The following is a 72,089-nucleotide window of genomic DNA, read 5'->3' as shown; positions in this document are numbered from 1 at the left end:
CATTCCATGGAAACATTCCTACCTTCAGTTAATGTTTCCTATTCTGTATTTCATGCAGCAGAAAGTGGAAAATAAGTACTCTTTCATCCTTTCTCATTTTTAATCCTGCAGTGGTATTTTTCTTCCCTGAGCTGGCGATCATAGAATGCTTTGGGTTGGAAGGAGCCTTGAGTTCTAGTTAGAACATCTAGATCCAAACCCCCTGCCCTGAAAGGGACATCTTCCACTAGACCAGGTTGCATGAGTAACTTTTTAGCAGCTTGAACAATTTTCCAAATATAATATAAATAATATATACACTTGCCTTTGCATAATATTCTTATCTTCAGAATTTTGTGGTTAACATTTTTGGATCACTGAAAAGGATAATAGCTTGAGTCTATAGTTGAATAAGTTATGGACCTGAAATCACCTATTAAGGGTAAATATGGGTCACAGAGATGAAATTGTATAATTATTTCTCAATTATTAATCTCAAATAGTAAATGTCTGGGTTGCAGAAATAGATGTCACGATCTGTCAAAAGCTGTGACCTCTAAATCGTGTCCTACTCCATACACTCTCCATTGTTATCTAACATCATTAAGATGTGCATATTTTTTGTAATATTGTGAAATACTTAATTCTATATGATCCAAGTTTTTGTTTTTAAATTATTTGGGGTTTTTTTAATGTTATCATAATCATTTTCCAATACTACATTTTGTGCTGTAGTTAAATGAGAAGACTTTTTGGATGAAAAATGGAAAATAGGATTAAAAATAATTTATTTGATTACTTCTAATTTATAATGTTGGTACACACTAAACTGAATGTATGTATCCAAGATAATATTAAGATCCATCATATGTTTATAAGAATAAAATAATTTTATCTCAGAATAGTTTTCATTCCTGGCGAATCAATTTTTTTGCTATTTTTGAGTGCAACATCTGAATGAAGAATAAGCCAGAAGGTTTATTATTCTTTAACTGCATTGTACTTAAACAGTAATTTTCCTGTTTAAATACCAAAGAGTCAGATGTTTATAATTAAATTGCTAGGAATATTATGTACTAGCATGACAGCCATTATAAACTCATTAGGTTATATATGCATGTCCTAATAATTCTAGAGTTCTAAATATGGAATAAAAAAACCCCAAACTAGCTGGAGTTGTCTTGAACATAGGTCATTTTCACTTGTCAGCAAATTAGATTAAAAGCATAGAATATAGAATTTATGGAGCTCTGAACAGAAAAATAGAATAATGAGTGAACACAGAGGTTTCACATCACAGAGAGTGTAAATGAAATACTGGATCCATGTAGCCTTCCTGTGTTTTCAATGTGATAAACCTGGCTAGTTTTTCTATTTACAGAAGCTGAAAAGTCCAGTGGTATAAACTGAAGCTCTTCCATTGACTCTTCCTGATGATTTAGGAAACAATTAACAATTTCCTAAAATCAAAAGATGTAAAAGCACTGGCACTGATGAGATGAATTTATAAAGGTAAAGTACATATTGTCAAAGCTATGAGGGCTTTTGTGACCTAAGAAAATGCATGTTACAATAGGTCATTTCGTTTTATCTCTTCAATGTGTCAAACGCAAATACATTTTGCATCTTTAATATTTCAATTATTATTTTCAATCATTTTTAATAGATCATTAATTTTTTGTGGATCTTCAATTAAATAAATTTAATAAATCTTTAGTTAGGAATAAAGGTTGATTGAGAAGGCAGTAGCTTCTTAGAGCTTGGTTCCACCCATATGATAATACAAATGAATTAACCACTGATTCAACCTGCCTACTGCCTTGGAGGTATGATCTGCCTTTGAAGTCCACTTGAGGGCAAACTTGTTCCTTGTGCTACTTTGCACACTGGAAAAAAATGTGTATTAAAAATTTGATTTAGTTCATATTGAAAGTGATACATCATCTTCTGAAATGAATTAATCTCTCACTAAAAAGACCAATCACCTTCAGCTGCAGATAGAGTGCATCCTCTATTAAATCAGATGCATTATTCACTGCATCAAATATATCACTTGTTAATTAAGACTCTACATTTGTATCAAAGCCTTGAATCAAATACATCATCCATTAAATCTTATCAATATTGAATAAAATAAATTGCGTGTTAAGTGGAAGCATCACCCAATTATAACATGAAGCCTAATAATGTTATAAAGTTTTGCAGTGCTTTCCACTGCTCAAGTGCATTCTGACTTGGGTTTACTATTTTCATGACTTGAGATCCCTGAGGAATCTCAGCAAGCGAGTAACAAGTCTTGATGTCTTTCTCCTTAAGGGTAGTATAAATCATTCTTAGATTGTTCCAATGGTCCCATAAAGCTGCAAGGGGTGCTGTTCCTCTCAGGAGAGGATCAATAAAGTTCGGTCAGAATGAGAAAAATTATGACCCTTGCAAGTGTTACTGAAGTATCCTGCAAGATGCTTCATCATTGACGTGGAGCCGGTGACAGCCGCGATTAATGGCAGCAGCGCTGAGGGTGCTGGTGGGGTTTGTGAGAGCAGATGCTCACAGCCAGGGCACAGGCAGGCCATGCACTCCTTGGCTTCAACTGCACTTTGTAGGTGCTGCCAGGGATAAAACACAGCTCCTTCCAGACTAATGTGCTGGGACTGAATCTTCTGTGGTAATGTGACTCTGCTTCTTGCAACTCTGCTGCTGCTTTGTGAACCTGATCACTTGTAATGAGGATCTCTCTTTCTCTGCCACTGGTGCTGATTGTTATCTTGAAGATTTAGCCTAACTCTCTCAGGTGAAAGAGAGGTGGGCATATCTATGCACAGAAACAAAATAATGCTTAGCAATAAGAAAGAAATTTTCAGCAAACTACCAAAGGAACTTTCTAAACACAATTCTTTTAACTTCTGCATAACTTTAAAGTTACCTTCATGTCAATATTATTTTCCTTCTTCATGTGCTCAGGCTGGAGCAAATTTGCATTCTGTTTAGATTAATCAGTTATACTGGTTATATCTGGTATGAAACTTTGTGGGTTTTCCCCTGAATGCCTGCTGAAATTTTAAGCTGTTTTTTATTTGTGTGTTTTTCACCCCACAATACCTTTCACAAAGGGAAAAGAGAACATTGCCATAAAAACTGTTTAATTCTTAGCTCTCTTCCTTAACCCAAACCACTTTTACTTAAAATTATCAATTTTTTCCTGTGCATGTAATTTTATACTTTCTCTATCTCTTTCTTCCTTTTAAGAAGCACCATGACCATTTTCAACTATCTCATAGCAAAACTCACAGTCTTGGTGAATGGATTTCTCCCTTTCCAAAGCATTTCCAACTTTGTTATTTTGGCTTGTACACCATCCCCCCACCTTGTCTTAATACTTCTTTTAGCATTAGCTTCATTTTTTCTATTTCACTTATTCTGGCACTATCAAATGCAAACTTCAAAAAACCACTGGCATTCCTATCATAAGTTTATTAGAAGATATAAGAATTTTTAAAATCAATGTATCTGGGATTGTTTATTCTTTTGGGTTAAAAGGGCTTTTTCTGTTTTATAACTTGTATTTATTCTTGCTTAATGTCAAGAAACATGCCAAGTGCTCCTCAATAAAAGGAGACTGAGTTGAAAGAAGAGTATCAGATATCAGAAGTATCACAGTAAAAATCATGTTATCTAATCTGGTCCCTAATACCATATTTTTAAGTCTCAGTCCTGGTCCCTTAACTTTACTGACACTTTCTATGAAGGTAATTGCATTTCCTGTGTCCAGGTTATAGTTTTTTGTAGGCCTTTACAGTTTATTGCAATTATTTTAAAAATGCCCATTTCCTCTTAGATTTTCAGTGCAGGTACTGTTACAGCTTCCCATGACTCACCACACATTGTTGATCTGAATCTTACACAGAGCCCATTGTTCCTTGTCAGGGTGGCAATTTTTCGGTTAATATCCGTTGATGCAGCAACAGGTAGTATGCTGAAACATATATTCATATCATAAAAAAGAACCAAAAGCTAAGTGATTGCATGCAATTGAGAAACTCAAGAAAAATGAACCCAAATTCTGAAAGATTTGTATACATTGTACCTAAAGAAATGCATTTTAGAGAGCTGTGCTATGTCCCCACAGTTGGAGATACCCAGTATTTCCAAGGCTGATTCTGTTCATCTGGAGAGGAAGATCCATTAAACTTAATTAAAATAAGAAACCTATTCCTGTTACACAAATAATATTCTCATGTAACCTAATTTAAAATAATTGCCTACACTGCTTTTCAGAAGGGAAACAAAAACTAAAAGAAGTGCTGACTTATTGAAAATGGTTGTAATTATATTATTATGCTGTATTTTGCTTACAGCTTTTCTGGTACTTTGGTTACATTTTTTTTAACTTGAAATATGAGGAAAATATAGTGTATTCACTGGTACTAGAGAAAGATCTGGATAAAACCTAATTTGCAACTCAGAGTTCTAGGTTGATCAGATATTAATCCAGAGAAAAATCACCAAGGGTTCTCACTGTTATGTAAGTAAATTTTATGTTACGCTGTTATGTAGGCAACCTTTATTTAATATAGCAGAAAATAAAATAAGTATTAAATAAAATTGTTTGATTATGTCTTAAAACAGCAATAGGAAAATTATTTTCACCATGACACTTCAATGACACTGAGGGATCTGAAGGGAAAAGAAAAGAAGGTTCTGTCATATCAGAATTACCACTTCTGTGCTGAATCATGGAGCCAGTACTAGGAAAAAAAAAAGTCCAATTATCAAGTTTCAATTGATATTGTACGTAGGTGCTGGTAATTAATCTGCAATTGACTAAAGAAATAAGCAAATCAAAAACAAACAAAACAAAAAAAAAAGAATAGGTTTGCAAGGTTTGCAGTTTGTTTATTTGTTGTCCTGTTTGTTCTGATTCAGAATTACATACACTCAATTCCCTAGCAAAAGGAAATATACTGATTTTCAAAGAAGTTTGGTAGTGAGTGGAAGTGGAAATGGGATCAGCCCTGATAGGACAACTGACCATCTTCTGCAGAGGGATATGTCCTGAGATAACCTTGAACTGCTGTAACAGGCATGAGGTGAGTAAATATGGCTGGGATAAAATGATGTCCTAGTCACAAATTAAAATAAGAGAAACCAAAGAGTAGCAGAGTAACACCTGGAAAAATAGCAGGCAGAGAGGACTCCAGGTGTCCCTTCCTCTATAGGCAGCAGCAAAGTCAAGGCAAAGTGGAGAGCAGCTGTTTCATCAACTTGCGTTAACTATTGCAACTGTCTGATCCAAGTGCACCACTCCATGGAAATGTTATTTTTTGTTTCAAAATAAAGAACAACCTATTCTCTATGTGAGTACTCCAAGGACATCTTGTACCATACTATTTTCATTTCAACAGCCACGATCAAAAAAGAAGCTGTGGGACTGGATCTGTGCTTATACAGCCCCAGGTAAAGCTCAAAGCATGGCTCAGTTCATGGCAAACTCATCTAAAGATGTTCTGCAGTAAATGGATGGAATACTGTAATGCCATTATGTATGTGCCATTATGTAACCTTAGAGCAATGGATCAATTCCTCCTTTTGTTGAAATTCCCACCATCATCATTACTACAAGTACTTTGAAGACAACAGAACTCTACAAATTGCTTTCTACGCATTAAGCAACAAGACTATGAATAAAATAAAAAAGCTTTGAAAAAATCCCTAAACCATGTGGAGTTACTTTGTCTGCATTGTTAGTAATTTTTGAATTTGTTGTCCTTGTTCTCATGAATAAGAAATCCATGTAGTCTTTACTGGTTCTTACAGAGCACTTGGAACAAAATACAAGTCTAATGTCTGCAGGAAGCTGTCTCAAATTTATATACCTCATGCCTATGTTACTAGAAGTTCTTTAATGAATGATTTCAAAATAAGCCTGTAGATAGACTCATAGATGGATTAAATGCAGTAGTACCAGAGACAAATATTGTATTGCAGCTACAGAGACAGTAAATGAACTGGCAAAAATATATGCATTGTATTTCACTGTTTATATATCACTTTGAAAAGGATACAAATAGAATTTTCAGTACAAAACATTCCCAAATATTCAAATTCCTGCTAGTCATCACTTTGACTATTTTAAGTGAGAGTATACTAGCAAAGGCTAGTCTTTTCATTTACTCAGAGCTATGTTCTTTACAGACTGAAACTTTTAAGCATTTGAGGTTTCTCACTAAAATTGGCTAAAATTTACATTCTTACTTTGAGACAGAGATAAGCTGTTTTTATGAAGCTATTAAATACAACTTTTGGAGTTTTTAATATGTGAGATGTTGTTCAGACACATAAAAGGAGGGCACTAGTGGATATATATCTTGTCTATGGTAATGATGAGATGAATTCAAGTTATCTACAGTGTGGGCAATCTAGATTGGGATTTTTTTTTTGGATTTCCACACATATTTTTCAGATACTATTTCAAAATCCCTGTTGAATTCCCAGAGACATTAAAAATTGAGATGCCAATGACAAGCACAGTCATCAGCTTTTATGTATATTAATCATCTAAGCATGATTAGAAGCCTCTTTCATGCTTGCAGTATCATAGAAGAAATTAGAGATGTTAACATGCATTTCAGTGGACATATATACATCTTTGCTGTAAATATTTCAAGTAATATGACACAGTATTAAATTTTAATTGAAGTTTCTAGGAGTTCTGTAGCTTTGACATGGTTTGTTCACTTATTCTAGGATGATACAAGTTCTGTTGGCACCTAATTACAAGTAACCACAGACTAGACCAACCTTAGAGATCTGCAATTTAGATTATACCCTGTAGTAAGAGATTTTGGATGTGAGGGAGAAAGGATGAAACCAAGCAAAACTTTATTAAAAGTGTCAGAAAGTTTAGGGAAAGACCGGGATTGGAATTGATGCAGTTTTTCTGTATTTCTCGCAACAGGACATGCCATTTCTAGAAGGAATTAAATGATTCCACATTATACAACAAGGAGTCAAGTGATAGCATGGAGATCATATGGGATTAGAAGATCTTTGATATTAAATTGTTACTGAACAGCTAGAGAGCAAAATATTCTGCTGTTTATTGTAGCATCAACTAGAGATGCCACAGTACTGCGAGTCTCTATTACAGAATTCCTATCACAGTGAAGCAGACTTGCTCTGGACGTGCCCCTTTCTGATTCAGAAATAAGGTAAAAAATGGCTGAACTGCATGGATTAACTCCTATACAGATAGGCCTGAATTCATAAGGTGATATGTTACCTATTTACAATTGATTTAGAATCTTAAAAGGCACAGAGATCTCTTTTACAAAAGTAAAGCATATCAATTTTTAGATCTGTCATGTCAATGTCTTTCATAACTGTTATTCTGCTTTTCTGAAAAGCAGATTTTTTAAAATATTTTTCCCATGACTAAAAAAAACTTGGTTTAAGACAGAGCCAGGAGCAAAAAATAGTGGGAAAGTTTTTCTTTTGCTCCAACTACTATTAGGAGATACTCTTAACAATAGGATAGAACTTTTGTTTGGAGATTTGCAGTCTAATCCCAAGGAGACACGGATTTCAGAATAACCTTAACAGCTGTGGGCTCAGCTGACAGTTGGATGTAGACCCATTTTTAGTTATGTATTACAGTTATGTTTACTGAATTTCAGAGTAAATTATATAACTTAGTTAACTGCTAAAATGTCAGTAAAATGCTGACAGCAGTTTAGGAATGCCCTTTTTCCTGGATGTGCATGTTTACCATTGGCAGTGACAAGTAAAACACCAGTGACATAAATTTGCTGATTATAGAAAAAAAAGTTTTGATTCAGTAATACATTTCCAAAGGTCAATGAAAATCTTCACTTTTAAAATCCCTTCAATCCTTATTGACACTTCTTGGTGCTGCTGTATTGTACTACATGCTTAAACTGTCTGTCTATAGAAATATATCTTGTGTTTTGATAGCTCAAGGAAAACTTAGCATCTGACATTTGGGAGTCCATCTCTAGTCCCATATCCCCCCCGATATCCCTATCTCATGCCGATATGGTATAAAAGATAAATTGAAATAAAGGCAGTGTTAGTGGTACTAGTCTTTAAAACCAGTTTGGATGCTGCTTTCTAATCTGACAAGAGAAAAAAACCAAGAGCTTCGAGAATCTGGTAAAATTCACACAATTTTATCTCATAGAGAAATTCTGCCTTCAGATACATACTGGCTGATGTTATATTTGTTGATGTCAATGGAACTGCACTTATTTATTAAAGCTTCCCCTTCAGCTGTTTAAAAGGTTATAAGGTCAGAATATTTCCCTTAATCTTTAAACTGGTCTCCCTGCCATGTACAATCCACTGAGACTCTTCTACAAGTTTCTTCTTCTAGTCAGTGTCAGGAGTAACTTCCCCCCGTCTTTCCATTGTAAAATATAATCAACTGAAAACTGTATAGTAACCCTATATAGATTGTTATCAGGATGAATGATTTCATTTCTAAATACACCACACTGTGAAGATGGGAATACTTAAGCTGTTAGTTAAGTTCTGGTTTCTATAATTTAAATATGAGGAAGATCTTGTCAGAAAAGTCTCTTTATGAAGATTTACTTGTTCAACTGCTTCAAAAAAGTTTTATATGTGTAAATCTTCCAGGAGTACTAAAAAGAGGATTTTATCTCTAACATTTGGAGAGGACATAGAAGGATGGAAAGAATAAGTTTTAATGAGATTTCCTTGTGGGATGTAGTTATGATTCTGGTATTTATTAACGGGCATTTATTTGAATATGAAAAGCAATATGAATAAGAGTGAGGTGTTTGAATATATATCCTTTGCTCCACATGCTGTCATTCAAAGTTGTTGTCAGTTATATAGAGGTTGAAGGGTCCTTTTCATTTTTGTATGAGGGTTTGTTGTTTTGGTTTTTTTCTCTTTGTTCTGGTGGTTTTCTTCCTGGCAGGAGGAAGCAGAAAGGTTAACACATCAGGAAATAAAGTAGAGAGAAATTATTTTCAAGTTTCCTAGAATATGTATGTGTGCAAGACATGACTGAATAGCTGTGATGCTAAGCATTTTTCATCTGTTGGTTTAAGTGTTTAAATTACTTTTTCAGTTATTTGATTTTATCCCTACCAGACTTTGTCTTAAGAAAATTCAGGTTGTAGGAGGGAAAGAAGCATTGTATTATTCTGGAAACTGACTATCTCAGAGCATCCAGAATAGGAGATATAGCAAGAAATCCTCTGCTGTCAGAGGTGTCGACTATTCTAAATTCTCATTAGTCTTATATTTCCTGACTAACTAATGTCTAACTGACACAGGTAATTTCATTATGATAGGTATCAAATCAGTGAACTGACTGGGTTTACTTCAGTGTATCCCAGGTCCACTACAGGTATTATGTGTAAGCACAGTGCTCTGCAAATTTTCAATTGCCTATCTAAGTCTTGATTTATTTTGTCTTTTATAAAGATTATGGCATCTTTTTAACAGAATTCTGACATGTCCATCTCCTCATGATTAACCTATATATTCTAAACAATGAAGGCTGATGTTGATTAAAGTTAGTTACAGTGAGTTATTGTTAGGTACAATAAGTGGATGTGTAATCAAGTATATCCAAACTAAGTAATCCCTTATTTTAAAAGGAACTACAACCTAACTTGCTAGGCAAAAAGGCTGTAGAGGGCAGTGTTATACCCTCACCAAAAAAGGTCTTTCACTCCAGATGTTAGGCTATCTGATTATCAGATGCCTTACACCAACAGAATAATGACTCTGTTGAAGGCAAGGAAATTACATCAGTGTATAGGCCCAGTATTTCCAAATCACTGCATAAACTTGACAGATAGAAAATCAATAGCACACAATTCAATCATACCATTAAGCTGCTTGACAGAACGTATATATGAACAATTGATGAACCAAGTATTAAATGAAAGGGTTTGGCACTATATGACTAAGTGTATAATTGATAATTATTGATTGCCATATGAAAACATTAAAGTGCATTCAATACTCTGGGGAGAATGTTTCAAGAGGTGACATACAGCACAAGTGAAGAGAAAGGAAGGCTCTAAATATAATAGAATAATGTGTTTAGGAGAAGTTTTCTCTAAGTCCTTTGATTGTCTCCTTTTGTTGTTTGTGTGTGATTTTAGCTTATTTTTTTTGTTATTTCCAGGAATGGAAAAAAACCCAAAACCGAAATCAAAACCAAAACCAACCTTCTGCTAGTGTAAACAGATGTAGAAATGCAAATTTCTACTAACTTATTTCTGGTAAGATATTCATCAAATGTTTTCAATCAAATGAAAGGAATTATTGTATTGCTCCTGCACAAGGAGCAGAATTAGCCTGGGAAGCTGTTGTCCTTGTCTTGCTCCCATCCTGTGTCTGTGTGAGCAGAGGTGAGGTGCACTGGAGAAGCGAGGGGTAAAGCCAAAAAGGAAGTGGTAGAGGGATAGAAGATTTCTTTTACTCATGTAATTTCCTTACTTTGCATTTCCATGTGGTGTGTGCACAGCTATGCTGGCATGGGAGAAAGGGCAATGTTTGAGTGGGAGAAAGGCTGTGGGCAGTAGCTGACTAACTGTCCATGCCACTGAGGGTGAAATCACATGTTTTTGGAGCCTAAAGTTCTGCTTCTGTGCACAGACAGAATTTCACTGCTTTTCTTAAGTCTTGACTCCTAAAGGCCAAGACTATATATGCACTCAGACAGCACTAAATGATTTTCCCTAATGTTTCCAGCATGGGATCAGAGAGAACTGACTTAGTACGGGATGACTTTATTTTTTCCAACAATGTACTGTGTTTGGAGTTTCCCCTTTTTCCCCAAATATCTCTGCAGGCAGCAGGCTGATGTGAAAGTTCTGCATGGATGCCCTCAAAGCTACTCAGCTCCCATTTTTGACAAAAATTATTTTCCTATATCAGTGTGGCAAAGAATTCAGGGCTGTACAGCCACTCATCTTTTAAAAGGTTGATCAGCTCTGGTGCAGTGTTGTGCTGCAATGCCAGGAATACCAGCACCTCACTCCAATTGTCCCGTCCACAGATGGGAATTGAGCACTTCTGCAGAGAAGGGATACAAGGAGATGTGAGCAAAGGCTTGGCCACCACAGGCAGGTCCCACATGACAGCAGCAATGATGTTTGGTTTCCAGGACAAATGTTGTGTCATGAGTCTAAAAAAAAATTAAACTTCAGTAACGGATGAATAAGACTAATAATAATTAGGTTAGTGTGGCTATGCAGTTCCCTGGGTATTAATATTTCTTCAGTTCTCAAAACACACCAAAGATAAAAGTTAGCTTTAAGGGAAATGGAATGTTTTTAAATCTGTAGAGTAAAAATTTTATTTCAAGAAAAGTTCTTTTCCTGTAGCCATAAAATTGAAAAATCCATACGTATCGTTAATATAATGCTTCATCTGTGTTTCAATCTATTCCAACATTTTCACAAGAATCAGGACTAATGAATCCTTTCTTCTTTAGACATAATTCATGATAGTGAACAAAAGGCAATTTTAAAGTTTTGTTTACCTATTGTGACACTTGAGTATCTATGCAATGAGAAAGAAACATGTGTTTATAAATTAAACATCGCTTTTTACCTCCGTGGCATTAACTGACTAATTTAATTGAATGTTGTTTCTAGAGACTAAATTCAGAAAATGAACTTCATTAGATGGTACTATAAAAATATTTTACTTATTTGGAGAGAAATGAAGATTTAAGCATCTATTAGATGTTCTCTGTACTATGTATTATGGTTGTAGAAGATAAATCTCTTCTGTACAAGCCAGCTGATGAAAATAGTTCCACTTTCACTATTTGCAACAAAAATGGAGATGACCAGACATGTTCATTTTCCTTGGGATACTGAAATATGGCTTTCATTATTGCTGCTGGGCTTTTCCTTATCCTAGCTGCAAATTCAGTCAAATGTTGAAAGTGTGCCCTCCAACCATTTGAGATGCAGTCCCAACTGCAACTTTACTATGCTTATCAGAGGGAAATCCAGAGAACATTAAAAATGAAAAATTCTTCCCAAGTTCCTCAGCATATCTAATTTTAAATTTCAGGCATGAAATAAGAATTAAAGGATGTCATAGCACAAGTCACAGTACAACACTAAAATAATCTATGTGAGGATGCTCCATTTGCTAAACAAGCTGTTTCTCATTGATAAACTTTGAGACAGTCTGTTCCACTTTGGCACGCACAAGAAAAAATACACCTAAAAGTTTTGAGTTACAATAAAGTAGTCATGTAAAAGGTTATACTGCTCATCAGGAAACAAATGTAGGATTTTTGCTTTATGAGTGGCTGCTGGTTATTTGGTTTAATTAGTAACAATACGAACGACAATGGAACTTCCTAAGATTAATGAAAGCTAGCTCTGAATAAAACACCTTATAATTTGGTTTGTGTCTGAAAGACTTCCATCTGAAGTTGGCACTTACCATTGTGCAGAGCTGTATTGAACACTAAAATCAGTGATGCTCAATATCAGTATGGTGTATCAATAATAATACAGGTGTCGCCCTTATCAGAGCACTTTTGATATTAAGGATTAATTCTTTACAGTGATTATCTGTCCTCTATAAGCCTATTGAGTTTCCATTTGCCTTTTTTCACCTTGGAGAAATTAGGAAGTTTCTGCTTTATAGACAGTCTTACTTGATCCAATAATCTACTCTTTGCCATTACCATCATTTTATAATAATCATAGCAGATTATAATCAACCATTTCTTATAATGAGGAGATAAGCAGGTTGTGCACAACTATGTGTGGTAGAAACATGTCCACTGTAATTTTCACATGGAGCAGTGCTACTCTTCAAGGATTAGAAATATTTCTATTTTTCCACTGCATTGGTTATCTTGGCTTTTCATGGCTACATTAGCGAAGAGTTGATTTAAAGAAATTTTGCACTTCTGGTTTGCTTTCCAGCAGCACATCATAAAGCAGTTTTCAAAGATAGTCATAATGAGTGTTTTAGAGATTGAGAAACTGAGTCCAGGCAACTGATTTATTCAAAATTATGCAGTGAGGGATAGAACCCAGGTTTCCTGGCTCACAGCTCATTGCTCAAAGCACTCTGTAATGCTAAGTTACTTTAGAGGATACCTTTAGATGGCAGAAAGTAACCAGAGTAGAATAGCATCTCCTCCTGCTATTCATGTGCAATGTGTGCAGTCAACCTCTCCATTTTCTCATTCCCCAGGGGGTCCATCATCTCTCACCTCCTGTTTGGCAGACCCTACACTAAGCAATGCTGCACAGGGTTAAGAGAAAAGGAAGAAAGAACGAGAGAGAAGGGATGGCAGCTGTGCTGCAAAAGGGAACCATAGCAGTCCTTTTTAGTCTACAAAGAGTTTAGCATTCACACTTTACATTTTAGAAGAAACTTTTATCATATCTATCACAGAGACACCACAGGCAAGGAAACCAAGCAAAAAATAATAATTAAAAACTCTTCCTCTCCAGGATATGGCTGAGCTTGTTTTTAATTCTAGTTTATTTTTCCTGTAAATATTATTTTAATTTTTATAATGTTTATAATGTATGAATTCAATCCATGATTCCTCTTCCCCAAGTTCAGCCTCACTTACACCTTGAATAAACTCACTTGTATCCAACATTTACGATTTGCCACTTAGCAGCTGTATGAATAATGGCAATGATTGCTGAAAAAGAAATTATTTTACTGAGGAATGTTGAAAGGCTAGGCTTCTAGGGGGAAACATGGGAAAGATGTAAATGCAGGTCTCAACTTTTATTCACCATATCCTTTTACAGACCCTGAGCAATTTTTATGAGAGATTTTTATGCCTTTATGTTCTCATATATCAGTCAAAGGCAGAGCAGACTAAGAGGGTGCAAGCAGAAATTTGATGTGAGCTTTTTAATGGGAGTAGCTTTAAAAGATTATACTGTAAATTCACTTTCTACCTAAAATCATGAAGATCTTTGTAAAAATAAGTGTTAAATGATATGGCTTCTTCACCTCACACTTTAGGTTGCTATGTAGAGTGCATTTCAGAGATGTAGAGACCTTTTTCCTTCTCACTTTTTAAAAATTATTTTTCTTGTAATTTTTACACTGTTCACCCAACAAAATATATTCAAATAATAATTTGAGGAAGTTGACAAAGGCAGTTCATAAGAAACAGAAAGCAGCATTATTGAATCAAGCTTGGATTAACTGCATTGACAAACACAGACCAGAGTGAAATTATTTTCCTATTACATTTTGATTAGTTTGTGGTTGTCTTCAATTTGTAATTTACCTTTTAAGAGAGTCTGGATTGCTCTGTGGGAGCCTCCCTGACAATATGTGTCTCGGCATGGTCAGTGGAGTATTGAGGTTCCAGTATTGATTGCGGTTGGTGAAATCATTAAGATGGGGTCCAAATTTGGAAGACTTTGAAACAGGAAAGAAACTCATGCTGGATCTCTGGAGTAAGACACTAGGACTGGTGTAGGAAACACCTGCAGAAGGACAGCTTTATATGGTAGAATTTGTTCCAAATTCTTTATTAAGTGTATAGTGCTAGCATACTCCTCCCACTATATGAGGTATTTAATTTTATGATATGAAAATTGTCAATCAAAGAGAAGTTGGCTACTTCCAAAATTTTCAAAGAGGGTGTTGCCTTTTTATATTCTGGACATGACTGGGGAAAAATACCCAAACAAACAAGAAAAAAATCTTAAACTTCTTTATAATCTACTTTCAATGATATCCTAAGATGTTTCTTTCCATTGCAATTGCAGAATTTGTTCCATCTCTCAATGCAATGTAGTATTTATATATAATTAATGAGACTTTAATCTTGTTAAGCCACTGAGCTTGAAATAAAAGTATTTTGTTTCTAGATTTATGGCATATATTTATTTTTTATTTACAATTTACTAGAGTAGGAAATTTAACCTAGTCTCCCTTCTCTGTCTGAGTGTTCCCTCCTCTGCTGAAGGACTTGTCATTCTTCTGCTGGTTACATTTCTTCCTGAGTGAATGAAAAAAAATAGTCCCTCAAATGAGAAACTCGTTCAATAGCAAGCACTGAAAACCTCCCACATATTTTCTCCTGCTCCTGAACACATTTCCAATGCCCTCAGACAGGACTGAGCTTAGTTTCCTTACATTAAAATAATTAATTTATCACAAGTTTGTCGGACGAATAATGTCTCCTGCATCATTAAAATGTGACTGGATTTACTAAAGCTATAAATAGGCAAGTGTCTGTACTTACATGATGCTCATGAGCTAAAATAATTTCTGGCTCAGATATTCCCCTGATTTCCAAAAAGATAACAGAAGAACACACATGTATACACTGCCCTTTTCAAAAGCCTCAGTCTAACCCTTCTCCTTAGAGCTTTTTATCCCTGATCCATGGAACTGTGAAAGAAAACAAGAGGTATACAAAAAGCAATGATGAATATTTATTATCATCTTACGAACTATAATTCAGGAGTCTTCAATTGCTTCCAATTTAAAAAAAAGGCCACTCCCTCCCCCCGCCAAATAAAAAAAAGGCACTTGAAGAGATAACAATAAGCTATTTTTGACCTAGGTGGAGCCAAAGAAATTTTAGACAAAAGAAAAAATTTTAAATCAGGGAAATAATTGAATGACCTCTGCCTGAAAAACTATGCCATAAATTATCTTTACACTCTGTGGAAACATTCTCCTTTGCCTTTAGAGTAAATCAGACAATTTTCAGGCCAAACCAATTTTCTAAATCATAATTAGACAAGAGGCTAAAATAGGTCTTTGTAATGGAAGTGGGTTATAAATTTAACATGATATCCATAATTCATCCCTGAAGAAAGGTCGTTTACATTCTGAAAGCTTGGATAATATAACTTAAAGAGCTGGCCTGCTAAACGGTGTAACAGTCTATCTTGCTTAGTTTACTTTAGAATTTTGATTCATACTGTGCTCAGTTCTTTTCCCAGTGGGAAAGCTAGATTCTTAAACCTCTTTCTCACACTTATTAAAATAATTCCCTCCTCACCAGGACATCAGCCTTGGGCATGCCCAGCTCTTTTGCTAATAATTTTGTCTTTTTCAACCCTTAGATGAGTTCTGAATTATAATTGACTAGCAAATAGCTTAATTTTTGTATATATATACACACAAATGCTTAAAATACTATTCTAACAGACGAAGAAAATATCAGCTGCCATTAAATAGAGAATTAGGCATTTAGCATACACACAAGAGTTGGAAATACGTTTGAGTGACTATGACAAATATGTCAGTAGACAAGTATATGTTTGAAGAAACCTTTATCTTTTAAAAAAATGAGTTGCAAAATATATATTTCACATAGAAAAATTAGAAATTCTGGAATTTCACTAAGCAGCCAACTGAATTTTCAGATTTTTTTCATTATCATGTCAACCTCCTGCCAATTTACATTAAAATGAATTCATTAAAATCAGATTTTTTTTCATTGTAAGAAAAGTAAGAGTAGTCTTTCATTAGTAAGAAAGAGAAGAAAGGAACATTCTCCATAAACTGATAACAGCTATATTTTCCAAGAATTTTTAGAGAGAATATTGACTTTAATTGTGCTACAGCTTCTATCACAGTACAGAAAAATCTATAATGTTTTTATTTTCATAGCATTACTTCCACTGCTTCAAGTACTGATCAGAAGTTTCTCCAATGCAAATCAGAGATCGTTATCATGGAATAAATCTGACAAACTGTTGCTCAAGGCCACAGTAGTTAATTTGTAAAACTAAACAACACAGGTACCCAAATAGGAAAGCCAGAGTCTCTTTTACACTAGATTCTAAATCTGTCATTTAGCTAAATGACACAGTAGTCCTCAACAGAGGAAATCATCACTCTCTGTAACACCACTGTACCAGCAAGCAGCCTGCATCCTGGGTGATATTTCACATTGGAAACATTTGGCCAAAACCACCAACCACTTGCCCAGCTCTTACAAAAAATTTGCTAAGTCCATTCCCTTTTTGACCTCATTTTCAGAAACTGTGTTTCACCATTTTGGCCTTTTTCTAGGCCACAAGCAAGAGTGGCCCCATGCCAGCACTGTTTGTCTCACTCAGGGCTGTTTTGAGAATGTTGAATCAACATCTAATTGAGCAGACAAGCTGTCTCTATTTGCCCCTACATATCCATTTGTGGTTTTTCGTCCTCCCGCAGAAAGACTTTCTCATAATATGCCTTTGATTAGATTGCAAGCTCTTAAAGTCAGGTATTGGCTTTCTACTAACTGTGTGTACAGATCAACTTTAATAAGGCCCTGAAACTTGTTTGGCCTTTGGTCAATACTGTGATAGTAACAGATGACAAATTTATCCAGTTCCTGGCTTTCAATACTCTGTTTTTCTCTACAACACACTGAATGCTGCCCCTGCTGTAGCATCTCTTTTTTCTGCTGTAATTGCCTTCCCTTGCATACAACCTAGTGAATAATATATGCTCACATTAGAGTGTTTGGCCCTGTGGGAGGACGTTCCAGTCACCTCAGTGGTTTTTTCAAACATGCTACTGTATGTGACACTATGAGATAAAGTAAGCAAACAACCAGACTGCAGTTTGAATGGTGCCACAGCTCAGATCTACAAATGCACAAACAGAATAAAGAACCTTTCTGGTCAGCACCACATATTTGATAATTGGAGTAGTATCTTGCAATTAATTTTCTTCTTGTGATTTAAGGGATTTGCAGAACAATGAAATGAGGATTATTAATGTTCTCTGAACATTTTACACATTAGGAAAGTGAGGCCCTCTGAGGTAAAATGCCTCATACAAGGTCACACTAGAAAACAGTAGAACAAGAAACACAACTTGTTTTTTGTATTGGTATCTACAATTAACCCCATACTAACAGGTGAAATTCCAGGGAAGTCAACAACACAAAGATTTTACTGAGTTCCATGGTTGCAGGGCAGGCCCAGCCGGTCACAAAATATTTGCAGTATACTAAAGGTATGAAGCCTGTTAAAAAAATTATGTAATGTGATTGCACGAGATCTACAAAGGCAAAAAGAGTGCTTGTTAGAAATATGAAGGCTTACAGCTACCTATATCAGAGCACAAAGTGGGGAATGTGACACTTAGGCAGTAACCCTTCCTTTGTACCATGCACCGCATTTGCCCCACGACTGGAGGGACTAAACTCAAGGACAAAGGGAGCAAGGAGTTAGCCATTTGGTAATCCTATCATGTAGCTTCTGCAAAATATTCCCTGCAGTGTAGGACTGTTCAAAGTTGCACATGCTGTGTGTGGCTGAGAGAGAGAGCTGGCTGCCGAGCACCGAGGTGCACTGAGAAGAGAGAGGAACCGGTGACCTGCTAATAGGCATGCTGCGTGTGGTCCCTCCTGGCTCTGAGCCCCTGTACCAGTGATCAGCTGGATCCTTTCCAAGCCAGACAGGGCTTAAATTTTGCTGATTGTTGCAAAGGTTTTGAGTCTGGGAGATGAGCAGTTTATAAATGTTTTTTCAACAGCAACTGACTCCTCTACATCCCAACAGGAGCAACTTTCATCCTGCTCAGTTCCCTCTTCTCCTTCTTCAAACTCAGATTACCTGTTAATTAAATCAAATATAGCACTCTAGCAAAGCTGGCTTTTAAATCTAATACTATGAATAATAAAATTAAAACTCATACTTAAGACTGTTTTTAAATGTTGGTATCTAATTTTTGTTAGCTATGCAATACTTTTATATCTCTTTAGAAGCCCCGATTTTTGAAAATTATAGGAAAATATTATTTCCATTAGGTTAGATACTGAAGGACTATATTTTCTTATAGTCTTAGTCTTATAGTCTTATTTTCTAGATAGTCTTCAGGACTATCTTTAAAAAGCTAGAAATCATGAACCTCTGGATTAAAAACAAAAAAAAAAAAAGTGGGACTAGTGCTTTACTTGAGCACACATCCTGAGATCTTTGAAGAGAATTTCCAGAAATGGCAAGAAATATCCACCTACACTTCTGTTATTAGGACCTCAACTTTCTAGTGGCTGGTTTTCTTACTGGTCTGAAAGGCTGCCAAAAAGTACTATGATGTGTGTAAAGTGCTGTTAGCTTCACTACAGGAATATCTGCTGAGTGATAGCTAGACCAAATATCCACAGAAAGAGATTTTTTCTGCTTATTTTCCTTTCAGTTAGGATGGTGGCATAGATGTGAAAAAACCTAACAATTTAAAAATTAATGTCATAGTAAATAACTGGATAACTGGGATATTGTAGCCTAAAAACATATTTAGAAATAGATTTCATATTGCTGCATTTTTCTATTCTTCAAAAGCATGGTTCTGTGAATACAGAGAAAAAAATAACTAAAGGATAGGATGCATTTAAAACTGTGTATATGTAAATATATGTATCCTGTATGTAAATAGGATCACTGCATAATTTGTGTATACAAATAAGTCACACAATATATGGCAGTATTCCATGGAGGTAGCAGCTAAAACTGTTGTGGAAAAAGGACCAAAAAACCTGTAAATGAGCAGGATAAGCAGCCTGTTGCTGTATGATATCAGTACAAAAACTGTTTGCAGGTTTCTCTGTCTATCTATATATCTTTCCTCACCAAATTACAAGGATCTCATAGTTTAAAGGCTCCTATTTTTTTCTTTTTTTAATATGAAAAAGGTAGTCCTAGTTGGTTGGGGAAGACAGCACAGCACAGTGTGAATAATAACATCTCATAACATACTAATGGAGAGTAAATGTAGCATTTTTTTAAAGCAACCACAGTTGTTTCCTGTTTTGCTCATTTCAATGTTGCATCATAGAATGTTTTATGAATGTTTTACATAAAATAATAAGGGGCATTTTTAATATTTTTAATAATAGTGTGCTGAATTTGGATAGTTTCATTTGCAATTTAAGTAATGCTTTGTTCTGATGAGATCTCTGGAGGTGGTTTTGACATTTAAAAGTGATGTGAAGAGATTCAAAGTGATTAAAGCTGTCAAATGTTACCCTAATTGTGTGACTGCAATCTTTTCAGCCTCTTTCAATGAGTGTATACATTATACACGCTGCACAGCACTTCTGTTTAGATTGAGGTTTTTTATTAATGCCATCCTGATTGACAGAAATTATTGCAAGATCACAAGTGGAACTAAATTAGTTTGCCACTGCATTCAAGCAACATGCATAGCCATGAACTTTTAAGATGCAGTTATTTACAAAGCCTTTCCTCCTTTTCCCCCTCAAAAAAACAATGTTATGGTAGTGATAGATGATATCTTTCACATTCATACTGTCATACTAGTTCATAGGAATAAAAAAGTTTTGCCCATGTTAGAATTATTTTAACCTTCAGTTTGTATTCAAAATGCTACTTGACAGGTCATTTATTTTAAATATGGTTTCTAGCTAAGAAAAGTATCAGATATATTCTAATTAATTATGAACAAGTCAGATTTTCATGACTGATATTTTATTAATATCTTGCTATGTATTCATGGAAGCTGTAATACTTATTGATACCTTCTTGTCTATTAAAAATAAGAAAGCTTCAAAACCACTTTGATACCCTTAGATATTCATGTCTTAGCTATCTGGAGAAGTACTGTTCCAATTATTTAAGAATATTTGGATATGCAGGGGTGTTTTTTTAAGGTAATTAGGTTCAAATGCAGTACTGCCTTCACAGATTTGTCTTTCTATACTAGTAGGAATAAAGGGTAAAAATTAAATGTTTCATGAATTTTTTGATCTTGCAGAATACTTAGCGGTGGTGGTGTGGTTTAAAAACCTCTGTGTCACAACTGTTCCAAGAGCCAGAAGGAAATGCACTGTGTTTGCTCAGGACAGAATGGCTGCAACCACCACCAGGAGTTTGTGGCAATATTAAATGCAATGACAGTGATTCTCCTGAGGATTCTTTAGACAATGAATGAAGTGTCTGCTGGCCTCCACATTTCAAGTGACCACACAAATACCGGAAATCTTGAAGCTCCTATCTCCCAAATCCTGATTAGTCATGCTGCCAAAAGAGCTCAGCAAACATGTAGGCTCAAAAAGAAATCAAAATGAACCTTGATACTGATGATGACAGCAGCAATTACTATGACAAGATTATCTCAACTGAAAATACAGTAGTGAGGACATCACACTACAGAGAAAAGTTTTTAATGGGCTCCAAACTCTAGATCAAACACTCTTACAGCTAGGAAATGACAATATTTGTTAATATTGCAATTTGAAAGAAGAAAGTAAGAAAAAAATCTAAGAAAAGTAAAATTTGAGTACAACTCCTGCAGAAATATGTTTCAAAGAAGCAAAGACAGATAACATACAGATATTCAGTTTTATTTATGAATATTTAGAGGATGGTGGAGTGCATTTCAAAAGAACATTTCATCCATGCTTGTCTTGTAGGTAGGATGAACACAGTGAACAGATGTAGGGGCTATTGCCTCTTTCATTTTCTGCCTTTTTAAAATTATTTTAAAAAGACGCAGAGAAATATTTAGATAACACAAGTCTCAGTAGCACTAAGCTATGAGACAAATAATGCTTTAAAAATTGCATAGCAACTGCTACAAAGAGATAGGAGGTAATTCTCCAAAGGAATTTTTTCCCCTTTGTGTTGTCCAGTTAGATTTGCTTGCAGCTTTCTCCTGCTCAGTGGCTCATTGTTATCTGGGCTACAGAGAATAGAAGAATTAACATGTGAAATGTTAATTGCTTAGCAGTAAATTATTATATTGCTTACTCGTTGGTGGTGATTTATTTTCAGGCTATTTTAATGCCATGTTCTGCATTGAGGGAATTATTTGTGTCATTGATACCTTTGGAATGTTGTGCACATTTCAGTCATGTTGCAGTCTCTTGACAACATTGTTAAGAATTAATTATAATTCACAATTATAATGGTTAACAATAAAGCTCAAGTTTTGATGGCTTTAGTGTCTGATGAGGGTAAGTAATAGACTTGGGTGAATAATTCATAGTGAATAATTTATTCAGTGAATTTGCCAAATAATATCTGCAAATAATTCTTTAGATTGTTTGCAAGCAGGTCATTGTCAGAATTCCCACATTTGAAATCTGAGCTTATTAGAATGGACACATGGTTCTTTATGGTGTTTTCCTGCTCTCTGGTAGTAATTCTAAAACAGAGTATTTTAATTTACAGAACTGATAATTTGCTTTTTATAAAATGTTTCCCAGTATTTTCTTTAAATTGAGCAACCAGCCAAAGTGCCTTTACATTAAAGAATAAATTAGAAGTATTTAGACAAGTGATTTCTAAATTAGCTTTTTTCAAATTTAAGTTTAATTATTAAAGAATTACAGCGGGTTTTAAAGCACAACTCACTCTTTCTTAGTATTAGCATTACTTTAAAGTAGGAGCTGGATTTTGTATTGGCTGCCTGTTTTTTTTGTGGTGTGGGGAGGTGTCTGAAAATGCTCAAAATTCAGCATTCTGCTGATAGGTCTGATTTTGCTGTAAGGCAGAAAATACATGGGGTCAGTAAGCTTACATGATTCAGCTCAGCTTAACTAAACTGTGTCCTTGATCAATGATTTAATTACCCCCTGGTCCAGCTGCCTGCTTTGGTGCCCATGCTCCCACACGATTCCGCGTTGCTGGGTGAATTCCTGGCGTCACCACTGCACGTGTTGATTTATCTTTGTCGCTCAGGCTGCAGCACTGCCACTGCTTTAGTGCCTCCAAGCCAGAGTTTGGAGCCAGCAAGTTTGCAGCTGCTGGAAGCTGTGCTGAAATGAGGCTGCACACAACTCCTCTGAGGAAGAAGCTGCCTCGCTGTTTCATAGCAGGAGCTTCTGTTCTGAAAGGAGAGCAGGAGAGAGTGAAGGATTTTTCCTCAATTTTCTCCCCCCAGTTCTCTGTTAAATGAACATAAATCCACGGAGGAGCTTTATGTAACTCCGCAGTGACAGAGCATGCTGTTATCAAGCACATGAAAATGTAGGAAGAGCCACACTGAGTCAGACCAAAGGTTCCACCTTACTGAATATTCTATCCTAAGCAGTAACCAATTGCAGATGTTCAGGGAGGAATATAGAAAATTGGTGAGTACAGAAGGCTTAATCCTTACATGTATGTAGATTTCATAAAAGCCAGTAGACTGTTTGTGCCATCTGAGGGAAACTCATGCCAAAGCTCTTTGCATTCCAAGACTACTTTTATATTAGTGACTTTGCAGAGTTTGAATGGGAAAAAAAGAGAAAGACGTAAAAATCGAATAAACTTGCACCCAATATTAATATATGGGGAATAGAGATTCTCTATTAGGAACTATAGAATACTCTCCTTTAACTGGAGTAAACAAATCAATACTTTATCCCTGTAATATCTACAAAGTTTTGGAGCAGGCAGGATAAAACTACAGTGATGATTATGAAGTCCTGTATGTATTACATGGAAAAAATAAATCCTAAAAGAAGAATGAAATGTTCAGTTGTAACTAATTAACTTTTCCTATGTATATGTGTACTTTATGTCCTCCTTAAATACATGCAAATATTTATTTTGAGGTGAAATCACTGGACATGGAATAAATTTAGGAGGTTTGGCTAAAGTAGAATCAGCTTAGTCTTTGGACACGATGCTTTTGAAAGGGCACTATCAGCTCAGCTCTTTTACTCAACACCTCAAACACCAAAATTGCCATTCTGAGATAAAAGTCTGACAAAAAAGGTCATTGTTCAATTGAGGTCTGAGAACTTTAAAAGTTCAATCCTTGTCAATCATTGAGAGATTTTCAGATCTTGGCATTGTCCATCACACAAGGGTGTAACAGTCCTGATATCCTGCTCTTCCCAAAGTACAGAAGATCCATCAAATAAAATGCTAGTTTGGGCTGAATTTGGAGACTGACTTAAGGGAAAAAAAGAAAAAAAAAAACCCCAACAAGTTCTGAATACTTTAGAACATAATGCCTTAGAGAAATGAGAAAGGACAAATTGGACAATGACCAATGAAGTCCTTTTAATCTATCCTCAATTATGTAGGAAATTTAATTTTTTCTAATTGAGAGCTAACATAAGGCCCTGTGTCACTTGCAGCACAGATGGCTGTGAAAATGTGAAGTCTATTCATTTGATGTAAAAACATATTTTCATACCAATATTATAGATGATGACAAAAGAAGCATTTGTTACATATTAAACTGCACTTTCCTAGAAATGTTTTGTTTAGCTATTACAAATACCTAGTAAAGCACGTACATTTCAGATTAGCAGATTGTACTGTTTGGGATGTGTAATTTGAAAAGAGGTGAAACAGGGACTTTCAAAATTAGATAGTTAATACATTTGAAATTAGATAGATACTTCATTGATATATAAAATTTCATGGAAAATCACAAAATGAAAACCCCTCATTTTGTGCTTTTGCTCATGTAGGGGACACAGGAGTCGTGCCCCTTTACTTGAATAAGGCAGAGCCCACCAGGGCACACCCGCGGGGTTTCCTCTCTCCAGGTTTCTGAGGGAGCTCTTGTCCTGAACTCCTGGCCCATGGTGCCCTCTTCCTTTCCCCGTTGCTGAGGTACTGGGAAGGTTCAGCCTTCCCAAATCACCTACCCCATGTTCCCTATTGAACCTGCCATTTTACCCCGAAGTTCAGAGGTTCAGGCCTGTGCAGAGGAGCCGGCCTGCCTGGGCTCTGCAGCAAACCTGCTGCCCAAAGTCAGCAGAGACATTCAGACCATTCCAAAGACCTACACACCCACACCCTCACCCATCCAATGGTTTGTAAAGACATTAGCACAACTCTTCCCTATCAAAATCAACATATTTTCCAATAACTGACAATTTTAAAGTTTTATCCTGTTTCAAAATTAAATTGTGCAGTCTGGAATTATTGCATTTTGAGAGTTCTCTTAGGCACTTCCTTATGGCTCTTATTCGTGAAGGGTGGCTGTGGTGAGCTGGGGGTTGGTCTCTTTCTCTGGGCAACAACAGACAGAACAAGAGGACACAGTCTCAGGCTCCACCAAGGGAGATACAGGCTAGAATTAAGGAGGAAGTTTTTCAAAAGAAAGAAAGAGTGGTCAAATACTGGAATCATCTACCCAGGGAGGTGGTGGAGTCACCATCCCTTGACGTGTTTAAAAAAGACTGGATGTGGCACTTGGTGCCATGATCTAGTGGAGGTGTTAGAACATGGGTTGGACTTGATCTTAAAGGTCTCTTCCAACCTAGAAATTCTGTGGTTCTAGGATTCTATTGCAAAGAACCACTTATTTGCAAAACCTCTGGGGAGAAATCTTCTTATACTTTTAATTAGAAGCTGACATCTGGGAGAAATTAACTGCTCCCAAATTTACTTCAATGTTTATGATATATTTTTAGCATAAGGCATCCCCTGTAACTGCGATTATCAACATACATGATCCAAATCAATGCTGTTTTACCTAGGCTTATCTTGACCCCTGAATTTGCTGGCTGGAGGCTGCATGAGCCCTCCAGCCTTTCTTGCTGCCTCTGTGCCCCGGGCACCTTGCCAAGGTACCCTTTGTGTGCTGTGCCCTGCTCCAGCTCTCTCCTGCAGTCACTCCCTGCCAGTGCTTTGCAGGGCTCTGCCCTCCTGTGTGCGCTGGGAGGAGCTGAGGATGCTGCTCTCAATCTCACAGTCCTCCTCATTTTCCAGCCACAGAAGAAGGATCTGAACACAAAAATCGGGGTGATAGGTAGGAGTAGGGAGACACAGTGTCTCAGAATCTTTTAAAATAGGTGTTTCAAGCTACTCAGGACAGTGGACACCTTAGGCTGCCTCTTTTCAAGAGAAGGGATTGTAGGCTGTCCTCATCATGAAAGGAGTGTGGATGCCCTGTAAAAAGCAAAGATTTCCTCTGTGCACCCTAGGACACCAGTAAGCCTCAGGAAGGTTCCACATTGAATGTAGTTTTTGTCTTCCTTATTGAGGAGCAGAAAAGCAGTCCACCAGCATGGGATGCATGCAGGTACAAAGCCAGGCACTTAGGCAGTCCACAGTCAATGCTTCAGTATAAAGTAGTTTAGCAGCTGTTACAAATATTGTATTGAGCAATTTTAGGCTGGTGGGAAAGAAAACTTGGTAAAGGAATAGCTTATTCAAGGCTCTCTACAGCAAATAACTGTAAAAAGTTTTTCAGACACACATTTCACAGAACAGACCTTGCCTCCTGATAGCAAGCCCACTCTGCAGGCTTGGAATCCTGGTGTGCTATTTTGGTATGCTGGAAATATACACTCCAAAGTATATAGTAATACTACAAGAGAAGGGAATAAGAGTAGGCTGAAAGGCTGGAGGGGGAGAATGAGTCTGTGGAAAGATAATATTTAACACTTGTGGGTAGCATTTCATTTTCCTTGTACTTCACAAACATTGACTGATTAATAATCTCACAGCAATACACCGAGTCAGGTAGTACATTTCCTTCCTATTATTATTCCCAGTGGGTGGTGCTGCGAAATGTATAGAACTAGATGGGGATGGAGGGGATACATCAAGAGCTGTCTGAATTCTCAGTAGTATCCTAGAGAATTCTTCCTTATTATTTTGATTTAAGCAAATTTTAGCTTTTGAAATCAGGGCCCATAGAGTGCCTCATTAACAACATTTTGCTGGCAGTGCTTCCTTTTTTTTCATTTCCAATTATAAGGCAACAAGTGAATTCTTTCTTTGTGTACGACAGCAATGCCAGTCATTCGTTTTTGCAATATATTTGTTGTTTCTGTTGGTGGAGGGAAGGAAAGAGGCACTGAGTACTGGCAGTGAGTGGTATGCTCTCAGCAGCTGTCACTGCTGTCAATTACTAGGTTTTCATTTATAAAAGGCAATATGGGATCTTTAGCTTTTACAGTACCCAAGAAAGGCTGGTTGGTGATTATTGATTTTATTTAGTCCAGGGGAGCTGCTCGCACACAGACTACAGTGAGTTGTGTGCTTCCTGCTGCTAGCTCTCTTGCCACTTACTGTTTTCAATTATTTATAAAATCCAAGGCGCATCTCAAAGCAGTTCAGCACAGCCTCTGAGACAGCTGCTATTACTGTGGTAGTGCTCCATCCGTGTGCCCACCATTTCTGTAACAGGAATTGACATGAGCAAATTGCCCTAATGAGGACTGATGCACTATGAAGGGCTGGAGAGTAGAGCTGTGCAAGTTCTGGTGTAACCATCACAAACTGCAAGTGCCATGGTCCTCCCTTTCCAAAGCAGCCACCACTGGCTATCACCAATTTGCTGTGCTCTTCTGTGAATGACTCCATCCATTTTGTGTTTGCCCTACCTTCTCTGAGTGCTTCGTGTGAATAACGGAAGGAGCAGTTCTGTTTTCTTCAGTGACAGAGAAAATACTAAAAATGTGCAAAAACACAAAAGAACTGTTTTGTTCACACACACAGAAAAAAATCCATGAAAAATGGTCAGTGAGGTTTTCAGTAGAAGCTTGATTTCAGACAGGTATTGAGAGAAGAAAAACATTTTTAAAAGAGCTTTAAGGGGAAAGAGAACCAAGAAGGCATTCCTGGTCATACTTGTTTCCCACTTTTTTTCTTGGAGATAAAAGCTATGAAAGAATGAGGAGCTGAAGTCCTTGCTATTTTCACCCTCAGTTCTGTGAACTAAAAGGGGGCATTGAGGCTGTAGTTGAAGCAGGACAAAAGATCAACAGATCTTGGAGAAGTGCCTGTTATTCCAGAAAATAAAATTGGATAAAACTGAATTTTTGTTGGAATTTTTATTACTCTGAAAGGACCTAAGATGTCCTTGTTAGCTTCAAAGCTACACCAGAACAGAAAAGGGATCAATTACCATTTTTCAATGAAGAGTAAGCAGAATATAAAAGGTCTGGTCAAAAAAAAAGGAAAAAAGTGATGGGGATTAGTTAAGAAATTATTGACCAGCAAAGAGACAGAAGTCTGAAGTTTTTTGTAAGGAATTTCCAAACATATCTGTTTTACTTATATTGGCAAACTGCCTGCCCAAAGATGTTTCAAGAAATACAGTATATAACTCAAAGTGTGGGAACACTATTAATTTGCTTTTGTATAAGGGCCCAAAACAATTCTGCCCAGAATGTAATATTCATATTGCTAACAATCACAGAAAATAGGGTAGTGGCATTTAGAACTCATAACTCTGAAAATTGAGCACAATATAGTAGGTGCAGATTGTTGCTTTCAAGAAGCTGACAAAACGTTTCTCATTTAATGCTATTACTGAACCTTTTTAGAGTACATTACATAGAAGTCACTTATTTTGTGTTTTTAGCTTTCTCAGAACTGTGTTCCTAACTTCATAGTTCCTTATTTGACCCCCAGAAAATGGGGGTAGAGTAAAATCCTGATATATAATCAGTATATAGATTATAGGTTATACCTGATATATAATTTTTTAGACTTATGTTTCAGCTAATATAAACTTGCTCTTTAAATAGTGTTTTGGTTTCTTTTTGTCTTAGTACACCCCTAGCAGAAGTAATGTAGCTTTTAACTGTATTTCTGTGAAAATTGCTGAAAAAATCTTCTAAGATTTACTTTGAAAGCATATTTACAATTCTGGTGTCACTTTTGAGAAGAATTTTTTACCTTCATAACTTATACAACTGGCAAAGGGAGCAACTACATAGAACAGTGTACAAGAATGAATATATATTTATGGTAAACTTTCTAAAATACTCTCTCAGCTGCAGTCCCAAGTGCTTTTAGAGGTTTCTTTTCCTAAAGGGGACAAATTTTTCAGCTATAATTTTCTTTAGGAGCCAGACATTGGTGGTGTAGTTCACACCATCTTCCCAGGATGCTGATACTGGAGGCAAGGAGCTAGATTCACTTTTCCAGCCCCTGGCACATAAAATAAGTGTCATAAGAAGCCCAAGCTTCTTATGCCATGTAAAGGAATGTGTTCCACATTTTCAAGGCCTATGTACACTGCAAGAAAAGGAACTAAAATTCTAGAAAGCCACATTGGAATGAACAGAAGTTTCATCATTCGTATCAGTGGAAGTGATAATCAGCCTATTTGAAAACAAAGAAACAAAAACCCTATAAGAGCCTTTTCTTAAATGCAATAAATGTTTCAAATTTCTTGTTAGCACTTGTTCATCCAACAAGTTATTTATCAAATACAATGTGCACTGTAAAAATATCATGCAAGGACAAACAGGGGAAAGTTGCAGTATTGTAAAAGACACAGTGAAGGATGAAGATGCAGTTCTAGACTTAATTCCAAAGAAAGTGTTGCTTGGGGACATCTTCTGTCACTTGTCTGAAGATTTGCACTGAATAAGCAGGGTCAAACTCAGACCAGGAGGCCTGAGCAGAAGGATCGTTTTTCAGGGTCAAGGCTTCTTGTAACACAGTCTTCTCTTTTGTACAGGTAGATCTTATTTTCACTGTTTGTCTTAATTTTCATAGACTGAATAAAATTTATAGAACCAATTTTATGACAGATTAAATGTTTTCCCTAAATACTTAAACAAGAAGGAAAACTGTAAATGTGCTGGAACTGTAAGAGAATGTTTACCAGAGTACTCATCATGACAACATTATACACTTCTAGATGTGATTTTTTTAAACCATATTTTTGTTATTGTATTTAAGATAATAATCTTAGAGGACATAAGGAAGAAATTCAATCCTTTTTGTAGCGCTTGTTGTGAGTGAGTCAGTCAAAATATCAGATAGGAAAGCTCTGGTTTGTGTTACAGGTTATAAATACATGCTGCTTTTAAATCCAGATATGTGATCCATACACTAAATCTTTTCTTTCCTGAAATGCACTAGAAAGCTTGAAAAGCAGTAAAATAAAAGCTTATTTCCTCTGAAGGAAGGCATTTTTGAGCTGAGGCATATGTTACACTGGGAAATTTTTTAAGCTGAAAAATATGGGATAAAGGCAGTATAAAGACATTTCAGAGTAATTATTAAAAAAAGCAGCTTAAGTCATCAGCCTGTTTTTACACTAGACCACATGTATCTGCTCATTAACACAAATAAAGAGGCTTGAGATAGGTGTGGAAGATTTTACTGTGTGAATTCATGTGTAGAATCACAGTCCAATAACAAATGATGCATTTCAGACCACAAATTGTGTACATCCATTGTCACAGAGTGAACAACAGGTCTAAAGAATACTGGAACTTCAAAACTAAGCATTCTCTAACAGCAAAAGCTGATTCTAATCTTAGTTAATCTAGACTTATATAAAAATTATATTACTATGAGATCACTGCAATCAATTAGTGGTTTTTGCATTCTGCATAGATTTTTACTGATCTAGTTATTCTAGAATTAAATAGCAATAGTAATAGGACCAGTAACATAATAACAATAAAATAATGAAAAGGCTTCTATTAATTTATAAAAAAATTATAGAAATATGAAACATTCAGCAAAGCTGAGAATCCTATTTGTGTCACAAAAGAAGTTCAGATTAAAGAAATCACTTTTATTAAAACTATTGCAAAATCCTTCAAGCAAGTAAGAGAGCTATAGTGTTTTATTTACCTTAAATTGAAACAGACATCTTGGGACTTTCCTTTTTTTTGGTTTTCTTTATAAAATACAATAAATAAATAAGTAAATAAATATATACATATATATACATATATAAACATACATATATACATACATATACACACACACACACACACACACACATACATATATATATATATATATATATATATATATATATATATATATGCACTCCTCCATTTTGCCCTTGCTACTTCCTAAAACTTCAGTGGAGTCACTAAGAGTCAGATAATGAAATTAAGCTGTGTGGTGATGGAGATGTTCCAGTGAACACTCCCACATTTATTTGCAGGCAAATCAGTGCTCTTATCTCAGAACATCTACTGCTTTTCAAAATAGTAAATTTTCAGTCCAAGATTCACTTGTACTTCTAGACATTAAGAAAATATTTTCCTCTCTATTTAAACCTGCTCTTTTTCTCTCAACATAGAAGTGGGAAATAAAGTGGAATTTTCTGTATATCACAGCAAAATTTGTGAAGAAAGCTCATGTAATCTTGTAGACAAAGTGCACTTGGATGTCAGGCAAGTATTTTTAATAAAATTGTAGAGGTAGTTTTAGAAAATATCTAGCTAGACATCTGTGATGTGTAGACATCATAAGGTTAGTCATCCTTGATGAGCAAAAAGGTTCTATTATGTGGTTTTACAATAAACTGAGTACATTAAAGATAAAAGTCTTGTCCTGTCAAATTCAAAGGGGAAATCAGTGGGATTGATCATGATAATGCATTATATGAACAATTCTTTTAGATGGGGTTTTCACTGAGAGAGCAGGCTGGACCATACAGATGTTTTAGTCCCTTGGAAACTGTCCCATCTACATTTTGGAGGTAAACATTTAATTTGAAAACTTCTGTTTTCTCCAGAATTCAATCATTCTGTCATTGCTAAAGATTTTGAATTTAATTACTATATGACCATAAACTTGACTGTACTTGCTTGCTCAGATCCATAATCAAATAATCCTACCAGAACTTCTATTTAATTTAGTATGCACTGTTTCTTATTGAAGTTAATCCTTCATACACTTTGAAAAGCTGTTACTTCAACAGCCAGACATGCACAGGGAATGCAGAAAGGAATGCTTGTCATTAAGAGTGTTCATTCCAGAGAAACCATCATCAGCTTTGATAAACAGATAAAACGTGGTAAAAGTTTGATTCCCAAAACTGCTCAACTTTCTGAAATCAAAATATTAACTTCTATGAAATGAAGATTTATAATAAGTGGAATAGTGAAATTCTGTCAGGTGTTCTGAAGTTTTCATAATGATTGGGCATGCAGCTAAAGAGAATACCATTTGCATTGTATACTTTCCTATACTCAAACTTTCAATAAATCGTGTAGTTATTGAAACATAAAGCATAAATCCATGGAAAACTTGAAAAAATTAACATTTATTTCATTTTATTGAGAAAATCCTTAAGCTATTTTGTAGAGTGCTAAACCCTGGGGACTTTTTTTCTGCTTGCCAACGCATAAATAGTGGTTAATTAATATTATGTAATTTAAATATGTAAACATTACAAAAATTGTATGATTCAATAACTCTAAGTCCAAGTTTAGGTATTTGTTTAAAAGTCTGTCAAAAATTCAAAGGCCTCATGACCAGCTTCTCAACCCTTTTAGAGTAATGAATCTCTATGGAAGTCAATGTCAATGGGCATTAGGGAAAATCTGGTTGCTAATAAATGGACAGTTGAAGAATATCTTTTTCATCCAGCTGACATTTTTGTTCAGGAAATGAAGCAGGAAACATTTCATTAACAGTGAAGGAAAAAAAACCTAGTGAAAAACAAACAAGGCACAGTGAAAGTTCAGACATGAAATGGATGAGATTTGTCCAAGTTCCATTAAAAATAATATCACTAGACACCAGCTGAGGTTCAGGACCTTGCTTCTTTAATTAGAGTTGATTCCAAGATATAAAACAAGGGCCACTACCAGGCTTTCTGTCTTATTGCATAGCTCTTACCTACCCTATTTTAATCAACTGAGTTCAAACTGATCTTAATAAAAATAGATTAGCATTCATCAATATATGCAGGGAGCATAATATAAGATAAACATGTCCTTGAATGATAAAAATATTATCATTTTCTACATGGAGAGGAAATTTTCAATGAAGTTGAACTTTTCCTCAGCTCAGTGGCTGCAATGTGCCTGAGGCCTGTGGACTGCCTGAACAAATTAACAAACTGAAATATTTTTTTTCAATGCACACAGAGACATAAACTCAATTTTGTTCTGAGTTGTTCAGGATAGATACCTAAGAATACAGACTTGCACTATGCATGCTGAGGTGATTGAACTGGAAAGACTGAGAATACAATCTGGTCTCCTGGTTTTGTTTCTCATTAAAATGTCTGTAATTAGAACCAGTCTATTAATATGTTTTTTAAAGCAATGGATACACTATTTTAATGTAGGAAAAATCTGGATAGTGTGTATAGGAAAGCCCAGGTCAGCTTTTACTAAGGTTAATTGGGGTGTGCCAGGAAGAATGTCAGCTCAAGGGCTTTCCTAAATGCTGTGGACTTATTTCATAATCTCTTCAGAATTACTTCTATGATCTGTTGCTTAATTTATTTCACTTGTTCCCTGCTTTGCCTGATGCACAAAGACAAAATTGCAATATGTGGACTCAGGTTTTGTGTTTAAGTTGATAACTGATTTTTATTAAGGTAACACAGCCTCTCTCACAGTCTTAACCTCTAGAGGCCCCAGACTGGGCAGTGTGGCAGCGCCACTCCTAACCTGGACAGAACAAGGCTGGCGCATCCTCTCTGCTGTTGCTCCATGTCACAGCGAGTTACTTGTTCATTCAACTCAGGGAACCGTCTCAGGGCCACTGCTTAGGGAAAGGAGAAAAGTCCTCTTTTTAACAAAGTAAAAAGTTAGATAACACCTTAAATAAAGAAAGAAACGAAACTATCTCTTAGCCTTTGGTGACCAAGATGATTCTCATCCCAATGGAAGTCTCCTCGCACCTTTCACGCAGCACATACCATCAGTGTTCCCAATAAAGGCAGTGAGTTGTCAACTAGAAAAATTCTTGTCACAATTTATATGGCTCAAATAGGAGGTAGACTTGGATAGAGCAGAGCAATCCAATTTGAGTAACTCTAGAAATGTGTGCTTTTTCATTAAAAGACCTTGAGGGTTTAAGTCATCACTGAGCAGCTTAAGACTTACTGAGATACAACCTGAGATAAAAAGAGAAACATTCTTTGGTCTACCATGATCTCTGATGCTAATGTGAAATAGATCACTGATTAAAGCATAAACCCCAAAGAATTAATACACAGACATGGGCTGATAAGCTTGAAAAAAATTATTTTTTTCCTTTCTCCAGTATTCTCATTTAAAAGACTTCAGATGGATTTCAGTCATTCTTTTATTTTATGTTTACTAAAAAGATATATAAGAAATGGGATTATGACAAGACTTTTAAAATTCAATTAATTTCTATTGTAAAATCATCTTTCAATAAAGACAAGAAAATCCATTCCCAGGAATAAGACTATATTTTATCCCTACTTAGATATCAGATATTGCAGTCACAAATGTAGAGAACATTTTTGCAGTCTCAATTTGAAAGTGTGTTAATAAATCTGAGGAAAAATATACTTTTTCTTCCTGTAGAGTAGCTTATTAACTTGCACTGTGAAATCTGAAATGTGATTTAAATAATAAATTGTGGAGCCTAGTATCTGCCCAAGATAAAAACCTAAAAGATACCCATTCTTTCTCTTTTTACTTTTATACAGCAAGCAAATGAGGCCAAAAAGCAAAACAAGAATTGTTCTCCTGTACAGACGGTCACTACCTGTTTCTTTGCACAAATATCACTGGGATGTATACACATATTTATTGCCTTTATTTAGTTTCAACCCCCAAAACCATAAGGAAAAAATATCAGATTATTAAGATCTCAGAAATAAAGGAAGTCAGAACATTAAATAAAGAGGTAATTCAGGGTTCAGAGTTTCAATGCTAATATCTAAACATTTTTTTGAACCAATATTGAAATGTTGCTAAAATTAATTTGTTTTGTTTGGTTTGTTTTTAACAGAGATAACACTTTATTTTTAATGTTCAAGTTTGAAAATGCCTTTCAAGTAGGCTTTACTAGATGTCTTTGTTGAAAATCTGGCCTTTTATGGATCACTCTGTCACTTCTCTGTGTTGGTAACAATAAAGAACAGCTCAGCCAAAATAAGGGAATATTTAAAGGACAGTTTTCAGGAAATATCAAAGAGTTTCAATAAAATATTTGTCATGATTTTTAATCTTAGAGAGGTATATTATATTTACAAACATAGCATATATGCTACTATTGTCTTTGTTGAAAATATTAAAATTACTGTTAATTACTGTAAATTGCTGTTAATAATTTGATTTATAAAGAAGAAGAAAAGTTCTTGCTCCAGAAATTGCTTTGGTATTTAAGGTGAATTTTAAGATTAAATAAATGCTTAATTTTCTCTTTTGAAGCAAGTGAATAACCATTTCACTACGAGTGAAATTATGCCAGGGGCTCAAAGTAAAAGTAAAAATACAAAAGTCTTGTAGTATAGTGAGCTTTGTGCAAGCAAAGGTATGGAAACACTTTGAGACAAATCACACCCTAATTTTATTGAAATTGTGTAGGAATAACTTAACTGAAAATTTTCATCACTCCGAAATATGGATATAATTAAAATGCTTCTGCTTCTATTCTGTTTTAGGAGTGGATGTTTGTATTTTCTAAACAGATTCCCTGCTGCATCTCCCCCAGCTGAATGCATTTCAGAGAGAGTTTATGTGCATGCATGAATTAGTGTGCACATATGAGTTACTCTTATCAAACATTTGTTTGTTCAGAACTGTCCAGATTCAAGCTTTGAGTCGAATCTGACACTCGTTGGCACCTGGACAAGCATAGTAAAGCACATGTGGTGAGTTAGCACCCAATTTGGCTTTAACTTTGCATATGTCTCCTTCTATAAATTTTCTCCTATGGATCAGATTCCATGAACACACAACAATACAGAAAGGCAATGATATTTTATGTTTCCAAAATACAACAATATGCTTGCAGATTCTTAAAACAAAATGCAGGATAGATAATTTGCTTAGTCTTAGATGCTAATGTAGAATATATTTTCCCATCTCCTCCCATTTAGTGAAATTACTGCAGAAGAAAAATATCCCTTTTTATTGAAGTATACCAGATTAAAGTGAATTATTAAAATGCATAAAACAAGACAGTAATGTATAATGTGGTTTGTGACAAAATGTACTGTAACCTTAACTGTAATTATATCAAATATATTGATTTAAATTTCATAATCAAATTGTGCAGGTAACGATCCATATCTTTGGTAATTGAGTTGTGTGTGCAAATGTAATTATAGTAATGGTATAAAAATTTGATGATGCCATCTAGATTAGATTGAACTTTGGGTGTACTTTAAAGAATATTCAGGGATTCATAAAAAATCAGTTTATGTGGAACTATATTGTAACCCAGGACCGATGTTTTCCTGAGAATGGAGCTTAATCTCTGTTGAAAGTGTGGCCAGAAAAGTTCCAACCAGGAAAGCATCTTCGAGTTATATTCTCCTGTTCAAATATAGGACACAGCTGATGAAAACCTTTGTAGAAGACAGCAACTTTGCTTTGTGTAGAAACAATTTTGGGTTTTCCTGAATGGATTTTTTTGGTTAACAGCACCTTTTATAGATGTTAAGAGCAGTGCAGAACGGAGAGGTATTTGATAGTTCTCCACAATGCTGAAATTATTTAAGGAGTAATCCCAAAACCCCACCCCTGAGCAGTTCTTTATGTAGTTCCAAATGGTCAGGCATCTGAAATGAGAGACATCCCTGGCTTTGTCATCAGATGCTTTCTTGTGATGGATACAGCCATGGTAAGCAGTGCCTGTAAATTTGCTATAATCACACATCTTTGTTTAAGAGCGAGCTATAGAAGTTGCAAGCAAAATTTTTCAGATTTGCAGTAAAAACTTAAGAGGAAAAAAAGAAAGATACATTGAACTTTAACCCTGTTTCTGGAGAAAATTCTTCCTTTCCTTTTGTTTTCAGCTCATACAGACATTATTAATCTTAATGATCTCTATATGTCTTTTTAAATAACAGATTTTGACTCAAAAGTTCAAGTATTTTTTTATGAGTTCATGTGAATTTTCATTTACTTAATGGGAATATATTGGAGCCATAAAACAACAAATATTTCCTGCAATAATTTATCTCATAAAAAAACCTGCTGTGATAAAATGTTCCTAACACAAATGTATATGTTGAATCCAGAAGTAAATTTAAAAACAGTAAATTGGTACATGTATTTCTTGCTTTTCTAAATCTGCATTATTCTCATACCAGCATCCTATGGTTCATTTGTTGCTGGCAGAATCATGTATCTAGCAGAATTTTTATTGCAGTATTGAAAAGGCAAGGAACACTAGATTGTCTCAGCACTTGAGGATCCAGATGTAATAAAAAAAAAGCTATATTTCAGATTAATCAGGTGTGTTCCTAGAAAGAGTGAGATTCAAAAGATGTAGGCAAAATTTGGATATGTGTGTGATAGTGTTATAAAGTTGGTAAATATGCATCTAATTAAAGTTTTCTTTATTGATTGAGCAGATGAAGAAATGTTGAATGTTCTGTCACATGATCATGCACACCATTCAAGCACAAAGAACTGTTCTTTAGAATTAAGAAAAATGTCATGGCACTTATCTCTGCTTTCTAAGGCAAATGCGGCTGTATGCTCGTGGTCAGATGTGATGAAATCAGAAAGAATATGGGATTGTTTTCTTATTTATTTACTCTTTTTCTCTTTCTTTGTTGGAAGATATATTGTGTGTAGGAGACATAGGGGTACATCTTGTTTCCTTATCTCCTCTACATCATCCCTGAAAAAAAAGGATAAATAAAAAATTCAATAGAAATGTCCTTGTTCTACAAAGAAAAAATGTGACTTGTATGAACAAGTCTAACAATGAAGAGAGCAATAAAAACCTTTTTCCAAACAGAGGTGAAGAATCGAAGGTGACAAGGAACCACATCTCATATTTGTTTGCTCAAAATTGACTGTGTTTTATAGCAGCTTTTAAGTATTTTTTTTTTTTTCAGATTCTATTCATGTCACAGAAAAAAACTCTAATACTGATTTCTGCTAATGCAACAGAAATGCTTCCCAGGCACATTAAAGTCAGTGACATGTGTTTGAGCAGGGGTGTTTTCTGAGTTACAAGTGTATTTTGCACAAATCTTCCTCTAGAAGGAGGGGTAGATTCTATCAGAGCAATGGCCAGTCTCTTCCACACCATAGGACCAAAAACTGTCCCTGAGTCAGAGGACATGTGCTGGGCACTGAACATTCCCCTGCCATAGGCAAATCATGTAATTATTATTCATATTGTATTTTGTCTTAAAAAAAAAAATTAAGAAAGGTGATTAGTCCAATTGATGGTAACACTTTTTACTTCAAAACTTATGAGAGTTCACAGCTACAGTCCGCTTAAATTCTGATTCAGAATATCTAAGTTCATGGGGCATATTTTGGCTAAGAGAAATGTGAATCACTAAGAGTTTGGGTTGCCTGAGTGTTATGATAGCAGTGATTGCCCTGAGCCCCACACCTGCAGGCAGAAGGTACTGATTCACCTGGCAATTATGTACATGCCAGAAGCTTAATCATGTCACTTGAAAAGTACTGTAAAACAGAATGTGTGCTTGTTAGACACAGTTCTTAAAATCACATTGAGAAAGAAAAAAATAGGACTGATTAACAATTTTTCCATGTGCTCAGAAAGTCTAGAGAACAGACATATTTCTAAGTATTTGAGATAAAAATGAATTATTAGGAATGGTCTTAGATTTGAAGGGGGACAGAAAGCAAGATTATTTTTTCAAGGAGAATTTGTAATTAGGCCTGTGAGCTCATATGCAGCCACTGCTACACTTTCCAGTGTGTTGAGAACTTGGACATTTTTACAAAGGTCAAAGGAGTTAAACAATGACATGGAAATAAACAAGAAGAAACAATTAAGAGTCATCCTATTCTTTGATATGCTTATGAACAAAATATATTTTTACCTTACATATTTCTTAAGTGCTATGCCTATTTATATGCTAATAAAACAGGTACATCATGATTACTTCCCACTGCTTTTAAAATCTAGTTTAATCCTCAGAATAAATAAAATTATCAATGAAGAATGTGTAAGCAGTATTAGAAATTCAACAGGAAAGATAAGATTCAGATCATCATATTCTGACTGTCAAAACAATCTCATATTAAACTGATTTTTCTGTAAAATGAGTGGATTTGACCAGAAATTTTTAAACTTAATACCAGTTCACTTAATTTTTTCCACCTCTGTAAGTCAGCAGTTGTCAGAGGCATAATGTATTCTTCTTATGACATAATGCACTTGAATTTATTAATTTCTCCTTATTGATCTACTTATGAGTCTTAATAATGTAGAATTATCAGAATTTCTTTGTGAAGCAATAAGTGGAGTGCTTTTGTAGGAAGGCATTTATTTTGTGAGCCAGATGCAGAAACACTAAGAATATCACTAATTGAGACTTAAAGGTATCAGAGAAAATTATGAAAGGAAGAAAGCTGGCCCAAAGTGTTCAGGGAGAAAAAAGAAAATTTAAATGTGAAAATGTCCATGTACAATATTGATCTACTTCTTATTGAATACATTTTTTGTGCAACACAATTGTGTGAGTCAAACTAGTTTTTTGTAGTTTATCCTAGAAAGAAAAGCGTTCTTTTAAGAATAAAATTGTAGCCCTCAATTTCTTCATTCAAAAGCTTTCTGAATGAAATTCAAGATTACCTTTTTTTCTTCTGAAGCAGTTAAATGATGTAGCTGTTCACAGTGTAGTTGTCTCCTAATTATACTTTAGATAAAAGAATATTTTAATGGTCTTGCATACAGCAAGCAAATAAAAACAGACAAAATATTCTGAAACTTCTTGCTGATCTTTCAGTTTCATGAGCTATTCTACAGCAGGTTAAAATGGAATTTATGAATACTTTTGTTTCAGAGAGATATTTAACTTCCACAGTATAAAGCTCTTACTATCCCATTCAGTAGAAATAATTTGCTGCTTTGCACTCCTCCTAAGCATAAAGCTGTCGAACAAGCTATTCTTTTAAATACTGCAATCAGCCACCAGACCTGATTTCTAAAATCCACAGGTGTCTTTCCCACTTGTGATTCCTGCTTTTTTGAAAGATTAATCTAAATTATTTAAACAATTGAGCAGATATATGCACTTACCCATATTCAGCAGCACTCATTTATTTCTAACTTTGATCTCAGCAGTCCCAGTTCAATAAAATACATAATCACATAAGTGGTCATCAACACAGGGAACTAATAAACAAAAAACATAGATGTGCTGGAAAAGCACCTGAAGTGTATAGACATGAGAGCACTGACGTGCTGGAAGCAATTCCTGATTTAAGCTTTTGGGCTCTGAATCAAGAATCTGGAAGGTAGAAGAAATATTCATTCACATTGTGTGTTTTGTGTTTAGGGCTGTCACTATAGATTCAAATGTGAAAAATGTTCTGTTGCCTTATACACATTTGTAAACATTTTTACAGCTCACAGAGTGTGATTGCAAATGAAATATTAACACCCTAAGAGAGTCTGGAAACAGCTGAGGGTCATTACAGGGCTGGCAACAAAAAATATCTAATGCACTTTCTAGAAATAGTGAGAGGAGATAAACCTGGGATATGAATATCAAATTGTTAATTGTTCAGAGCCATGCACATGTTTGCAGAGTCCTGGGAAAGCAAGAAAAGGGTAACAGAAACTTACAAAACCATTGCCTTAATAATAAATACATATTCTCACAATCAAAAATTATATTTTAGAAAGTAAACAGCAACATGCACAGTGATACAAGATTACTGTTTAGAAGCATTTTGGGGGTTGCTCTCATTTATACCCTTGAAAAAAACAGCTGGGTTTATAGCACTTTTAGTCAGGTTCCTAATTGGGTTTGAGCTGCTGCCACTGGAGTCACTCTGATATCTAAGTGCATGACTAATGGGAGTTCCCTGATAATTAGAGGTGATAGCTACCATAAAAGTGTTGAAATTACAAGAATAGAAATGGAAGCTTGGGTTTTCAATGTTGTTCCCCAAAGTATACGTTCCAAAAAAAATTAAATTTTTTCACAATTCAGGAAATTCTTTCTGCTATTTCTGTGAATCCTCACACGTTCAGCCCAATTTCTACATGATACTTCGTGTCCAAAACTCTTACTAAATGACAGAGTAAATTCACAGTACAGAACTGCATCCCAGCCATCCTTGTGGAGCTTAAAGGATTAAGGGTTTCAGTTCACTTAGGGGTGTTTCTGAGGAAATGCTTTGGGATAACAATGCACAGATAAAGGTAAGGAGTTGGGAGATAATGTCCAATTTTGCTATTTATCTAATTACTATTAACACAGAATAAATAGAAGTAAATATGATGATAAAGAAGATACATTAGAAGAGATAGAAAAGTGATCCTACAATCAGATGAAATTCCCAAGTTTACCTATTCAAAAATTTGTCACAAAATAATAAATAACAACAACCTCTTTCAGGAGGCTTAAGATGAAAATCTATGAATAGAAATTTCTGGTTTCAAGTACCTTCAGAAGTCCATTATTTCTTGGGTTGATGGTTCTGAACCTTTTTTTTTTAATTACCTGAAAAATAAATGTGGCTGAGAATTTAGGATGGAATTCTCCCACATACTTCAGAAAGGAGTATTTGCTTTGCTTTTTCTTTTGCAATGCTTTCTCAGGATGAAAGGCGTAAAGATCATATGTACTTATTGATGCAATTACTCCTGTGAAGAGATCCTGTGAATGAGAGCTGTACAGTATGAGCAGCTCAGAAATTGGCTCTCCTACTAAGAAGCATGGTATGTGAAAGTACAAATCTGAACACAGTAAGCCACTGATCTTTTTTATTCTTAATTGTAAGGCTCTCCACTTTAAAACTGACATGTGGAATTTTTAGCCCATGCTTAGGGCTGAAGTAAGGAAAGAACAAAAGCTGAAATCGATTACAGTTTCACTCAGAAGAAGAGAAGAAATCATTGTTGTTTTGTTTGATATTACTGAAAAATAAAGACTAAGCATTTTAACATTGTAATTGTCTTTTAAAATATGATAGGTTTTAAAAAAATTGAAGGTCTAATGGATAAAAATATAAATTGAAAAATGAATCTTCTCCAACAACATTTTTGAAATAGCTGGATAAGTAAACCACAATTTTGCTATGGAAATGGGAATTACTGCTGTAGCCACTCTATCATTTCAGCAAAATCCTACCAATAAGTTACCACAGAGTTTGATTCACTGCTAAGTATTTTGAAGCTTTTCTAGAATGAAAGGCTGAGACAGCTGTAAAAATTGAGTCTCCACCATTGCAGCTGATTCAGCAAGGAATTAGCCATGCTCAGGAAGTCCTTTAAAAGATACTCTATTCTGAGGCATCAAACCATGAAAATATGTGGAGCTACTGTAATTGAGCAGTGCTGAACACATGTCCACATATTAAATACTCTGATTTAAACAGTAGCACAAAATCTCTGCCTCACACTGGAGGCTTCCTCTCAAATGCATCTGTCTTCACAGAGCAGCTGGAAGAAAGGGTAAGGCCATGATTTGGAATCTTCATGTCCAGTCTTTCGGAACAGCCTTCCCTCCTGGTTTTGGGACACACCAAAAGGGCATTTCCTGGCCATGCAACAGCACTACGAGTGGGATGACCCTTCTCCAGGGTGCTTGCAGAGAAATTGCCAGTCTCACATTCCTTCGTCTCCTCTTGAAGTGCTTAACCTTCTCTTCGCAGTTTGGCTCCTACGTGCAATTATATACAATTATCAGCACTTTGATTGTAGTGCCATCAATTATGCCAAGGAAAAAGTTCTAACCTTTATCATTCTGGGGAATAAAAGTTGAAAATTTGAATGATGAATGGAAAACAAATGAAAAGAAATTAAGCATTATTAAATTCGTTATTGATTAGTCAGCTTCAGGAATTATGTAGGTATGAATTCATGCTTTTCAACATTCAGAAAGGTAATAGCTAATAGATCTTCAGTCAAATCACTGCAGTTAATACTACCTCATTACCCTGCTGCTCAACAGTGCAACAAAAACCATCTTTAAAACCCCTGGGGCAGTGCTCTAGAGTCTAGAAATTATAGTCTCTACTCTTCTACTCTATATGATAAATTTTGAAGAAGAAGAGTTATATTATTCTGTTCACCTCTACTGTAGTCTTCATACTTTCAGAACTGTCAGAATGCTTCAACATCTGCTGTGCAAAAAGGCAGTGAATGTGTAATCCAATTTTAATACACGTTATTTCATCACCATGTTTGTCTTTATGATTCAAGTGTCCCCTCAGTGCAGGTCCTGCAGTGAAGTTCTAGCCTGGATGTTTGCAGGCAAGACAGTCATGCTTTCAGGGATGGAACTGCACAACCTGAGCTCTCATTTTCATGAACTCAGATCTACTTACACTTTTCCATAAAAAACTGCCTATAAAACTGCTGTGCTTTATGAAGTCCTCAAGTTTTCCACTTGGACATGAACTTCCCCTGAGGAGACCAAAGTATTTTTTCCTTACATATAAAGATGCCAAGGTTCATTAGTGTATGTTAGGTAAAGATTGCTGCAATTTGGTTTAAGGAATGAGGAAATTTGAAATCATTGTATGGTTATGTAGAAAGTAATTTGCTAAAAAGTGGCCTTGAATTAGGGAGTTGCAGTAATAGTGTACCAGATTTTCTGTTCTGATCATGCTGTATCAATTGTCTTGGTGATCTGAGCCAATTTGGAAGGTGTCTCTGAACAGAAAATGTTTTCTGTGCTTTGCAATAATTCCTTTCCCTAGGAATTATTTATAAATGGCCTTTAACATGAAATAAGTGTGGAAGGGTTTAGAAGATAAGACCTTTTTTTCCCCCTAAACATATATGATTCTCTTGAATTTTTAGGCATTAAAATTTAAGTTTCTCACATACAAACTTTTTTAAAAATTATTTTTGATTTATACTGCCAATTTACAGCTACCCATGAATTCAAAAGTATTTTCAGAATCTAACAGCAAATTTCTCTTTATAATCTTGTGCTTCTCTAATCTGCTGTTACCCATTTATTACATGAAATAAAAACAAACCCACAAAATAGGAAAAAAACCTGTTATCCCTTCTTCTTAAATGTTTGCCATGTGTGTGAGTGCATAGACACTTTGAATCATCTGTCAGTTTTTTCCATTAGTAAATGATGTCAAATCTTCTTTAGACAATGTCACAATCACAGCTAGATATGTCTAAGGTCCAGTTACTCTTCAACTGGACAATTTTTCAGCCTTTTTCTTTTTCTTATTCTAATTTTTCTTTGGAAGTATAGTAATGCCTTTTTAAGTGTTTTTTAAATCCATATTCTTTAATCAAAGCTTTCACATCTGCTAGGATTCCTTCTTAATTCACTATGTCTTTCAGTTAAATGTTGAAGAGTATCTGATTTCTCATTGTGTGTTTGCTTACATTTCCTCTTTCTAGAACATTGTTGATCATGACGATTTTAATTTTTTACTTCCCTAATTTAGAATAGATATATGCTATTGAAAAATCGTTCTTTTTAATCTAATATTTTATTAAGCAAAAATCTATAGCAGGCTTAGTTGCAATAGGATTAGACTGGAAAGTGAATTTTCTTCTTTCTATTTTTCCATCTCCATCTCTCCATTTTCATCTTCCATAAGATATCTTAAAGCAGTGCTATACAAGAAGAACACGCTGCATGGGTACTGCCAAGGACACCTTTAGATATTCCTTCAGCCTCTTTCCTAAATCTGGTTACTATTCTTCAGTCATATTTGGAGTGTTATTTTTTATCCTTCTACAACTTTCTTGAGTGTTTTATTTAGAGCAAATTTTAACTATGACAATGAATAATTTTTGGAATTTTTAATAGCTAATCATATTGGTAGCACAATTGTTTTGAAGGCAAGACAGAGAAAACAGCCATCTTCTCCAATAAAGCAGCTTAGCTGGAAGTTATGTGAGTTGCAACCCTTCTAATTCAATATTTAATTCAGTGCAAATTATTTTAGTATGCAATAACGCTAATGTTATCAATATCATATCATCATGTTTGGTCATTTTGTACATCTTACATATAATTTGTCTGCCTGAAAGTGTATCCTTTTCCCCATAGCTATATTAGTTGATCTAATCAAAGCCACTACCTTTCCCCTGTGAATTATCTCACATATCCTTAGACCTTTAAGATAATACCAGTGGTGACCCTACTTGTATAGTCTCTGTAGCTCCAATAAAAATTACAAATTAGAGAGAGCTCCATTGACAGAGCATATTTGGCATATACATAATTCAAGCAATTAATTGCAATACACTGAACTTGGATTTGCACATATACACACAAGTTTGCTAGAGGAAAAATAAGACTTTTTTGCACCATTATGTTCTTATCCAAACATAGGTGTAATTCTGTTTTTCCTATAGCTTTTTAATACACATTATTCAAACTATGCAAAGTAGTAAAATGAGATGAAAATCTGATCTTTCTCAACAGCTTAAAACACTACTTCAGACTCAACTGTCTGAAGTATCAGTGTCTTTTAGTTATTTTCCCTGAGAAACCACTTTGACAGCAAAACTGTCTACTGAATTCAGCAGAATTATTTTCAATTTACACAATGTGAGGGGAGACCAAGGCCTTTACTTGCAGATTTCCCACCCAGCAGTTTATCAGGCTCTCATATTCACATGCTTATGTACACACATAGATATTGATATGAGCATGTGAAAAGTCTGTTCTACTTTTTCCAGGTTCTGCTTATGCAGATGTTAATTTGCATATTTGGAAAAGGTAGCTTTCATCCTGGAGAAGTGGGGAGAAAAATCATCAAACACATCTCATTTTGTAACTCATAAAGCCTTTACATGTTTTTATTTTACAGCTGAAATAAGAGGAGGGGAAAATCCCTTTCTCATCTGTCTCTGACTTCAGTCACCTAACTGTTCACAAAATAAATGTTATTCCTTCATGCCAGCAGGCTGTGAAAGTGAGGCTTGAAATGGCTGCCTGATTACAACCTTAACACCAACACCTCCTTAATCAACACTCCTTAACTCCCTCCAAATAAGCTCTCTATGATGTTATGATTTATTATATTGACCATGGCTTTTTTCCATTTTGCTTTTTAGGATCTTGTAGAAAGTTGTAATTTAGTTCCTCCCCACCCCCTGCTTCCCCTTAGTGAAGTGACTGCCTTTGATTAGACTTGCTAGGATTTAGTTCAGAGGGAATTTATTTTTATTAAACTTTAGAAAAGGAAAAAAAAAAAAAAAAGAAAAAAGTGTGAGTCTAAAAGAATAGATTTTAATAGGTTCCCTGCCAAAATAAACCAAAACAAAATCCACAGTATTAGATCTTTGATGTCATTTCCTTTAATATTTTACTTACTACATAAAAGCAGAATTTTCTGCTCTCCTAGTATCTAAATTTACTTTTTGAGGAAAACCTTGAATCAAAAAAGATAAGACTTCATAGATTTTTGAAGCAGAAGAGGCAATTTATTCTCTACAGTACTTTCCAGAATGAACAACTATTTCTCAAGAGTTTTCAACCAATTATAAAATGAAACATGCCTTCTTATTTTGAACAATATATTCTTCCTATGTGGAACAGATTACTTATACTAAAGGACATGTATCTATTAATGACTATCAGAGCCTAAGAAGAGCTGCAGTACATCAAAATACCATTTTAGAAATAAGAACATAATCAGAAAATATTCCAGACAATTACAGTCTTCTGCAATACATCATTAGCCGTAACCTTGATCCCTAGCCCTGTCCTATAAAAAGTTTACCTGTTGGGCATATTATCATTTATCATTCTACAATGTGATTTTCCCCCTCAGATTCTATTGCATATATTGTTTTGATGCTTTTGAAACAGATACACAGTCAGACCAATTATCTTACTCCTTGCCTGTTAAGGATAAAAAATATTATGAATCTCAGGCTATAGGTGACTTACATAGCTCTCTAAGGATGGAGAAAAGATTTTAACAGCTATTTTATCCCATGCTATTTTTGTGACTGTCAGCATGATAAAAATGTTATTTGTTATTTGCTGTAAAAGCTTTGGTGCTAGATTGTACTTACAATCTCTATTTTGCCTGAGAAATCAGGCTTACCTCAATCCATTAACATTTGGAATAAGTGTAACAATTACAGTTATAAGAGCAAGTCATGTCTGCAATATGATTTAAATGTGCAGTTCTACTGGAACAAAGTTTATTTAGAGATGGCATTGTGATGTCAAGAATTATGCTTTGAAACAAACTCCAGAGACAACTGCATCTAAACATTACACACCTCTCACATCCATTGCATGATTTTAGGCTGTGCAACCACTTCCCCAGGCACCCCCTTCCAGTGCTCAACAACCCTTTTGGTGAAGAAGTTTTAGCTAATATCCAATCAAAACTCCCCAGGGAGAACTTGTTGCCATTTCCTCTTTCCTGTCTCTTGTTATTTGGGAGAAGAGCCTGACCCCCACCGGGCTGCAGCCTCATTCCAGGCATTGTAGGGAGGGATGAGGTCCCCCCTGAGCCTCCTCCTCTCCAGGCTGAGCATCCCCAGCTCCCTCAGATGCTCCAGACCTTTCCTGGTTCCACTGCTGCTCTCTGGACATGCCCCACCACCTCAGTGCTTTCCTTGTGGTGACTGGCCCCAAAATGAGCGCAGGATTTGGGGCTGAACACGGGGGCATAATCTTTTCTTTCTGGTTGCATTTCTTCTAACATCCATGTGAAGTATGTATATTTTTTGTGTATTTTGTTTATATAGGTACATTAGAGAGCACTTTTGTATTTGTACAGTTTGGAAAGTTAATGAGAATAGGAAAATAGCATAGCCAGGAGTTCTTCTTTTGCATTTAGAATTAGCCAGAGATATATCTCAGTTATCTTACAAGGCTTAAAAAAGATGCAAACTATGGGTATAAGGGAGTATCCAGAATGAGAGAAATAGAGATATTTCTGGCTTGGTTCTATATGTATAAGTTTGTCCTTACACTGTCTTTGTATTTGGATCTTACAATAATTTTTTAACATTTTCAATGCCACATAATATATTGATCAAGAAAACCTGCTAATCATTTTTCAACTCCTTTTACAAAGATTTTATATATGCTGAATTTGAGATTTTTTGCTCAAACTTCCCTGGAATTTGCCCACCCTTTAAGGATATATCTGCTTATCTCGGAAAATATTTAATGACTTGCAAATCAGAAATATTTGTAATGCAGAAAAAAAGGCACGCCAAGTTTTCCTGAGTAAATTACATGGAAATGGGTCAATTACGTAGTATGGGCAAAAATAATAACAACAAAAGAGAAGAAACTTTCTCTATTAGTTGTGATCCAAAGTATTACAGTGACAAAAACTAAAAAATTCAAAGATGCAGCACAGGCAAGATACAGCCAAGATACAGACATCAAAGTCTTGGGACTAAATTCCAATTATGTGTCTTCTTTTGTAAAATGACTCTCAGAATTCTTAGTCATCTAATTTTGTCAACTCCCTGTTATTACAGTAGCGTCAAACTAATGCAAGGAGGGCTGGTTCTCCTTCAGGACAAATCCATTTTTAACCTCTTAATAGGTTGTTCTATGTGCAGTTGGATTTCCCTGCTAAATGTGTAGACTGCAGGCTAAAAGCTAGGCTTTGATTAAAGCTAAACTAAACTAAACTAAACTAATAAAATAAACATTCATTTAAAATGTTGTAGAAGTAAAAAATTAATAAAATTATATCTTTGGTGGGATGATCCTCAGCATAATGGTCACCGTGTAAATAAAAAGAGAGCAGTATGTTTAGATTCTAATGACACAAAGGAGTCTCTAAAAACCTTTATCTTTTTCTGAAAAGGAGATGGAAGATTGCTTCTCCAAAGAGAAGACTGAAAATAATTAGAAGGATGCTATATGAAAATGATATGTGGCGATTCTCTTTGCTTAAACAAGTCAAGAACCTTTCCTTCAGAATTCCTCTGCTTCCTGCATCCTTCCATCTGACAGCAGACTTAGCAATAGGAAGAGCCAGAAAAGAGACCCTCCAGTCTTTGGGGTCCTGTCGGAGCACTGAGGTCTGACAGTGGAAATGTGTGCAATGACTTCTGCATAAGAAACTGTTCCTTCCTGCAGTGCCTCACAGCCCCAGCTCAAGAGGAGCAGTCCTGTTTCAAGAAATAGATTTATACATATTCATCTCTTCACTCAAACACATTAACTGCTTTTAAGTTTATACACTTGTAGTTCAGAAGCTAAGATAGAGAATATGTTTAAGCGCAATTGTTCAGGAACAGAATGAATCTGGGAAAAGGGAGAAAGAAGGGAAAGTAACAACAAGAAAATTAAGGAAAAGCAACACATATGCCCAAAAAAGAAAATAAACCAACTATGGAATTGCTCCTCAAAGACAGGGAGCAACGGAACGTAACTTACTTGAAAAGCTTCAGTCTTCAGCCAGATGGCCAAACTACTCAGAGTCAGCTAAAGAAGGAAAGTGACTCACAAGAATAGTGGATCCTGGCAATAACTTTTTTTGGTGTGACCTTCTGTTTGTTTTTGCTTCTTTCCAACCACAAGGAAAGGGAAGGGAAAAAGATTACCTGAAGATTTATAAATGAAAGTGATATTATTGAACTTACCTTAAAGCAGCAAATAAAGTACTCCACCACATTTCCTTTAGTTTTGACTTACAATGTGTATGAATTTGGTAAAATTTGACCAGTTGACCAGTTGATCACTGTATGTGCATAGATGGGGAGAGTAGTAGCTTATTTTAGAATATCTATATTAATATTATATATTAATTGGGAGCAATATCTAAAGTTAAGACTACCTTTAACCAGTATAAAACCCCAGTGATTTCTCTGTGCTCGCTCTTAGAAAGGCTTTCAAAGCACACATTAACTAATGCAATATCAGATAAGTCAGTGACCTAAATATACTTTTTTTGAGAAGGATGTGATGTCTTATTCATCATTCATTCACCTAGCTAAACTGATTGTAGTGCTGAAGGCTGTGTATGTGACCTCTTACTGCATATTTAATGGCTATCATTTCTGCACTGTGCAGATTATGAATCAACCTTTAAATCAATTTTTTGCAAAGCTAAGTGGAAACCAAGCATAAGATAAATATCTGTCCTTCAAGTTCAGATGATACACACTCAAATGATGTTGGTAGAATTGTCAAGACAGCCTTTAGTCTTCACAGGAGCATATGGGGACACCACTTTTAAATTGGTACAAGTGTTTTGAGCGGTCCCAGAATTTATCTGCACATGGCTTCTCTTCAGGGTGCAGACAGAGTGTGCCACAAGCTGAGTCAGCACTGTCTGATGAACTTGCCAGAGCTGGGACACCACCCCATTTTCAGCAGTGCATTACTGCTGCTATCCTGGCAGTGCTGCCCTGTGCTTTTGCCTTCTTCACTGTCTGATAAATGTGCCAGAGCTGGGACACCACCCCATTTTCAGCAGTGCATTACTGCTGCTATCCTAGCAGTGCTGCCCTGTGCCTTTGCCTTCTTCACTGTCTGATGAATGTGCCAGAGCTGGGACATCACCCCATTTTCAGCAGTGCATTAGTGCTGCTATCCTGGCAGTGCTGCCCTGTGCCTTTGCCTTCTTCACCCCTCCCTGCAGCCCTGGGGATCCTCACGGGCTGGGGCACTGATAGAGGAAAAGGGCCTGGAAGTGCTTAAATCCGTCTCTGAAAACACCAAACATGTGAAATGCACCACCAGTGCAAGCATTTTTGGTATCTAACATGAAGGTTTTCCCTGTTGTTGAACTAGATGGAAGATGATCTACTACTTCTGAATTACATTTTTACAGTCTTTTTGGGGTTTACTCAGATGGTGCACTGATGAAATGTTTTATAGATTTTAATGCTTTGTAGACATACAGAAATATTAAGACTGTGCTGTACCAGATACACTAGATTAGGAAACAGAGAAAAAAGTAGTAGATATGTGGGTTTATTCAGTGAATTTGCTACTTGGTTTTAAGTTGTAGCTCTATGCTACACTATACTTTTGGAGTAAAGTTTTTGGTTCCACTATTTGTATATTAATTTCCACCATCCCAGCTCTCCTTTTTGACAAGGATTAAATTGGTTTGATGATTGATTTTAAAATATTTGGAAATATACAAGCTGAAAAAATTTAATGGTGCAGAATGAGTTTTCCAATAATGCTTTAAATGCTCTGGAAATTAAAAGAAGTTTATAAATTCAGTAAAAGAAGTGTGTAAATTCAGCACCTTTCACAGAAAAGAGATTTCTCCAATTGTAAATACATTAGTCAAAGCTTAGAATTTATTTAAAACTTATTAAAAAAAACCCAAAACAACAACAACAGAAACTAACACAATACCTCAAACCTTGTGCACTCAGATTTAGCTTGAGGTAAATTTTTATAGCTAAGTAATAAACAACTGAAAATAGGTTATATAATAAAAGTGCTGACACCATCTTAACTACATCCTGGAGTTGCAAATAGCAATGCTATAATGAGTCAGACTCATTGTGTCTTTCTCATCCATGGCTTCACTTTTAGAAGTCCTATACTGCTGTTGGCCCACATTTGCATTACATAAACTTTCATGATGAAATATCTTACCATTTCATCTGAAAAGTATGAAACAGAGAACATTTTTTATTTAATTAGTTCTGAGTTTGCCCAAAGGCTTTAGGAACCAGAAATTTTTCAGGCTTGTTTTTACAAATTAGTTGTGAAGTAGAATCTGTCTTTTCTGTTTCTCCATCAAGGTAATGTGCTTTGCTCACATTTATCTTTTTTTTTTTTTTTTCCTAATGAGCTATTTCTGATAGTCAGCTGCTTTTTCTGCTGTATAGTTCACTGAGGGCACCATGTTATCTGCATTATTCATTACTGCAACAGTGGCATACCTTGGTTAGAATCTAAACAAAAAACCGTTTCTAGGCATAACTCTAAGTCTTCTATAAAAATCATGAATTATGTAATCCACAAATCTCTTCACAATAACATCACTTTTCTCTCAGTCAAACCAGCTATTTTTATTTAATATTGCTCATCTGCCATATGGACTCCCATATCCAAGTTAATTATGATCTGAAGTATGGCAATACACTCTGAATCTGCAAAATAATTTTCCAATTAAAACTATTTTAGAACATCTCACATACAAAATAATTTTATATGATTTTGCATGGCAAGAAAAAGAGGGGCTTTTTAATCACCAAAACATTACACAAATACCAGTATTTGTAGTTGCTCAGAGTGCTCCTCATGGAATTAAACATGCCTCAGTGAACAAATTGTATTGTTGTTTGAGAAAGCCGCAGTAGATGCAGTTACTGCAGACAAAATATCAATAAAGAAAGAGCTACATGATACTTTTCTCCTGATTCCTAGTTCTACAATTCTTAGATTATTCTTAATGTTATGTATGTATGTGGCGTGCTGCTGAAATGGGGAGTACGTGGAAAACTTTTAGACTCATTCCATGATTCATATTTTTAAAATTTAGGAAGTTTTTTTTCATATGAACAGGATGATTTGCCTCCAGGAGGAAAAAATTGATATGGTTAGACAGGAATTTTTCATGATGTATTAAAGAAATCATTCATGATGGCACCTAGCACACTTTCTGATAAAGCATAAAAGCATGATATGTAGCACATTGGAAATCAGCATAAGCAGTAGTTGGTGAATACCCACATCCTGCTTGCTAGTTTGACAATTCCTGGACACTGCATATGACTCTGGGTGTTTAAAGAGTGCTCCTTAATCTTAAAAACATAAACCTGCCTTCAGAAATGTCCTGCAAAGGACACCATTCCTATCATGTGAAATGTGCCCTGCATTATCAGCTGCATTTCAGGTCTGTTGCTAATTCAAAGTGACCAAAGACTTACCATAACATTTTGTAACATCCTGGTCACAAAAAGGGATTTTTATATCAGTATGAACCTGATATTTTGCTGCATTCATACAAAATCCTTCATAGGCATCAAGTCCTCACTTTCAAAAAGAGAATCCAAACTGTGGGAGAACACACACTGGTAACCACCATTATATTCTTACAAAACTCTGATGGTTCATCAGGAACTATGCTGAGCTTTTCCCCACATTGTCATCACTTGACAGTTTACACATAATAATACAATGAAGGTGTAAAATGTGTTCAGTAAGAGAATCAGAAGGAAAGGGATGGTACTTCCCATGCCACAAAAACCTAGTTACTGTGTGTTCTCTCCATGTTAAGAAAGTTACTGACTGGATGTGTCTGTAAAATGGCTAATTTTATTTTTCTAACCTAATTGATAACTTCCTTTTCTTGGGAGGTCAATTAATAATATAGTTGAAAAGTATCCTCTAAGATACAGTCTCGAGAGTGAAGAAAGGCAGAAGTCTCTGATGAAATGAGAAATGTTTGAAATAAAGTACTGATGAGGTAATGCATGGGGTCATTTATAAGCCTTGGTTCTATCTGTCACTTTGATTAAGAGGTGCAGAACAAACATATTTAAATGTGTCTGTAAGACTACAAGCATCATCAAATACTTCTAGTAATAACCTTAGCTCTGCTATTAAAACACTTGATTAATGAAATAGAAAAAAGATATAAAAACTTTTACAAATAATCCAAAGGCAAAGAAAGATTTTAAATAATGAAATAGAGTGGTTGTTCTTGCTGCATGATTCTCTTTGGTTTTGAAATGGAGTGTAAAACGATAATGCACCTTTTAATAATGGCACATGCTAACAAAGAAGGATATTTTATAAAAGAGTAGCTTTCCAAGCAGTAGTAACTATTAAAAAGGAGTGGCATTATGAGAGATAAGCAAATTTACTTGATTTCACATAACAGAAGGCAAATGTAGTACATGTATGAATGAGATACTTGGTCATCATAGGCAGTTATTTTGCACTGGTCTTACCTCTTTGATAACACTTTTATTTTTATTGTCATCATCCTCCATTAAAGAAGGATGATACAGTTTGCAAATAGTGCAAGGAAAACACATGTAAATGCTGTTTTACTGTGATAAATAGAAGAAATAGATAGTGTTTAACGCCTTTAATAAAGATGAGACAAAATGTGCCCTCAGCAAGCACTAAGTGTGAAGAGCTGGCAGTATCTTGGAGGAAAAGGCTCAACAGACTGAAGAAATGGCCTGACAAAAGCCTCTCAAAGGTAAATGCAAAGTCCTGCATCCTGAGGAATAGCATAACTCATGCAACAATACATGCTGGATAACAAGTGGATAGAAAGCAGCATTGGACAGAAGAACATGGAAAAATCCATAGACAACAAGATGTACGTGAATCTGTAATTTGCCCTTGTGGCAAAGAAATCCCATCACATTGGCAAAATTTAGCTGCCAGCAGGTGAAGGGAAGCAAGCTCTTCTCTCAGCATTTGTAAAACTTATCTGAAGCATTGTGTCCAACTGCAGCAGGGTGGCACAAAGATGGAGCACATATTGTGTGGGAGAAGTTTGAGAGACCATTGCCTAACTGAGATGGTTAAAGGAGTATTTTACTGTCTTCAGGAACGTAGAAGGCCATGGAGAAGATGAAGCCAGATTCTTCTCAGAAGTGCACAACGCTGGGATGAGAAGGATGGGCACACACTGCAGCATAAGAAATGCTGAGAAAATACAAGGAAAAATAATTCAGAAGGGAGCTGCCAAAACCTGAAATTGGAGTTCAGTGATTGTGGAATCTCTGTCCCTTGAGATCTTCACAGCTCATCTGGGTCGCCCTGATACAGATTATCTCTGAGCTGTGAGATCAGGCCAAAAGACACCCAGAATTCATGTGCACCTTAAATTACACTATGAAGTTATTCCAACACTGGGAAACAGACATTACAGATTTTCAAAGAACTGATTCTATTAAGTTGTGTATCTCAGAATGGCCACAATTTATAAATAAAACAGAAGAAAAAAAATGTTGGCAATTGAAAACACTGGATCTGACGAAAGATCCAGTTTTTGGAAGCTTGAGCTAGATATTCAGTCTACATACAACATGCACATTTCCAACAGATAATTAACAACTAGAAAAACACTGTGGTGGAGAAATTCATTAATGTAAATCTTTAAATAGATATTAGATTTTTTTCCTAAAGATAATCTGTGGTTCAAATGGGAAATACTATGTTTTCCTTTAAACAAGGGGTCAGATTATGTGATCAGAGGGGTTCGTCTGGCATTAGAGAAAATGAATCTGTGATCCCCAAGTCCTTCTTTAACATCATAATGTATATGACACACATGTTCCAACTGAGCACTTGTTTCTTCAAAGTGATCCCCTATGGATTGTCCCGGAAAAAGATAGAGACAAAGAAAGCTTTTGAACACATCTGAATTGGAGCTGTCTTTTCTATCTTTTAATCTAAAGGAAAATAACATATCAAATGGGTAGATTTGAGGTCAGAGACTTTCTAGAAGCTACTATTACAGATATTCTCCCTAACTCTCAGCCACTGGCACAGTCAGCTGTAATTACCAGCAAGGTTATTATGCATCAACAATGACAAGTCTGTATTTTTACCAACAAATACTTGAGCTTTAGGGGTATCCTAAATTAGTTTTTTTTTTTTTTTTTTCCCCTTGAGACCTTGAGAAGCAGAGAATACTTTGGATGATGAATGAAATATCCAGTGCAGAAAATTATATGTAACAGAAGCAATGAACATATTTCGGTTGAAAAACAGAGTGTGACAGAACTATTTTGAAAATCTGAATAAAATTCTGCACCAAATTCTGTTGGGTATTTGAGCATTGATATTTGTGCTGTAGGACCAGAATAATCTCTATGCTTGATAGGCATTCTACAGCTCTTGAAATAAGTTTATAAATTTTCTCAGAAAATGTGGGATTCAATATATAGATTGGTATGGTAGAATTCTCTTTGATGTACTAACTGTCTTTTTACTGACCATTATCTGTCTGTAATAAGGGTGTGAATTCATCTCATATATACCTTTCATGTAGGCTGGCATGCTTTCAACACCCATTGCACAGGCATGGTAGTGTGTTTTAAGCACTAAGCATTAACCTGTTATGGTAGAGCATTACCCAGCTCTAACATGAGTAGTATTGTTATAATGGACCTCAATGTGTTTGACTTATGGAGAAAAATTATTAAACAGACTGGATTTCTTTTTTTTTTTCCCTAGTAGATTGCATATGCCACGATTAAGTCCATGTAACCTGAATTATTTGACAAGGGACTGATCTGGAAATAGTTGCTGGGGGCCTCTTTCATCTGCTGTAAAACTCACAAGAGACAGAAGTGAAAACTGGATAAGATTCAACTGAGAAAAGAATGGTTAATAACATACATCCCTGATTACAAGGAAACACCAAAATTTTATTAGACTATTTTTTATTTTCTAAATTCAATAAAAACAATATTAATAGCCTTGATTAGGATTTTTTTGGTAGCAAAAGAGAAACTTTTTGCAACCAATGTAATATGATGTCAAATAAATAATTCTGCAGGTCCTCCAAGATGAAGCTCTCATTGTTAATCTCAGGTATTCCAAAGGGGCCTACATTATCAGGTCTTTATATTTTGAGCTAATAGAGGCATAATACTAGAGCAAAGCAACAATGGAAGAATGTACACTCCCCTGTGGCTGCAATTGAAGCTCTAAAACCCTGTTTTTCATTTCTAAACTGTTCCTCTGGGCATAGATAATGTTCAAAGAAGCATTTTAAAGAGAAAATGAAACTCTAAAAGCTTTAAAATGCAGTTGCAGGAGATCCAAGATGTTGTCTGTGACAACTCCTGTCTTACTGATAGTCTAAGGGAAACAGCAGCATTCAGAGCTGCTCTTGTTACACCACAACACTTTGGAAAGGTGGACCAAGCCTTCCTGGAGAATCACTGCAACTCTGACAAATCAAAGTCATTGCCATGAAAACAAAAAACCCAAACTATACTTGATAGAAGTGTATTCCAACTGGAACATCAGAGCTTTTGAAGGCAAAAAAAAAGTAAAAATAGAAAAAAAACTAGTAATTTTGAGCATATAAAGCAAGTGAAAACAGTAAGGAATCTGTTTCGGCTTGTGGCACTCTAACAGTGACCCTGACCATGCAGTGCCTGTGCCCAGAGCGGGGTGAGGAGCTGAGGACAGGGACTGCACAACAGGCAGGTGCCTGAGCAAGCAGGGACTAGAGGTGGGCATGGATGCAGACAAAATTTTCCAGATCTTACAACTGTGCCTGGTTTCTGGACAGAGCTAGCCAAGTATTGCCAGATCATGCATTTTTATTCTCAGTTTCTACCTTTGACGTCATTTGTGAATAAATAAAGGAAAAGGAATCTTGCAAGTTTTGGATTTGAAAGGTTCTTGGGACTTCTGAGGAATTATTAAAACACTTGAAAACTGTAGTAATTAGGAACTTTCATTATTTCTCAATGGATCACTTTCTGAGATCATCCAGATTCCACTGGGAACTGTCACAGTGTGGCATCATTCTCTTGTCCCTTTGATACAGATTGTTAGTCTTCAAAATCAACTTAAAGCAGCAATGTCAGTCTTCTATTTTTTTTTTTAATCTTCATTAAGTCTTACTTAAAGAAGAAACAACCAGCTAAACACAAAATTCACTTACAGAGGGAGTGAGAGGAAGATGTATTAGCAGCATGATCACAGATCTCTCATTTCCTTGGGAAAATATGGCAGTGATGGTTGAACATTTCTTCCGACACTAAAATGAAACTGGATAAAAACAACTTTGAGGCAAACTCTGTTTCAAAGCAATCCAAAATTTTTTATGAAGTGATCTTTAAAGTTTTTCTATCCTGAATAAATCCCAATTTTAACACAAATCCATGTACAGCTGTAGATGTGTAAATGAAAGTTAGTCATATATGCCTGAAATATAAAGTTTCCATTAAGTGTACAACCTGACACAAAGAAATAAAAAGTTGGGACTCAGAAGCATTTTCTGCAAGGACACACCATTATAGGATAAGAATTTCAGACTGAGATAGAGGTGGAAAAATCCTCTGAAATACGTTTATCAGTGAATGACCCTGATCAGCTGTGCTCCATCTGAGGAAGATCATTACTGCAGATGTCAGGGTAGTGTAGGAGACAGGTTAAAAAATGGGTTTCAGATTATTGACACTTACTTTTTATTAAAGTTTGTTTACAGCTGGGGATAAGAGAATATAGGCCCAGAATTATGGAACTTTTTAAAACTCCAGAGATGATATCTTTGAAAACCTCTGCAAAATTCTTAAAGTTTGTATTTCTTGCATTAATCCTATCTGAATGGATGTCTCTCAAATGCAATGCTCTAACTCTTTAAAGTTATTGTATTTTAATGTATTTTCATTTATGATGTGTTTTCTGCTGAAATTCTATCAAAGCCTGAGCCTTTCTTGAGCAAAGGATGTGCTTAAAATCTTTGCTAAATAAGGAAAGGATTAAATAAGTGTAATGATTTAAGTTCTCTGTCTAGTCAGGATTTAAAAGGCAATATCTAGCATATAGCTTCCCGCCCAAAGGACAGACTCTATTGGAATTGCACTTTGAAATGTACAGCTCACCTGCAACTATTTTCTGATTTTCTATAAATCTGAGAGTCTCAGAGAACAGATGCCAATGACTGATGCCTAAAGTTGTGCATAAAATTAAAATGTACCCTTGTATTCCTGAAGGGACATAGTCTTCTCTAATCAATTGGAAAAGATAAAAGAAATCTGTAAAGTTCTAACTCCTTTAAAGTGAAGCTTTCTTTAGGAGGGGAAATGGAGAATATTTACATATAGACTGAGCGCTAAGGAATGGAAAAGCACACCGGTGATGGTTGACTACTTTCAACAACAAATTATAAAAAGAAAGTTCTAAATACTGATTTCTAGGGAGTTTTCTCAGCCAGCTGCAGCTGATAATTATGTCCCAAATGTTTCTATTTTATTAATAAATAGTCAATAGAAGAAAGGCCCAGGTGCCTTTCTTAATTTCTGTTCTGAAGAGTTGATGTAAGAATGTATATTTTTTTGGTTGATAGTTTCTGAAGGCTGTTTAGAAACAATGATGGAAATAAAATACTATTAAAAATCAGATGTAGTAATTTAATACTGCTAATCATAGTAATACATTTACATCACTGTCCTCATTCTGAGCTGTTTTATTGAGCTTCCTTTTAAAATTGGTAATGCTAGCTTAGAACTTGCAGATAATTTTGTCAAAAAATATGAAAGGATGAAAGAAACAAGTAAGGTGTTGTTCATTGGACCCTGAAATGCTCAAAGGTCCAACATTTTCAAACAATTTTCAACCAGTTATAAATGCAAAAACAAGTTGAGTCTGTCAAAAATCATAGAATCATAGAATGGTTTGGGTTCAAAGGGACTTGAAAGATCCTCCAGTTCCAATCCTCTGCCATGGACAGGGTAATGTCTCACTAGACCAGGTTGCTGAAATGCTGTAATATAGCAGTCAAGAAGATGCAGAGTACACCTTGATACAGCCCATATTGCAGTTTTCAGTTTTGAGAACCCTGTTCCCTGTTCCAGGGTTCCTTGACAAGAGAAATAACTTCCTGAAATGAAACTTTTGTGTCACTTTCATTAATGATTGTAAATTCTCCATTTAAAATACACGTGTAAGTGCAAGTACTGATATTGGCATTTGGAAATACTGAGAGGATAAGTAATTAAGTCCATAACTGTTATGGCAGCTCATTCCTGAGTTCTAGCTTCTCTGCTCCTGCTTTTGGAAGGTAGTTCCAGAATGTTATTCTAATAGTTTAGAACTCTCTCATTTCCAGTTAAATACATGAACAGTCATCACCATTTTTTTCCTAATGACAGCACTGTCCTTTAGCTTACAGTATCACTGCTCTGTATTTATTCCTACAATGTGTTTTTTTTAGACAGCAATCATACGTGCTTGCAGACTTCGGTTGTTTTGCTCAGTTAAACTGTTCTGACTCTAAAAATCTTGCAAAACAGGCTCCCCAGTGCACTGATCCTTCTTGAAGCCTCGCTCGGTACTTTTTCACATTAAAGATGACTTTTCTTGGACCTCAGTACTGCTGCAGAGCCCAGTGTTCAGATTATGTCTCCCCAGGTTCTAATTCAATGGCTGCTGTGGAAATATTGAACTCCACAAATTAGAATTTCCTGAAGCTTGTTGATGTAATACCATCAGAGGAGATATTACAGACGGTAGAGAAAGAGAAAATGTAATATATTTATAGCTTTAAAGAGATGTTTTATGACTAGATTTACATACAATAAGTAACAGTAGGGGTAATTCAACGTTGTTTCTCGTCAAACTTGAGTGAGGCTTAGGATTTTATTTTATAATTTGAAAAAACAGTCCAAAACATTATGCTTCAAAGTAGATAGCAGGGTTTATATGCTATATTTTCATTTTTCCCATCCCTGTTGAACTTAATTATTGTTGGTCTTGAGACTGCAGTCTAAGAAATATAATTTTTTAAGTACAAAAATTCAGCTTTAATCTCAGAAAAACTGTGGTCTTTTATTTTAGTGAAAGAAATTTTCAACCTGTTTATTTGAAAGGAAAATCCATGTGTAAATGAAAAAGAAGGGTCAAAAAATTTGGGACAGTCATTTTAACTGATTTACTTTTTCAGAAAAAAAAATTATTTTTGTTAAAGATAGATACCATAATAGTGTAGATCAGGCCTATACACAGTGATGTAGTATCTGATAAAATATATATACCTGTAGCAGATAAGAATTTTTTGGAGGCATATAATGTACAGCACAAGGCACGGTAGGTAAACATACGCGAGTTACATTCTGATACTGAATCCAATTTTATGTTAATAGCTAAAAAGGGCATTTTGCAGCTCTCGGATCACTGCAGTAATAAAAATTTCTTTTACCAAAACCGCAGCTCAGTTCCAGTACAAATGCTGGGGCACAGAATCACGCTGTCCCATGATCTGTCTGTCAGGCCAAGCCTGTGTCACTGCAGGGCAGCCACTGCTGCAGCTGAGACCAGGGCATTTTCTGCACAGAGCTGAAGGGAATACTCTTGACCCATTTCAAGCATTATTTGACACATTTCATAATCACAGAAGAGGCAGTTGAGCTCTGAACTTTCTCAGCTTATGTTTTCTATCAAATGAGAAGAGGAAACTGTTGTTATTTTTTCTTGCGTACTTTTTGTAACCCACCAACTGTTTAGTTTAGCTGGTTGGCACACAAATCAATATTTTTTCATGATGATAACACACCCACCATTTTTTGTGGATATTATCTCTTTGCTGCTTTAAAAAAAATCTCCAATTTCAGCATGTTTTTGCCCTAAGCAGACTCCTTTTATTAATTTCATTGATCTTCATGTTTGGTCTGGGTTTTTTTTAAAGCTCTTCAATTGCAGAATATCTTTTGAAGAACCCTGTTTGTTTGTTTATTTGCTTGGTAAATGAGGCCGGTGAGCACAGATACAGTGGCAATGAGAGCCAGGAACAGCTTGCTGGTGTACAGGCTCAGCAGTGCACAGAAGCCACATCTGAGCTGCTGAGGGGTAGATCTTCAGCTTGCACAAATTGTCATGGCTCTTTTGATATCAGCACTACAGTGATAACTTCCAACATCTGAGGCTTTGCCCCCTAAGCCTGAGATGTATTCAGTGATGCCATAGACTGAAATTACTATTATTATTATTATTATTGAAATTTGTTTTTCTCGATTCTCCCCCTGCCTGAAATTTATTGATCATTTTCTCTCTATCATTTTCTACCTACATCATGTCATGGATCCAGCATTATTTCCTACACTCGAGCTTTTTCCTTGTCTCCTCACTCCTCCCAGTGTTTCAGCCTACTTAGAAATACAGAATCCATTACATATCTATATTCAACATTGTTTTGCATAATTTTTGTCCTTTTTAAACTTAATTTTATTCTTACTTGGCTGCCAAACACAATGTTACTGTTTATTGTGGGTCTTCAAGTTGCACATTACTGAATAACAGGGGCAGGTCAGGATGGGGGAAGAGTTAAGGAATTCTTTCAGATCTGACAAAGCCATGAAGAACTCTTTTGTGACGGGTCCTTCAGTTGCTGATTGTATTTCCCTTCTGCAGTTATCATTCAGTCCCGTGAATCATGCAGATGCCCATGACCAGAAGATGTGGGGCTCTGACATCTAACAGATTTTGTTAAACAGCCTGGAAGGTTTCTTTGTTATTCAAAGCACGAGGTGAAGGACAAGCAGCAAAGCACCTGCCCACCAGCCACAATGTGCTGGACCAGTGACAATGGGCTGCAGTCAAAGGCTGCAGATCCTGAATGGCCCATGTGAATTCAGGAAAGAGTTTTCACAGGTTCGTCAATAACTGGCCAAAGAAAACCCTCTAAAAGCTACGTGCCATTTAAAGGATTTCTGAAAGATATTCCATTTGGGACACTTAAAATGGATTTTTCATGTTAAAAAAAGATTTGCAGCTTGCTAGAATAGATTGCATTAAGCCAAAGAAGTGGAAATTAAATAGGCAGATTTCTCAGTATTTTCTCATGAAAATTTCAGAAATATTACAATAGATTCTCTTGGAAGAATAATGGTAGTGGAAAGGCTAATTATTTTTATTTAATATTGTTCTTAATTGTTGTTTTACCTACCTTTGAAGACGAGTGATTAACAAATATAGAATAAAGTGTTTAAAATAGAATTCACCCCACAGTAATAAATTACTCTGACTTAACAGTGTTTTAATGATCAATTATTTTCTTTGCATACTCTTCTAATCACCAAACCATTACACATGAATACATTCCTAGAAATACTAGAAATAAGTATCTAATCCTGAAAATAATGGGGACATGCAAATAAGTAGCAATACTCATTTCAGCTGAGGTTAGTACAACCAGTCACAAGTGTGGTTATTCTGGAACATGTATGAGGAAGCAGCTGGGTGGTTGGTATCTGAAACCAGCATCTCTATTGCATGGTTCAGGGAAAAATTCCATCACTGTGCCTGTAGTTTTCCACTGCTGTGGAGCCAAGTGTCCTTTTAGTGCACCGTGTTTATCTGCACTCTGCTCAGTGTCACTGAACACACACAGATATAAATGCACTCCTTTCTTTTAGAAACCTCGACCACAACACCTGTGCCTGCTATTAGCAGTACAATTCTCCATTAAGAACTGACAATACATTGATTAAAACAAACTTAAATTGGTGCGATTTACTGTGGATACTCCCCAAATGACTGGATTATGAGTGTCTTCAAAGACTTTGGATTTCTCACAAAGATAAAGAATTTATAATACCATCTATAACAATGACGTCTGCACTGAAATATATATACTAATTGTAATAATAGCTGCAGATTAATGCACCACCTGGAGGTTAGCTACCAAGAAAGCTAAAGCCCTTGGCATATATCTGGTCAGCAGTACCAGCACTTTTATCAGGCAAAAATGCCCACTTGCCTTCATCATTACTCGTGATTATATTTTAAATTTAGAGAAGGTTGCCACTGTTAATTGCAGTGTTTAATCATCAAATCTTTATATTTTAATATTTAAACAAGGCAAAAATAAAAAATATGCACCAGCAAAACTAGTCTCAAAATCCAAAACAAAGGCAAGGTTTTGCTTTCATTACCTGAAATCAACTAAGCTCCTTTATCCCTTTCTTCCCACTGCAATAAAAGACGACCCGAGCCCCCTTTGAAACCAGCGCAGTGTGATCTGAAGAATGAAAAATGTTGATTGACTGGCACTGCATGCAATAATTTGAAATGAGCATAATCTTTCCAGGTAAAAGTGGAAGAGTGCACTGCTGGCATGTGTATGAACACGGACCCTGCCCGGTGCCTCGGGCAGGCAGCAGAGCGGGGCTGGTCGGTAAGGACAGCCTGGCAAACACCACAGGATCGTTTTTCCCCCGCAGCTCTCAGCCAGTCTGCACTGTCACACTCACACTGCTGCATTTTCTGCAGCTGTGCCAGCCCTGCTGCTGCTGCTCCCACAGCCATGGGGCTGGTCCCCAGCACTTTGCTCCTGCAGGGATGCAGAGCTCCCATCTCCATCCCCAGCCAGTTCTCGGTGGTGCTGGGGCAGAGCATCCTCAGGCAGGGCTGGGAGCTGCTGCTGCAGCTGCTCTGGGCTGGGAGCAGCACAAATGCTGGATTTAACAGTCCTGGCCGCTATCATGTTTTGCCATTTATTAATATTGCAGAAAAATAATCTGAAGGCCAGGGCCGCATGCGGGCAGGATGCCCCACACGGAGTGCTCGGCTGTGCCTGTGGCTCCAGCAGCTGCAGCAGCTCGTGTCCCAGCCCTAATGCAGCTCTGCCAGCCTGGAGAGACGGCTGCAGCTTTAGCTGCTTCTGTTTGTGTTCCACTAGCTGTGTAATTTTAGGTCTTATCCTTTCTAGCTTGAAAAAAAGACAAGACTCAGGAGTCACGAATTCCAGAAAGGTGATGTTTTGTATTTTTTCCTGTTTGAGTCCTTTGTTATAGATAATTTGCTCAAAAATTCCGGATGTAAAATCCATCTTTACCCATAGAGTCAAACAAAAAAAAAAAGAAAGAGAGCTGAGGAACAGGTACAGATGTTGTCTTTACCCATTCAATCACTGAAATTATTGCATAAGACATAATCCTGTATGCCTATGAAATATCAGACTTTTCATTCATGATGATTCAGTATTATGCTGCAGAAACAATATGGTTTTCTTTTCTGCAAAATATGCTGCTTCTTTTAAATGAAAATATCTTTTAATTTTCAGTGAAGCAAATTTAAAGCCAGTATGAATAGATGAGTGTTTTAACACAAAATTTAACTGGAAAATAAACATTAAATGGGCACAATGAAGTATTTTTACTGGTAATATTTGAATTTGAAAAATTAAATATCTCATGTAGAAGCTATAAAAATAATTTGTTGATTCTTGCATTTTTAAGGTCTGCTCATTGCTGAAAGCTTCTGAAATCATCTTGGGCTTGCAAAATATTAGTTCAAAAGTTTCAGATTTAATTTTTTCACAGTTCAGTAGGTTTTTGCTTATAATAGTAGAATATGAGTCTTTTGTTTTCTTTTTGCTTTTTGTCAATTGAATTTCCAGGTTTTGATTCTATATTTCTGTGTGCTATAGCTATGTTTCCAGAATAATTTAAGCACCTTCTAAATAGCAGAGTACCTTACTCATTGCAACATTAATCAATGCTGTACTCTGTCCACTTTCCTGTTTCACATTTGTCTCAGGCAGACACACTGCTTTGTCCCTGTTTGGCTGTTTTAAGACTGGTGTCAGTATGGCTGGCTTACTAAAGTGTTACTCTAAACATTGGCATTTGAAAATATGGACATAGAGAGGCAGAACTTGGAGGGAAATAGCACAATGGGTTAGATATACAGATCCTAGAAAGGGTGATGGTGCCAAAGTAGTGTGCTAAAGTAAGGGGATGCTAGTTTCAGTCGTGCCTGGTTCTGTCTCAAAGGTAGGAACCAGTAGCCAAACCAGAGATAACATTTCTTGCAAGGAAAACAGGATTTCATGACAGGGAAAATGTTTTTTCTGCTAAACTCTGTAAAGCTCATTGTTTAACAGAGATATTATGTTTCACTGGTCTCAATCAGTGCTATTCTCGTTAAGGGCCTCCAGTCTTACCCCCGGCAAAGATTTCACTGCAATTAGTCTGTTTAAACAGAGCCATTGAGAGTTTTCTTTGTCACAGAACTTCTGGAACAGGCCTTAAGGCAGCTCTGTGAGAGCCAAAGGATAATAATTTCACTACACAGCAGCATATTTCAATTACAGTATAATTAAACCAAATGTTGAAGCCATATCTGACAATTGGTCAGTGGAAAGCTGAATCAGAAAGCCGTGAAAAATTTGAAATTACAGGTTGGGAGTTGGGGTAGGATTTTGGGCTGAGGTCTGCACTACAATGTGCACTGTAAAGCTGGACTGGCTGTTGATTGAATCTCTATGTGGAGCAAATGCTTGAAGTGATCCCTGCCTCACTTTTGTGAAACACTGAGTACTCAACACATCCCATCAAACTTGTGACGATTTCTCAAAGCAACAAAACTCCACTAATGGATTGAGAACTCATGAGCTGCTGCAGTTCATCTTCTTGCATGACTCTTCTAATAGAGAAGAGGAGAATGGAAATACCTCCAAGATCCACCCTTGTAGGGTTTAACACAGGGTAGGAGAAGCTTTTATGGTCAGAGGTCTTGTGTGTTTATCAATTTCCTTAACAAGAATACTTCTACTTTTTATTACTGAACTGTAATTCATTATCAAGTTATCAAAATTACATTAAATGCATACCAGCTTAGCTAAGATGATCTTCTTAATAATGCAGCCATATTCTGATTTTCTTCATTTATAGTCATTAACTTAATTTGATGACCTATCTGAATTATTGCATCTGTCACAGATACGGTTCTTATAATTATTCCGCAATCAAAGCCACCCCGTTCCCCAAAAAGACTTGGATCTATTTTTAAATTTTTAATAATTTTTAAAAATACCTAGAACAATGTCTTACACTGTAAAAATTATATTTTAGGCACTACGTCACCAAAGATATTTTAAAAAGATGATTCAATTAATACATAAGCATATTTGAATATTTCAGGCATTTACAGAAATATTTAATGGAATTAGATTCAATGAATTTCTAACAGTGAGTAGAAATAAATTATTGCATCCTTACTGTCAAAGCAATTTCAGGTTTTTTATTCATCCTCTGTTGAGCCTTTTAGCTTATTTCAGTTTTTAAATCACACACAATAGAGCTTTAGGAGCCTGCATCTCTGTGATTTATAATACAAAGGAACAATTATTTCTGCAGGTAAAATTGTGCTTTCTGGAAAAGGTAAGATAAACAGATGTGCCTAAAGCATCCTCAGAAAATCATGGAGAAATGGCTAAATGTATTACAAATAGCAATAATAATAAAAAATACAGCCATCAACTGTCTAAAGTACTTTGTGAACATTTACGTGTCTACTTCTGTGATTCAAGTGGCTATAAAAAAACCTGAGAACAGAACGCCAAAACCTTTTGGATAATCCCTTAAGCCCCCAAACAATAAACAGGAACAGGTTCTGACATGTAATTTATCAAGCTGTGAAGTTTCTATTCTTGTGAACAAAAACCTAGTAAAACAAAAATAAATGAATAATGTGAGCACAGTCTTGGGGAAAGTTGAATTTCTAAAAAAGCTTTAGCATCCTTTCTTCAAGTCCTTAAATTAAGGCATTTGCATTAGACCAATAGTAAAAATGTTTTAAATGCACACAGGTGAACACAGAAAAAAATCTTTAGTTATATTCCTTGACTTTATAGGAACTTCTGGAATTACAAAGGTTTCCTTGTCTGACCTAAAATTTTCTTTGGCAAAGGTTTTACAAGCATTAATATTTACTCATTTATATGCAGCAGAAAAAAAATGCCTGTAGCATTCCAGAGTGTGAACACTATATTAACTACATTCTAAACACCCATAAATATTACAGGATTGGAAAAAAAGAGGCTGTTAACACTTCTCAGAAGATCTTTTTTCTGGTCTATGTGAGTCTTCACCATGCTCAGTGTTGCTTTGATAGTATTTATAGTATTCCTTGCTAAACAAACCAACAAAACCATCATAGGAACAGTTCCCTGATGAGATTAATTGTTATATACTCTATTAAAATGAAAAAAATCTATTGCATAATTTCCAAACTAATTCTTACATACTCTTCAAGGACTATTCTCTTCCCACAAATAAGCACTTCATAGTTTGCAGGAATTTGGGTCAGCAGAGATTTCCAAGTGTCTTTCACTCTCTCTGTTTGTGTGTGTGTGTGTAAGGAATTATTTATTTAAGTGCTTGTTCTGTGCTTGTTCTGTTCCAATCCTAAAGCTCATGTGAAGGCTCCAGTAAACTGCACCTCTACTTCAGATTTAGTGTAGCTCACCCTTTCATTTCTAAGCTTCAAGCTAAAATTACTCAAGTTAGTTTCTTTGAAAGAAAAATATGCAATTTGGTTTTCTCTCAGAGAAAAGTGCTCTAATAACTTCTGGTTTTTCAAAAGGGAACCAAAGGTGGGCAATTTTAATGATGGTTATACTTCAGAAGTAATAACTTTTCTGTTGCTTTTGCACATGTGCTAAATTATATTCAAATTTGGACTCAAAATGGAAAGGAGGAGGCCTTGCCTAATAGCTCTAGAGGTAGGTTTATGTTCTTAAGTGTCAGTGACATATTATAGAATAGTTAACTGATGAAGGTTCCTGTCACAGAATTTTTTTGACTGATTTTCATTATATGACATGCCACCCCTCAGCTAATTTTTAAAGGATTTGTTTTGTTTTGGGGCTGATTTTGCCCCAGTGGTGCTGAAAGTCACTTTAGTGGATTTCCTCCTTGTGAAAAGTGGGTTTGTTCTGATTTTGACCTTCATGTTAAGGACATATTTATTTAACTCTATTTTTCCACCTCCCATTTGCAGTCAGCTGTGCTGTGTTCATATGATCTCCCAGCCACAGCCAAAGGACTCCTCTCACAGCCTGCAATGACATGTCTTCTGAGAATTGCACATTTCTCTGCACAATTAGAGCTTCAAATAGTCTGTGTCACATGTAGCCAAGGCCTGTGACAGCTGTCACTCAGGAATACGCTTCCTGACAAAGAGAGATTATAACCTCACAGATCGTGCAGCCTTTATTATTTGTATTTAATTATCCCCCAGTGGGAAATAATAACTTCAGTTTTCCTTATGCTTTATCTTGGTGCAAGGTTGCAGCTTGTAATCACATGTACATTCCTAGCTGCCTTAAACTGGGTTTTTTTCCTGTTTGCTCCCAATCTTTGCAGCCTCAGGGCAAACTCCGCACTCTTCCATTATTAATTTAGACAGACACAATTTCCTAGCAAAATAATTAGTCAACATGTGGCAAACTTTTGTAATAAACTAGATATAAAATGAATAATTAAGTTTCTTGTTAAATCAATAGCATTGATCTTGACTTCTCTTAAAATCAGATTGTAAGAGAGCAATTTCTTCTGCCTTCCGAATTTTGCATCTTAGAGTGGAAGACTGACATTTGATTTCTATTTGACAGATATTGAACTTTAAATAGTTTTATTTTCTGTCAAAGCTGAGGCAGTGAGTTAAGGAGCAGATTTTGCTGCTGCACTGCCAGAAAACAGCTTCCAGTTCTTTAATGTCTGCCTCAGATCACCAACATACCCAATCTCATGTCTTTGCCACCTTTGTAGAGCTGAAGTTCTCAGGGTTGTGTTTAAGACAACAAATTAAGTCACTGAAATATAACCTGCTGTTTTCCAGTTGCAGTTGCAGCTGCTGACACGTTCTTGGCACTATTGCTGCTCTCTTTCTGAAGAATTGTTCCCAAGAGGAAATGACATTTAATTGCAGGCTAGGGTTACCTGAGCCTGGTTTGATACATTCGATCTGCCTGCTAACTGAATACATTCTTTTATAACCTTTTGAAGGATTTAATGACAACAAGAGTTTGTTCATTAACATGAAAATTGCAGTTTTGTCTTTGCAAAATCAAGGCATTATTTGACATTCACTAATATCAGTCTGCCTTATTTCCAGCACAAGTTCATACACCTGTAAGAGTTCCTCTCAAGGATATTATTTTGTTATGCCAGAGCAATGGAAATTCATCAATGGTGTATATGCAGTTAAAGAGCATACCTAAAATGGACTATAGGTAACATGAACCTTGCAGCAAATAAAAACTTGCCTTCTGTAGCCAGTGAAAGTTGTCAGGCATCCACTGCAAGGTCACAGAATGCTGTCACCTCACTAGGCAACTTGATGAAGGAAATACAAGTATAAACATGAAACTCTGTTATCTAATCTCAACTATATTTTTAAATAAATTGACTGAAATGGAAAATGCTTCAAGAATATACTCTTTTAATAATCTAAAATATTAGAAACCCTTTCAGACTGTGCATGGTATATGGAACATAACTATTAATCATTTTGCCTGTTAGAACAGAATGTGTCTCTTTTCCAGGCTGCTTTGTCTTGTGCTGTCTGTGCCAAGTGTCACTAATGCCTGCATTTACCAGTGGAGGCATCACCCAGAGCATATAGACTTACTAAAGGGGCAAATGCCAGCATAATTCTCCAACCATCTGCTTGCCTGGGACTTGCATAGGAAATGTGGCCAAACCTGCACTCTGCCCTGAGATTATTGGATACCATAATGAATGTTTGGCACAATTAGCAGCCAGAGTAATTTAGAGAAGCATTCAGACATCTCTGGCTAATGCCAAGAATCTGGTCCCATGTATCTGGAGCAGGACTGGAAGTGTGAAGGTGACACACTGCTGACTTTCAAGCCTACAAACAAGTTATGTTCTGCATGTGCCATCAGCTGATAACCAGACCCTGTATCAATCTTATAGATTCGACACAGAAACAGAAATTCCTCTTCTGCCAATGATTGTGGCTGGAAGAAAACCAATCCTATTCAAACACTTAATTACTGAGATATTATATTATCTGTGAAGGTTTGAACTCTTCTGTGCTATGCATTTAAAGAAATTAATTTGAATAGGAAAACTAACCTCGGAGTATATATACTACAATATCCCTTTGAAAGTCTTGTCACAGAAGCATTGCACCATTGAAAAACAGGAGTTCATAGAATATGTTTTAAGAAAAATCTGGAAATGGAATCCTTGTGAGGTTTTTTTTGACAGCTTTGAGTTTTATGTACTAAAATGTGAGAATTTGTGAGCTGACTATCCAGCTACCATAACTTTTCTTAATTGTAGCTCTGGTTACACAACCTTTCTTCTACTGCTGCCTGAAGTATAGAACTCCTCCTTGATTCACAACAAGTAAATTTAATATTCATGTTCCAAGAGGAGCAGTTCCATCTCCAACACAGTAATGCCCTAGAAGGAAGACACACATTTCAGTTTTTCACTGAATGGAGTTCCTGAATGGGATCTCTTAGCAAAAGCTGAGTTCATAAACCATTCCAGCCTCTACAGATGATGGACACTTTTCAACATTATGTTAGCAGAAAAACTCATGTCAATAGTTTTCTGATTTCGAATCCTGGCTAGTAACAGTACTAATTTTTAATTGAAAAGAAAATCAGCTGGCTGATTTTCTGAAGGAAATTATAGAAGAAAAATACAAGCCTTTTCTGCTAACAAGACCCTACCTGGAAGCCCCATTTCTACCTTTTCATGTACAGATTTGTAGGAGGTGATTCACTGGTCAATAACTGAAAACCCAATTAAGACCATCCTCTTCTGCCACTGGTCTGGCCTTTTAGTGCAAAAGTTTATTTATTAATGTGGTTCTTAGCATTGTGGTGTTCTTACAAAGAAAATGTTTTATGAGTTATAGGAAGTAGAGAACTTTCCATAATTACCTATGTACTAATTGCCTAGTTTGCTGTTATTACCTTACACACACATGTGTCTCATGCAGGACAACAGGAATTGAAATTCACCACTGCCAACGTGTGCCTGTATACACACACACACACACGCATCTGTCTGTCTGTAATATACATTACACATACATACATGCATGTACACACATTATGAAAACTTCCTAAGTAATACACTGAATTCAGCTGAGATACAGCAAGCCTCAGCAAATATATCTCCAGTAGAAATCACTTTGACCTGTTACAGTCAGTACAAATCAAAGGTATGGGGGTAAGAACAGGAAATATGACTGAACAATTGTTAGCAGACAATTAAGGTGATGGAACAGGTTTATTTCACAGTGTGCAACAATATTAATGGTGCCTTGATGTTGCCCTATGAAAGGCATAGAAGCTCTGTAGCTACTGTAAAGCAAAATAATATAATCTGGATTTTTACTCAAAAGATTTACTCAGCAATTACAATAAAAATATACTTGAAAAAGATGTCTTTATCCTATGGGTACAATAATCATCCAGCACCATCATTCTGAACACTTTAAGCTCTTGGTTGCATAAACAATTTTAAGTATTCTCACTTACTAGACTGTAGAAAACTAATTTATTTTGCAGAATTATAAAGTGAAGCAGAAGTGAAGGTTGATGTCTTCAAGTTTGATTAGTTGAAATGAAGAACTTAATTTGATGATTAAACATCTACCTCATTTATGTAGGTTTTTAAAAACACTGACCAGGAGCATTTCTGCAAAATTTGTAATCTAGGGATGTATTAAAAAATATTTGCCTTCTTTATTGTTTTAAATGATAGGCAACCAGTGAGTAATATGTAATAATAATTTCTATAATCAACATTTACATGCATATTTTAAAAGTGCATTGTAATTCCTTGTGAATGATGTATTATTCAGTTGACAGTTCGCAGTAATTCAAAAAGGGATCAATTGTTAATTCAAATAAATAAATATATCAGATAATGCACTGGATTTCTAGCATAGCACACACTATAGGACATCAG

This window comes from Ammospiza caudacuta, chromosome 7 (assembly GCF_027887145.1).
Source record: "Ammospiza caudacuta isolate bAmmCau1 chromosome 7, bAmmCau1.pri, whole genome shotgun sequence".
Classification (NCBI taxonomy): Eukaryota; Metazoa; Chordata; class Aves; order Passeriformes; family Passerellidae; genus Ammospiza; species Ammospiza caudacuta.
The sequence above is the reverse complement of the archived record's forward strand: the minus strand, read 5'-3'. Positions refer to the sequence as shown.